Raw genomic sequence first — 72089 nt, forward strand, 5'->3', positions numbered from 1 at the left:
AATCAGTGTTCACGTGACAATTTTCCAGCCTTGGTTACTGCTGGGTCTGAAATTGTCTTACCAGTGTTTTCTTGGACTTCGTACTGTTTGAGCTAATTTAAGTGAATGCTTGATCTTTTCAACAACACTTCGTTTATTTTTCTTTTAGGAGAAATTGCAGTGCCATGCGATCCAGGCATTACGCCTCAGGCTGTGTTTAACTACTTGGTGAAAAATGCTGACAAGTACGACTTCTCCACACTGTACCTGGAAACAGCGCCCATTGGAATTCCCCAGCACGTGCTACTAGGCACGCAGAGTGTGCTTACTCTAGAACAGAATGCAGAAGCGAGGCCTTCTGACATTCTCCGAGAGAATAATGAGTACGATATAACATTTGTTGTCACTGTAAAGGATTCTCCTGAAGAGGGTGTTGTGTGCATGGCGTATGTTGTATTGATGACCAGTCGCCGAGATTTGTTTCCTAAGCTGACGCTAGACTGGTTGCGGAAGAAGTCGCCATCTTCTAGTTCATTATCCAGTATGAATGGAGCAAGGAAGGGGTCCCTTCCAGAAAGTGGAGTTACTGAGCAGGAAAAGGGTGAGTTATAAATGGAGTTTTTGAAATAACGTTTGTGATTTTTTGTTGTCCGCGTTAATTGGCTGGTTGTCTGAGAGGTTGTTCGTTTTTGAGATTAGTTTGAATTGAACTTGTAGTTCCAGCGTGTTTCAGTTGTTTGTCTTAGTGCTTTGTATCCGTAATCTCAACTGGTGAGGTGGGGGGGGGGGGGGGGGGGGAGGGGTAGTCCAGTGGTTAGGATAATGGTATGCAAAAATGCAATTGCGCCGGGTTTAAATCCCTCTCTGACCAATGACTGGATTTCAAGGCAGCGTGGCCAAGTGATTAAGTCGCATGCCTTGAGATCCCGAGTTTGATCCCGAGTTTGATCCTGGTTGTCCCTTCTCGGCTGCGTATGTAAATAGCCAACTGGTTTGCCTTTGGTCAGTTGCGATTCTTAAAAAAGTTGTTCTGTTCTTTTGGATCATTGATTTGTTTTATTGGCCGTGAAAATGCCCTATGGTTTTTTTTTCATTTAAGTATAGTATGTATGTATGTATTTGGCCACAAATTCAAGTCCATTTCGCTTTATAAATTGCAAAGTGTCGTCCTCTTGTCATACGGGCCTTTTTTTAATTATTGAATTAATTGAAGTGTCTATGGGCTGGCGTGATTCCCGAGTGCGTTTCCCATGTAAACTAACCATTAATAATTGTAACAGATGCTGGCAATATAAATAGCCGGTCATTACATCTTGATATCTTCTTTTTTCCTTTCAGTGTCACGCGTTCGCTTCAATCTACCCAGTACAGCCACTGGTGGTCATTTTTCCGAATTTATGACACCACCCTCCCCTGGAGAGTTTCATCGTTCTGCCTCCTCGCCCCATTCTCTGTTCCTCTTAGGTAGCGACAGTAGTCTCCAGTATTCCAACCTGACGTCATCGCTTTCAGAAGAACACATTGTGGAGCAAAGTGCAGTTAACAATGAATCTCAACGTGAAACAAAATTGTTGAACGCAGCTTTCAACCTTGCGCATGATTATTTGGTGCACGTCGTCTGTCGTGCCCAGTCCCATTGCAATCGGGACTTGCTGTGGCATCGCTTGCTCGTAGGAGGTACTGTGGAGGAAGAAAAAGATGTTGGAAAAAGAGGCAGGCGACGGAGTGAAGTCAGGAGGTCTGGGTCAGACCTTAGTGTGAAGCTGAAGTGGATGAAAGCAATCGAAGGTGTTATTCTTGCCTCTGATCAGGTTAGTGGTTTAATCAATGGCATCGTAACATCGCCAACCTCATAACCCATTGGTGGCATTTCCCAATACCAACTTATGGCAGCAAAATGTGCCTTACAAACTTAGTTGCATCAGATTTTAGCGATTCACTTATCATTTTGGGGAGCAGTAGCCTTTGACTGATTCGCTGCAGCAAATGTTGTCACTGATCCTATTATTTTCAAAGTAGAGTCACAAAAGTTGGACGGTCGAATCATAACTAAAGCGAAACACTCATAACCTCTTAAAGTGCTACTATGATCAAAATTGTATCCCTTTAATTTTTAGGTTTATCACATAGAATTCCAGGAAAGATTAAAAACCACGTTTAATGTTTGGAAATATCTGCGTTGGTTCCGGAGATATTTAAGTTTGAAAAATGTGAAAAAGATGCCAATGAGAGGACTGCCATTCACTCAACCCTGTATAACATCAAGAATATTCATTGCGCTATCTGGGTCAATTTGCATCAGAGACGATTGAAACTTGGTAGGCTAATAGTTCCACAGGCAACACACCAACGGCTAGGAAGAAATTGGTTCCCATGGCAACTCACTCTTTTCCAGTCCCCTCCAAACTGAGTTCAATATTTTTGGTGATCTTAAACTAGAAGAGCATTTAACAAGGCCATAAACTCGACCTAACATATCTATATGCCTGCAGGATCATGCAAATATCAAAGTAGAACGCCAAAGGTGGCCAGCAAAGCCTCTAATAACAGGGAGGTCTGGAACCCAGTATGTTGCCATGGTAACAAAGTGCTATGCTAGGATCTTACTGCGAAGAATCAAGCATTTCTGATACAAATTGGCTGAGATATATTTTATCATCGTATTTGATCAAAATTCGGTTGAGGTTATGACGTCATCACTTGGCTAATTTGCACATTTTAGAAACTCGAATATCTCTGGAGCAAAAAAAGATATTTGAAAATAGTAAAAAGCATTCTTCTCCTCGTACAGACTATATGTTTATGTCTTAAAATGGCTTAGATAGAAAAGATGCGAATTTCGTCATAATAGCACTTAAACAATCTCATTTTCGTAATGAAGGAAATGGCATCTATTAATCCAGGTGAAGGAAATGAAGAGATGTATTTTTCGATGGTGAATCGGGGATACTCGGAAAAACCCGATCGCGAATGCTCCTTTGCAAGGGTGAAAACTTCAAACAGCTACGGAAGAGCAGGGCTAGCGGAGTGGTGAGAACGCTCGCTTCCTACCACCAAGATCAGAATGAGAAGCGCCATACACAGGGAGACCATATATCAAAATTTGAAGAAGTAGAGTTTTAAACACAAGATCTATTTCTTTCTGGCGAAAGAGTTCCATTCGTAGAGTTCTGAGAATGTGAAGTGTTAGCTTTTGTAAGCTTGAGTCTGACGTGGTCGCTAAATTTACAGTTAGGCTGAAAAGTCAGTCCGAGCTATGCAAGGCTATCACATTGAGGAATGTTATTGATGGGAGCGTAAATGATGGAGTGTACTGCTACTGTCCTTCTTTCTAAATATTAGTTCTTAACACTTACTCAGATTACACAGCATCGTGATTATTTATACTCCAACTAAGAAACACGTGTCATGTTTCCTGCAAACGTTATTCCACTTGTGACATTTTGTTTACAATTTTACCTTTTACCTTTGTTGCTTACAGAAATCAAGTCCCCGCCTTAGTTTTGAAGAATTCAAACTGCTCCTATCTGTTGTTGTGAGCAAATCTTTGCGGGATGAAGACCCTCAACTTATTCCTCTGCTATCCATGGGAGCTTCATGGTACCTCAGTCTTTTTCGGTGAGAATTATCAAAGCCCTACGGTTGTCATTCTCTTATATTGACGAAATTTGTTTTTGCCACAATTTCTTGTAAATGTCGCAATCTGATTGGCTAATTTGCCGATGTCGACGGGAATCTAGACAACGCTGGTCGCGTCAACGTGTCACGCAAATGTAATAACCAATCAGAAACGCTCATTTTAGAGACAACGCAACATTTTTGACCACTGTTATAACTAATATCGTTGTCGATAAGAGTACAAACAACGCTGAACCACATTTGATTTGTTAAGTCGCAATTACTTGGATTGTATTATAACGCGTGGAGATTGGCTTAAAAATCCCGCACCTCATTTCTCAGTCCATCGGAGATAGTGCAAAACGAACTGTGATTGGTTCTCTCGCGTTTTCCCGCGTGTGCCAGTATTATCTTTTCCTTATGATTGGCTCAGTCCATCTACAAATGAGACTTTGATCATCATTCCAAATGCCGCTATTTGTACATAAATGGTTCATAAGCAACATTGGCTGGAACTGCTGATAAAAGTCTGATTTCTCCTTTCAATTGTCTTGTACAACAAGGATAATCAACGAATATCAACACTCTGCTGACGGTGAATAAGAAGTGTACAATATTTGCTGTCAGCTTCGCCTCAATTTTATAATCGTGGTGCAACACTGACGTCCTTATTGCGTATGTCGCGTACAGATCGGGGTCGGTTGTTGCAAGGTAGCTCTTGGTTATTTGGTAACAGAGGTAAAGTTTAATTTTCATTCCTTAGATTCATTTCATGATATTTTCTTTGTGTTTTTTAGTGTGGTCATCGCCAAGTTCCCCGATACCCATCGTTTATTTACTTCAGAAGACAATAAAGTTCACTACTTGGTGATTCTGAATGCTAACAATACTGACATGCTTATTCTGATTCATGTTGATGAACACCACGACACTGCGGTAAGTGAAGCTATAAACTCTTTTATCACAGCGATTTAAGTTGAGTGGCTACTGTAATATTGTCGCCTAGCTATCCCACAGGCAGTCCAAACTCACGTTACGAGGGCCAGAACTGTTTTCAAGAGGAGTACAGTGAAATGTTACTAATTGAGAGATTTTGCATTGCATTTACATGACACGGCAAAGGGCAGGCTTCTGCTTCTTATAAAAGCAGAAAAAAACAGGGTTTGCTTTTCACACCATCTATGGTTCACATCAGTTCTATTTTATTTGCTTATATGAAGAGACTTTCCTTCCCACACGAGTCTCCGATAGCTCAGTCGTAGAGTATCCGAAACTAGTCATCGGAACGACGTCGATTCCGAAGGAGCACTCGTAGGTTTTTCCGATTATCCCCAAGTCAACATTAAAAAAACTACATCTCCTCATGGATGTCTTCATAAGTACCAGTCAAAGAGCCGAAGTAAACCGGATGTCAAAGTGGCTTCCTGGTCCGCTTACCATGGCAACGAAAACGTTCACTGTCCAACGAGCTGTTATGACACAGGTCATTACAATTAGCATACAATAGTTTTCGCGATTAAATCATGGACGTTTATTTGGACCGAAACAAAATGTAAATCTGATTTCCTTTATTGATTAACCCCGAAAATTTGAGCTTTTTGAGTTATGTATCATTATTTTTTCCACGAATTTCCTTGAAAAACACTTCTGACAGATGTGAGTTTGGGCTACCTGTGGTTATCCCAAGCAAATCTGCTGTTAGGAAGATCGTTGATTCAAATTCTAGCCTAACCTGCAAAGCAGGCATAATTTTGTTTTGGTAAGAATTATCCGTCGACATCTTGGATAGCGAGACTAATAGAGGCTTGAGGCGAGTCAAGAAAATTGCACTCAGTGAGAGGAGGACATTATGAAATGGTGGTGACCCCTTCCCGCGCCCCTCGTCCCTATCCTTTACCGGCTGTGTGCTTTCAAAATGGCGGCTGCCTCCCAAGAAACGCATACTCTGCAGGGTAATTCTAGCCGGACGAAACCTTATCGTCGTAAAGAATCTGTGGAAAAGTGCTTCCTTCCTTATGACAATTTCGAATGCTAACACATTTTCAACTTATCAGGTAATGGCGATGAATCATCTGTCCCCATGTGTAATACAGTTAAATATCGAGTATCAGTATTCCTATTCTTCACACTGTTTTCCCCTGTATTTCCTTTCTGTTCAATTTACTGTTGCTATGATAAAGAGAAACTAAATCAACCAACCCGCACTGGTCTCAAAGAGTTGGGGATGTGATGCCCCATTTAATGTTCTTACCCCTGTTGCTTGTCATTTTGTCCGGGTTTACCCACGTAGGAACAGGCGTCTTAGATTATCTTTCTTTGTTATGCAGGATATGTCAGTTATTTTTCGTGAAGACCCTCCTTCTGACGACAGCGGGACATCCCGAGGGTCCGTCTTGCTTAACAAGAAGATTAGGAGTCACGTGTACAGTGTGATCAATGCTGTGTGCTATTATCTGTGGACGAGGTTACTTCCTTCTTAAGGAGACAATCAGTGACAAATTGAGCTCAAACGTAGTGAATGTGCTCGTTTAAGGAAAATGGTTTTCCCTTGCAAGACTGCTATGAATTAATGAATTTAAAGTGGATTTGAAGGAGTTAGGCGTTAGGAAGCTTAGAATTATTTTTCAAAAACGTTTCTCTCCTTTGTGTCAGTCAAATCTATAGGCAAGATAGAATGATATTAATATGCCTTTCGTTTGGCAGAGTTTAAATTACAAAAAGGAACATTTCAACATAAATTAATGGATGCTTTTAAGGCTACCTTCTGCGCTTAGAATGCTGAAGCACAATGTTTGCTAAGTATAGGAAATCAACAAAGTTACACTCTATAACTATATTGCACTCTATAACCTGTTTATGGATTCGTCATTGACTAATCAATCGTCAGCTTCAGTCACGCATCCTTCTCTTCCCTTAGCTGACTTGCGTGACTGAAATGGGCGACCACATGGTATATCTAGAGGGACTACAAACCTGGTTGTTTTTTTTTTGTCGTTCGTTGATACTTATTTGACAACCATTCAATGTTATCGTACCTTGAAAATGTAATAAGGATTGTTATCGTCTTCGTCATCATTTTCCTCAGCGCCAGATGTTTACTAATATGTTCATTCCCGTCGCCGGCTTATCATGGCTCAATTCACCAATCCCATTGAAGGGGTTTTTAGAGACAATTTGAATTTGTAGATAGCTGTAAATAAAAATGATAACTGGTTTTGAGAGAGTTTTTGAGAAAACAATTCATAATAAAGTCAACATCAAATAAGTGGCATCTTGTTTTTTTATTTTCGCTTACTTGATTTTAGTAACATGACGAAATAGAGTGACGGGGCTAATTAAGGGCACGCCTGAGATCTCTTTGGGACGCTTTTTGTGTTTACACTTTCCCGGCCCAGCTGAGCTATTTCGGCAACTTCTGAAAAACGGTTGAACCCCATATCATTATCTAGGATTATCTGAGTATCATTACCAAAGTATGCAAATCATCAAGTTTCCACGCGTTAAATTTGGCAAAAATTGTGCCCAGGCGTGCATCACGTACTGATCTCGTGCGTGCAATCGCTTGTCTTATTTTTCTTTCGTGCGTAATTTCGCAAATTCTTGCGAAACTCTTGCACGCCTCTCAGGGTGCAAGCTAGGTCGGAGGTGCGCGAAATTGTTGCTATTTTCTGGTTGCCACCTAAACTCGATGACAAATATGCCGGAGGAATTAATGGTGAATGGAGTTGTGATCTGTAGGTAAGCGCTATTCCGTGATTTCTTTACCACATAAATACATGTGAAACCATCTAGCGTGTTGTATCGAATGTCACTGACGTTCGCACACTGAAGAAGGGCGATGCACCAGCGCATTTAGTTTACAGTTGATCATATGTTTTAGAGTGCGAATAGTTTTAAATATGTACGAGTAATTGTTTTTTGTTCACACAAACTAAGTCGGCCATTTTAGATATATTTACTTTGTGACCTGGCCTGTGGACAGCAACGAGGCTGCCAGCCTACAGACCTAATTGCTTTTCTAGCGTGAGTGAGTGATGCAGTAGCTGTTTCCACAAGAATAGCAAGCGGATAATGTCAAAGGAAGGTCATCGACAGTTTCTATCCCGAGGCCAGGTTACTAAGTTACTACTCTTCGTGGTTTATTATCGATCACGTGACTCCAAATTCCACTAGAAAACAATTTAATCACTTGTCAATAATATGCATGAATCATTTTTATCCCACACTTTTCGCAATTTTCTTTGCAAGTTGTTAAGCTTTCTCGGCTATTAATTTTTAAAATTCCTTTCCATATTCCTCTCCGAAACAGTAGTTTGTGTGAAAAAAAAAATGATGAAAACGTGTTTAAGAGATTTTCCACGTCGCGTTGAACACAACATGACTTGTTAACCAATCAAACCGAATTTCGTTTGTGCGCTAGTGTTTCAGGAGAGGCTCACGACCTCACTTCGATACGTTTGTTTCCCAAAACAAAAGATTGTTTTTATTTATCAAAGTATACATGAAAGCATTTCTCCATTCAGACTGGCTACGAGAAATGAGGTTTTCAGGTATCACGGTACAAAAAAAAAGAGGTGATTCAGGGGAAAAAAGGAGGCAACAAACCAAACATTCTGATCGGTCAATGATCAGAAAGTTAGCCAATCAAATGCAATCGCTGGATGAGGAATTTTTGCGGGATTGCGCAATACGCATTCGTTGCTTCTGCTTAATTACGATAATTTCATCTCGCAATCTTTTCATGTGTTGTTAACTTAATAAGGAATCACGTGATTTTTCTCTTTCAATTTGGATAAGATAACAATTTGTCGTTTTGTTCAAAGACTACAAATTATATTCGCCACACGGAATCGCGAGCGATTTTGTTAGTCTTCAAAGAAATTTACGCGTGCTAACATTTATTCCATACTGTACTCGAAATCACGTGATTACCTGTTCAAAAGCACTCCTCTTGACCAATCACAATTGTGTAACTTCATGTATATTATTATCTTACCGGGCTTGTTACACAGATAAGCCCGAAACAGCTGTCTGCGTCTGCTTTCTAGTGAGTTTGAGCACTGAGCATGCTAGGTTTGGCCGACGGTAGTTTCGTTTTGAAGAGAATGCCTCCGTGAACGTTGTTTGATTTGTCGAAACAGAGGTGTGTTTATGCTCACAACTGTTTGTATTGATCCAACGTAATGCATAGATTGTTACACGGCATTGCAGTTTTATAAATTAATTTATAAATGAAGTGATGTGTACAGAGATAACTTAACTTTCGGAACTCGAAAGGAGAGGGTACTGTCTTACCTCCAAATGTTTCATGCTTATTACGCTTTAAACATATTATATTAAAACGCTTCTGGGTTGGAATGGGGAAAAACAGAATGCCTTAAAGAGTTTGAGTGATTTTCCGAAATGAAGGGCCCCTTTTTTCTGGAGCGGGTAACGTGAACCACTCAGACAAGTGATTAAAAGTGATCTCCTTTCGTTACAAGGTAAAAAAAACGCCACACCAATAAATGGTTAATCTCTCTCTTTTCATGATGTATTTATTGACTGAATCAGTTATGGCAATCGGCTTTTTTCTTCATGGACAGGGAGAAGTTTCATTACGACAATAGACCAATTTCGATATATTAAAATTCAGCCCTAAACAAAAGGCACGATCTCGAGGCTCTGGGGAATAAACTCATACAAATCCTTATATTTATTCCCCAAAGCCTCGAGATGATGTCTTTTGTTCAGGACTGAATTTTTATATATCCAAATTGGTCTATTCCGTGATTGTAACTGTCATCGATGGAGTACAGTTTTTAAACACCTTCATAATTTATACCTAAATTGCAACGTATAAGTGATAACCTGGATGGTATACTTACAGCATTAAATGTAACTATTCAAATGTAGGCTATTTCACTTTAAGAAACTCTCTATTATGATGGGCAATAGTTATCACTTGTGGATCTGGGTGAAAACTTCAAAGCAAGTGTAGCAATGCGAATAAGAGCTATCAAGCGTTACTATCGTATGGTGCTTTCTATTAACTCTTTTATTAATTGACTCTAAATTATTAGCCATTCCTATGAACCAAGATTCTTATTTCTGACCTTAAGGTTCAGGAAGAAAGTTCTATCCCTTCCCAAAATGTCATTTGCTGAAGGTAGCCTGGGATGATTGCTTGTGGAGGAGGAAGCAGCCAAGACAGGATCGATCGACATTACTCTCTTCCTTACGGACGACGATTGCCGCTAACGTAAAGACGACAACGGAACCTCAGGTAAGGATCGTATGGAAGGCGGAGTAGATAGCTGCCCTTTTTTCCCTAATATTCGTTCATCGAACGATTAATCAATCAGTCATCGGATAATTCAATCGATTGATTGATCCATTGATCAATCAATCCATCAGCTAGTCAATCAACTAATCAATCGATCAATAAATCAATTAATCAATAACTTGATTGATCAACGAATAGAACAAATGATCAACTTAATCAAACAATCAAGGAAACAATCAATAAATCATCAATCAAACCATCAAGCCATCAGTGATTCGTACCGTAAATCATGAATTAATCATCAATCATTAATCAATCAATCAATGAATTAATCAATCGATCAGGCAGTTGATGAAACAAATTTAATTTAACCGCAAACCATCAATTTACAGAATTAGCCAGTCGATGTTCAGCCAAAATTGTCCAACTAAAGAAGGCTCTCGGTTTTTATATCGTTTCACGATGCAGTCACTTCTAGCCAATCCTTTTATCTATTTACTTACCATTTGTATTTGATCGCTTTGAAAAAGTTCCAGTTACCTTGACCTGATTCTAAATTTATCTGAGCTGACCTTTTTGCAAAATTGTGTTTCAAATGTTGTGGTAAATACTATGTTGCCATGACAACCGACGAGCGCCTTGGAAGATGTCATAAGTTCCCCAAAGGAAATCCTACGCCAAGATTGTCATTCTGATGGTTTTGATTTTCTGGGCAAAAAAAGTTGTAGCTCCTTACAATGTGTTATTGTGTTACTTATTCCCTGTTGCCACGAGTAACTGTCCTGCAAACACACTTAAGATTTTTATTCATAACTTGTTTTTCCTAACTTCTATGCGGTGGTCCGATAATCTTAAATATGCCATTTCTTATTACTTTTTTTATCCCAAAGAAAATTCACACTGCGCGAGTTTCAGGACTGATTTAAAGTAGATTAACAATGTTGTTTTTTTAAAAGTGAGAAGGAACTGCTTGCTTTGGTTTTGAAACTAAACTTCTCTAATCTACTTCATTCGTTTTTTAATCAACCGTGACTATAAAAACTGGTCCTAATGTTTTTTTTTTGTACATCCAATGCGCTATATCTTTAGCTATTTGATATTTATTACTTAATTGAACGTGACGCAATAAGAAAGCTGCAATCCTGATCAAAATCGTTGAGACACTTTCTTCTCCATATCTAAACCAATTACTTCCATGAAGTAAATCTTGATGTTGTAGATGCCCCTCTCATCCCTAACAATGTTGAAGGATAGGAGCTCCGTTATTTCGGGTCGTGCGGTACCTCATTGAATGGGCTTCAGGATTGGCCAAAAGGACAATAGAACGAATAAAGATAACAATGGATTTAGCACAGAAAACAATAGGAAGTTCGACACTATAAAGCCAATGAAATATAGTGTTCAACAAGAGGTAAGACCCTTATACACAACGTTGTCTTTGGGGAGGGGGGAGGGGTGGGAATATTGTTCGGCCTTTGTCGTAATTATTGTCCAAAAAGACGAAACTTGAGAAACGTCTCAACGATTTTTGTCCAGGATTGTGAGTTCGCTTTAGTCTGCCTTTGGAATGTTGCGTATATTAACACTGCTCAAATTTACACCGCGCGTTAAAAAAATGTCCCTAGAACTTAAAAAGATGATTCTTTTCTCCGTTGCTCTCACCCTCTTGTCTTGGCACAGTTTTATATACCAGACGAAGATTAAAATAAAAATGATTGGGAATTTAATGGGGCTTTTCATTTGTTAAGCAATAGCTGTAATATGTCTGAATAATCACGACAGAGACTAATTTTTACATTGTTTTAGTGACGCAGATGTCTTGAAAATTAAATTCTGTTTCAAATTATATTTCTTAACTACTTGCCACGACGTTCGTAAATGGAATCTTATTCTTACTTTTTATTTTGAAATCTATTTTTATACAGTCATCAAACTTCTTCGTTAAAAGAAAAATGCATAAAATCGTTTTAAAAATATTTGTCTCTCAAAGAGCAAAACACATTGACCTAGTATTATGATAGTTGTACGCTCATAATTTGGCCCTCCCCCTCCCCCTGCCCCCTCCCACACACACACACACACCTCCCAACCCCCACCCCCACCCACACATACTTCACATCGCAAAGTAGTGTTTTTTTTTTTTTCAAGTAAAAGAGTTCTCGTTTCTCTTTAGTTTAAAGTGCACCTTAAGGCAAAAACGTTTTGTTGCCAAGATAATTCTTTTCACTTAAAGCAAACATATTACAATTTTCACCTCAAAATTTTGCTTTTCGTGTGTGCAGGGATGGCGCAGTGGTGAGAGCATTAATCTCCCACCAATGTGGCCCAGGTTCGATTCCCAGACTCGGCGTCATATGTGGGTTGAGTTTGTTGGTTCTCTACTCTGCACCGAGAGGTTTTCTCCGGGCACTCTGGTTTCCCCTCTCCTCAAAAACCAACATTTGACTTGATTTGTGTTAATTGTTAATTTCAATTTACAGTGTCCCCAATTAGTGCTACAGCGCTAGAACGTCTAAGCACTTAAATAAAGTCCCTCTCCTTTTATGTAAGGTTAGTAAGTAAAACTTGCAGTCATTTAGACGCACGATCGTGCTGTGAGAGGCATGGGCCTATTCTTGATCTTACGTCACAAAAATCAAGAATAGACCCATGCTTCTGACAGCTCGGTCGTGGGTCCGAATGATTGCCAGTTTTGCTAACTTTGCGTAACTTGCGTGGCACATAAAAAGCAAAATTCTGAGGTACAAATGGCAAAATATTGCAGAGATTGAAATTAGAAACGAAAAATATTTGAGTTTAGGTGTACTTTAAGATGTAAATAAATAGTCCCAGCTTTAGTCTTTCAGTTGCGTTTGACGTCGAAGCGTTGGTTTCTCGGTTCGTACATTGACGTCCTTCCATGCGACTATTAGTTCTTTTAGGCTTGCCTCATTTGATCCTCTAATGTCACTCACTTCCTGAAATTACAATGTTTTAAAGGAAATTCAGTTAATGGAGAGCTTGACTGACGTTAGGAACCCATAACAAGGGCATACAACTTCTACATGTGTCATGATATGATGAAGGATTGAGCTGTTTTAAAAATTACCTTTCTCGGGAAGTCTGACTGACCAGCGAGGAAGGTGACCTGTTTGGGGTATCCAGGGTAGGGAGCTTAAGCACGCGCGTTTTTGAGACGCGGACGGCAACCGGAAGTGGGCTGTTTTCCCGTTTAACTTGTCTCGACACAACCACATTTACATTGCTAAGTATCTTTTCTCCATTAGAGTTGATTAGTATAAAAATCTGGGAGACACCACTGTCCTGTCACGTGAAATGTTCTCTTCCAGTTGCCGTCCGCGTCTCAAATACGCGCGTGCTTAAGCTTCTTATTTTAGTGGCGGAGCCCTCAGCGCGAACCGGCAACTGAAGCCGGCGTGAAGAATGGGGTGAGGAAAACTGCATTCTTCTCGCGCGAAGGCGGCTTATCCTCACTTGATATCCCAAACAAGTCAGCTTGCTCGCAGGCTCAAGTCTGACTCACGTAAGAACCTTGCGAGTAAATCACAAGCCTTGCATAATTTAGTCTTAGCGTTGATACTCACTTCTGCCAACACAGTCAATAGACAGAGCTTGTTTTAAAACTTATATTGCGTTGTAGCATATCTCTAAATGGCTAAGTTAGCATCATAGCAAGTGTTCTACCTGTGTAGCTTAGTAAAAGTGCTAGGAGATTATCAGAGCTTTTTGTATCTTTTCCTATTCGTTTCTTCATAAATATCACCATTTTTAAATGTTTGATTACCTCCGTCATCATCAATCCTTATGGCCCCCATTGGGGCATAGGGCCGCGTTTGATAACCTTGCGCGGGATGATTTCAACAAGATATAACGTAGCCATTGATAAGTCGGGCACCTTTTAATCCTATGTAGTTACCTTGGCAACTATAACTAAGGTTAGCAACCTTAAGTTTGGAATACGACTGCAAGCACGAGTTTTGAGTTTCGAGCATGCGCACTTGAGAAATTCGCCGTAAAATTTACTAACGCGTGCGCAGAAATGAAAACTCATACTCCACTTAGTCGCACCATTTCCATATATGGTCACTTCTATTTGACAGAGTACGAGACTAACATGACAGTGCACGTAATTCTCAGTCAAGACCCATTTGTTAATATAATAACGTTACTGTCATTTAGATGGAATAGGGCCATTTGCGCTGGAGAAAATAATATACGTCTTACCTAAGACGCGAATGGATCGTAGAATCAGTGAATAACGATCATTTGGAAATACATTTGAGTACGAAAATGCGCGATATTACACGAAGTTTGGAAGTCATCTACACTTCATTTTCAAATGATAAATATATAATGGTCGTTTCAAGTTTAAGTTTAAATTAAGTGTTTGTTTATAACGTCACCCAACGAATTAGTGTGCGCGCGATTAAATGTTCTAAACAAGTACTTTCGCGCGAAGTGAGTCTGATTGTGTGTTCAACTTTGGCTTCCTCTCACGGATGAAAAACATTTCGCGGATTAGACAACCAAGCTTTCCCTGATATTTCTTCAAAACGGAGAGCTGTTTGAAAGCTCGGGGTTACAAACCCCTTAACCGCGCGCAATAATTCTTAGGCTGACGTTATGAGCAACCACTTAAGTTAAACTTGAAACGACCATTACATTTATCACTTGATAATAAAGTCAAGATGACTTCGAAACGTCGTGCAATATCGCTTGTAAAACAATCATTGTAGACGAGACGTGAAGCTTTATTTAGAACACGGTTAATATGGAAATTTTCAAGGAAGAAAATAAGAAGCGTCTCATAGAAGATAGATCTTTAATAAGACGCGACCTGCATCTTTTACGCGTTCATGTCTAAGACGCGAAGATTACGTAAAAATGGTTCGTATCTTACCGTATCTCATCTATAATTTACGGTATTTCGACCGTATTTTGTCAACTCCGCGAGTATTTTGCAAACGAGTGTAATGATAGTCGACATATGATACCGAAATATTTAGTTACACCATTTTTCCCGGCCCCGGAAAATATTTTAAATCATGCTTTCATAGATTCTGAGTTCTGTTATCCTTGATTAATAGTTGGGGAGTTTCTTTAACTATGTCTTGAAATGGTGCAGTTCAAATGGTTAGCAACCGCTCTAGCCAACCCACCCCGGGAATGTTTAAATTGGAAAATCCCGTTTGGTGGTTTTCACAAATGACCAAAACTATGTCTATTTACCTTTTTGTTTTTAAAAAGCTTGAAGTGTGGAATAGAGACGATGGCGAACAGAGTAGCGACCTCCTATGGAGAAAAAAGTTATACCTTTGTGTTTACAGCATTAATATTAAGCTTGTATGTCTATAACTGAGACAGTTATACATTGCAATAGAGGATGAGGTAAGAGAACGGTGCCTCTTAAATGATTGTTTCTTAAAATCTAATTGTAGCTACGCAACTATTTTTGGAGAGCTATAGGCGCCTGATTGGAGTTGTATTGACGTGATGAAATGTTAAATATGCCCGGCATGGGCATTATTCGCGCGGCGGCCGCATTGGCCATAGACAGTAGATTACGTACCCGGAGCCTCGAGTTGAAATGTTTGGGAACGAGTTTCAGTGCGCAAAAAGTTTTCAATCCCTCGGGACTAAACATGGGTGCCGTGTGAACGAGAACTTAAAATAGCTTTGCGAAACTAAAAGGGTTCGCACTCTTACCTCATCCTCTTTTGTATATTGTCATCATAGGTGTGTAGATTTAGGCAAATCAATTTTACAGTCAAAGTCGATTTTTTTTCAATGCGGAATTCTCCCTTTCTAACACTGGATAAAATCGTGTGGTGTTTAAGTTTCCTTGTGGTGTCGTCTCCGTGAAAGATTCTATACGATAGGGTTAAATTGCCGAAAACTAGAAACACTATGCCGATTACTAAAGCAGTTTTTTGACCGTACTGTGATTCACGGCCAGAGTTTCTTTTTCAATTTATTTATGTCATGCAAGATATGTTAGGCTTACCTTGCAGTACAGAACGAAAAAAACGAGGTTGCTGAGATATGGTCTCTCGTGCTGGCGATCTGAACCGGTACTATATAAGTAGCAACAAGTTCTTTTATGATTCCTGGGTAGTCCAGGCAAACGAACAAAGTTATAACTTCAATTCAAACTAGTCGGTACCCTCCAGAAGCAACTGGAACTACTCCAGAAAACTGTCTAGGAACTAAGCATAAGTAAGATAGGCTGTTGAATCGCGCGGGAAGTCAAGCCAACTTCTGAAAAGTTTGGCTTGCTAAACTGGCCAAGACAAGGCATACAAGGTAGCATATTTCAAGGCTTCTGCTTTTGTACGACTACTTAATACATTCTGTTTAAAATCGATCTACTGGAGGAATCCATACGTACCTCAGCATGTTCGATGTTAACTTTGGCGAAAACTACATCTGGAAACTCCCTTGCCATTTTCTAGTCAGTTGAGGAAAAGAGAAAGAGGAATGTGCCATAGGTTTTTAAATAATTACCGGCGTTGTTGAGTACCATGTAATTTTTTTTTTGTTTCGTGACTTTGGCTTTTCGTAAATTGAATAAAAGTTTATTCCACAAAGCAATCCATGGTGACGGCGGTCTGGCTTTTCCAGACTATGTTGTGAAGGGCAAAGACTTAAAGAACTGTCCTGAATGAGAACAAATTTTTTGAACTACTGGCAATACTGAGACTTATAAAAATAGTTGTTTTTGTAGAACTGTTAAGGATGCGTTGCCAAGCGAAATTGTTAATATGAAGTCCGCAGACCAATTTTAAAAGTGTTATTTGAGCATTTTAGTAATAATGATTTTTTAATATTGTATAAGAATTAATACTATGATAAATATTTTCACTCATTTTATATTTTGTAGGAAATTATATGAAGGCTATCATTATTCTTAACCTATTTCATATTATTTAGTTAGACGTCTTGCGTGACAGCACCCATTTGCAGAACTAGACATTTTAAAATAAAGGTTGAATATGGTGGTGTTAAACCGAACCAACGTAAGGTTTCAGAGAATTGGCCAATCACAGAGAATCAAATGAACCAATTAGAGCTCTATGCAAATTCACGCAAGAGCGGGAAAATATGTGCTCATTCGTCACAACCAGAATGGATTGGGTCTGTGAATCTAAACTGGCATAGGCGTGCATGTTGCAACCTCTGAGTATAGAAAACAGAAAAAAAGTACATTTGTAAAACTGACACTTAATTAAGACTAGGAAAAGAAGCCTATAGATTCAAGTTAACACAAACGATGTTTACCTCAAGCTTGGGTGCTACTGATCTGCAAGGTCCGCACCAATCAGCGTAGAAGATAATCACAACTAAGTTATCACCACTGCTTTCAAGAAGGTCATTGAGGGCTTTCTGTAGATTTAGACAAAAGTCTAGGTCATTGCTACGTTAGTGATTTAAAGACGGTGCTTACTAATTCAAAAGTAGTTTTGCGTGGTCTATGAATATGCAGGAAAGGAGATCTTAAACAAGTGTTATTGAAATTCAAAAACAAAATTGGAGGTAACCACGCATTTTTGAAAGATATTCAACAATTTTTTAGAAAGCTTTAATATACAAAGCAATGTAGGGCGGTTTTTTTCCAAATTGAAGCTTAAGGCCGTTCGCGCCCATTGCTACTGCGCATTTTTTCGCGCATGTCACGTACACGTCATGCATCGCAGACCACGAAGGTAAACACGATGCTAAAGGCGCAAACGTTTTGATAATAATAATAATAAACTTGAATGGAACATGAAAGCGTGTCTCATCATGGGATAGCTGTGGAACCAGGTCTTCTCGGAAATGTCGCGCAATGACGTGCCAGTGCGAATATACCATCGCTTTGAGAACTTCGCAGCGATTTTAATCTCTTGAATGCTCGGTGACCCCTATTTTCCTTTCCGTGGATCACTTCCTTTTCTGATTTTGTCCATTTTAACAAAAAACAAAAAAGTCTGTGCGTGAGAAGTTACAAATATTTCGCCTTTTATGCTCTCGGGCGACAGACGTTCTTTCTTAGACTAACATGTATCGTTTTTCAAGGTCTATTTCACCTCAGAAAAAGACATCAGCTGCAAAGGTTAAGTTAGTTATATTAGTGATGTTGAATTGAGTACGTTCACCTGAGCTAAATTTCGCTAGTGTAGCTTTTTTTATTGCTGACAGTTGTAAGCTAAGATCGTCTTAAAAGTAACGCAATCCTCTAAAAGTGCACCTCATGATCTCGAAAACGAGCACAGTGACCCCCCATTTTTTTTGCCTTTTTGGCAAAGGTAGATCATTACCTTTCCGCGTGGCAAGTTTAAAAAAAATCTGTACGTGGGAACATTTTGGGCGCGAACGCCCTTAATTACCTCTGAAAAATGCATGGTTACCTCCAATTTTTCTTTGGATCCGCATAGTTTTGAACCGCACAAAGATATCCCTGTATAAATAAGCACCACCCACAGGAAATCCGAGTATCTAGAAATGCGCAGAACGTATGCGCAATAACAATAGTAGGCACCCTCCTTAATTGAGCAAATAAAAAAATACAAGTAAATAAAAATAACGCTTGACCTGCTTAAGACAAGGAAACCAACGTTTCGCATTAGATGCAGTCTATATAGAGCACACTACACCAGAGCATTTAGTTTTCCGGCTTTCTTCTTTTTCGTTGTCTTAACAATGTTCACTGATTAAGCCAGATCATGAAATGAATTACTCGCACGCCATTCATAGCTTACCTCTGAAAAAAAAAAGAAAAAACGGCACGAAAACCTGGGTTATATTGATCAGTGTCTCTAAATCCCGCCGAAAACAGTTTTGATTGTCTGTATAAAATACTGACCTAATACTCGATTCAGTAATCCGGTTCTTAATTATTCCCCGGTCGCACAAGCTAAATTTCCTTTTCAAATAAATACATGCGGTTGGAAGGCTAATATTAGAACTCTAAGTTTAACACGATTTTGAACTTATCCTGTTGACTAATCTTGGTTTTTTTCGAGTAAAATGGTTCTTATTTAAGAGAAACTTAAAAGAAAGCGAAACAGGAAAAAAAGAATCAATGAAGCATAAAAATAAACATGAAAATAAGTGTGGAACAGAAAACATTGCGTTTACAACTGTGAATTTTGACATGATAAGTTTGTTACAGTGAGAACTTATAGTCAAAGTTACTTGTTGAACAAGCGAAATCCCAACATCGGTCGATTGTTGAGAATGTTAACTGGCGAGCCTTTTGCAAATTAGTTGAAGTAAATATTGTCTTCATGCATGTCAGTGTCTCAATTCGAGTCAAATGCTTCAACATCAGTCGAGTCCAATAAATCAGCAATGTAATTGAGTCAACAAAACGAAACAGTTCAGGATAATTATGCTTCACAAATCCCTTCACTTGAAGCAGACGTCGAGTAGCTGAAACTCCACGTAGAATGTTTATGCCTTATTTAAGTCAACTGTGGTTATGAAGTTTACTTTAAGCATGAATTGTTTTGTGTATCTTGTAGTTACCTACCGGGCTCTGAATCTCCCTCTTTGCCATAGTTTAAGGGAATAAGGCTATAATCGAAATCCCTGAATGTTTTGAGTTGTTTGTAGAGTAGTATGTCGTTTCATAACCCGCGAAGTTCATACGTGCGAATAATTTCTCAGTAGAATGATCTTTGTGTTTTGTTTCTCAAGAGTATAAATAAACCGACGCAATACAAAACATCATTTTCGTTCTTCTTAGCTCTTTGATGACGCACTTGACTTCCTCCAGTCAACACAATATTTATTTTTATTTAGATAGCTAAAGTGATACGAATGATGGTGAAAATCAAGTCTTTTACTGGGTGACAAATCGATTTCAACCCTTTCTCAAGTTATTTAAGATGGAAATTTGAAAGAAATTTGGTAACAGCCCACTTAAACCACTCACATCAAATCATGCGTCCCTTTACACTTCGATGATTCACTGACGTTCAAGCAGGCCCAACTTGGTAAAGAAGGAAGTAGAACCGGGAGGGAGGAGAGGGAGTTTATCCAAGAATCTTAAAAATAGGACGAACCGGGAGAAGTGTGTGGAGAGGAAACTGTTTAGTATTTTGAATATTACCATATTTAGACAGCTTTAAATCAAAAGAGGTGGGAAATAAACCTAACCTTCATAACTCAGCTCTCGAGCCCACACAGGACACCACGATTTACACAAATGAAAAATCACGAGTCATATTAGCACCCCAGTTCATATCTCATTTGACCAACTGGCGATACAACGACAATCCTTCCCGGGAGATTTTCAGAAACAATCTTGGAGTAATTCTGACTAAAAAAAACTGTAAAAATACCAATTAAAAAATAATGGAAATAAACAAATAAAATTGCAATCAAAATAAAGGTATTAGGAAGTTCTAGTTAAGAGAGAGGTACTTCAGTGAACTGTTATAAAATTGGTCAAAAGCTTTCTCCGTATCTGACGTATAATACTCTGAGTTGAGGAACTCATCTTTCAAGACGTAATCCAAACTATTCCAAAGGGCAAAACCTTTTGGTGAAAACATTTGTTCTAAAAAAGAGGATGTTGATAATCAACATGGCAACTCCTGGCTGCATGTTTATCCCGCGCTAATTTGTTCAAGAGTTATAAATTGATAATTGGGAGTCTGCTGTTCAGAGATTCATTTAATGGTTATGATGTCTTGACGATAAATAATTTCATAAGCTTTAATGATGAGGTATCTCTTTAAACCACGCCGTATAAACTTTGAAAATAGGACAAGTACTAAAATATGTCTTGTTTGGGAAGACTAATATGAATGCACTAATAAGCTGGCTTTCGTTTCGTAATAAAGCACCTTAATTTTATTGTTTTTACGTTTTGGCCATTGTTAATGTTGAATAGTCTTTTGTCTTCGGTTTGGGTAGCAATTCGAACACAATGTACCTTCTGAGAGCTGCTGTGTTGCCTCGAACATTTAAATAAAGCCATAATCCCCGTTCCAATCAAGGCAAAGCAAGTAGTGGGAGGACAAAGCTACAAAGAAAAAGCAGAATTTGACGACAAAAACCATTTGGGGCAATACGCCTACAGAAATTATTCAACCAAGTAGTTTTTTCTACCTCGTGGCAACCTTACGAGTTTCTCGAAGGAGATGAAGTTCCTGAAAGACAGGCGAGATAGAAATGCCCTTTGTGGACAACTTTATGAAACATACTAAGCATCAATGAAACCTTGAAGCTTTAAACCCGAGAAACAATTACCTTTCCCGGTACCTTTGAAGTTTTCACAAAAAGAAAAGTTCATCGTCGTTTTGAAGGATTCTGTGACGAAACCAATTTGCGTGAAAAAGTTGTGAAATGAGTGGCTGAAGGTTCTATATGGTCTGGCTTTTTTATATTCCTTCCTCTAGGTTGATCGTTGAGAACTGAGACCCTGTAATGCATTAACGCGGCATTATATAGTGCTAATTACGTCATCATAAGAGATCATGAATGTTTAATGTAGCAATTGTCTTTTAAATCTGTGAAGATGACCCAAACTATCCCAAGACGATCGCGCGAATTTTTATGTAGCCAAATTGTTTTGTTTCAGTTAAAAAGACATACCCAAGTATCACATAGGTGCAAGCACTAGACTTTGCATTAAAAAGGAATTCCCAGAGGACTGAACCAACATACCTTATCGTCCGCTTTTGCGTCACATTACTGGTACACTTTCCTCCTTTTCTTCGCACTTTGCCGAGACACTTGTTACTACTTTGTTTTCGATTCTTTCCAACACCTTGTTTCGAAAAGAGTCGTCTGGAAAGTTGATGATGTTGTAGGATTTTTCCAGTGATTCATTTCTAGTCCTCTTGTCCGCCTTAATCTGAATGTTTCTGTTTTCTGTACTCAAAAGCTATCAATTCATGGCGTTCTTGTCATATGGTCACTTCCCACCACTCGTAAGTTACGTTCCTGATTCAATTGCTACCCATTTTGTACGTTCAAAAATTCAGACCTGCATGATAACTTTCAAAGTTTATTTTTCGAAAGCAAACACAAGGACAAAGAAGGCTTCTTTTTTTAATAAACTGAAAATCTTAAATCACACATAAGTGAGTGCCCTGATATTACAAGTTCACAATGATTCAACAGTCTTCGGTGATCTGGATTAATCTTGGAACAGCTGATTAATCATTAATCAAACTCAAGAGAGGATGACGTAAGAGAACGGATTCCCCATACATTGGCCTTTTGCAATCATTAGAGAGGCATTTCATTGGCCAGTTGTAATGACGTAGTGAACTTTTAAATTTGTGCGTCATTGGGGACGAGAACTCAAAATAGCTTTGCAAAACTAAAAATAGATTTTAAAAAAACTATGATTGGGCATGGGGATGCTCTTTCTTGCGTTATCCTCCTCGTGTCAAACATGAATCTTTATTTTTGCTGCCATAAATAGAAAGGTGTTGATTAGAGAGAGAGAGGGATTCATTTGCTGCTTGTTCTAAAAGCGTGAAAATTCTCTTCTTTTGAATTGTTTTTGTCTTTTGAGAAGTTGATTAGAAATCAAGAAATCCACCACAAAATGGAAAGGTATTGGGAATAAACGAATTTGATTGAGAACTGACAAATTTAATCGTCGAGAAATACGCCAATAATAGAAAAAATGTATTTCTTAACGATGAAATGATATATGAAATGGATCATATATGAACTCTGGATATGAAATCAAGTGAAGCTATGATCCTCGCGGTTATGAACGCAATTTTTGCAATTGCTTAGAGAAGCCTGAAAAATTCAGGACTTCAACGGGATTTGAACCCGTGATCTCGCGAGAACGGTGCGACTCTCTAAACAACTGAGCTATAAAGCCACTGACGTTGGGAGCTGGTGAAGCTATAGCTTCACTTGATTTCATATCCGCAGTTCATAAATGATCCATTTCATATATCATTTCATCGTTGATTCATTCCTCACGGGAACTTTAGAACTCACAAATGACTAGCTCCCAACGTCGGTGGCTTCATAGCTCAGTTGGTTAGAGCGTCGCACCGGTATCGCGAGGTCACGGGTTCAAACCCCGTTGAAGTCCTGAAATTTTCAGGCTCCTCTACGCAATTGCAAAAATTGCGTTCATAACAGGATCACAGCTTCACTTAATGTATTTCTTGTCGTTTAAATTCGTTAGTTGTTGATCAAATTAGTTAGTTCCCGATCCGTTTCAGTAGTAAATTTGAATTTAATTTTATCTGTAACCGAAAATCAAATACATTTTTTTATTTTTAACAAAACGCAATTTTAGCTAGCGTTTACCGTTTACTTTTTTCGTGAGGGCCGTACCTAGCATGGTAGGGTGGGACAAAGGGACAGGTGTCCCCCCCCCCCCCTTAGTTAAAAAAAATACATCATAGGATACATATCATATATATCAATATTTGTCTTCGCTCTTGGGCGATCTGCGAAAATCAAATCGGAAATGCTACCGACGCTGAGAGAACACCACACTCTATTTGGCTGTTGTCATTCGTCCGTCTTTTGATTAATGCCTTGAAAGCTGGCTTAAATTGCGGGTTAATCAATCCATATATGACAGGATTCAAGCAACATACGAGAAATACCAGATAACTTGCAATCCTCAAGGGCAAACTCAGTTCTTGCTTTCCAGCGACCATCATTAAAATCAGAATAGCTTTTGGAAGCCAACACACCACAACGCCGCATGCGATCCCGAGGGTCAACTGGATGAAGGTGCTTTCTGCGTTGTGCGCATTTATGCAAGCGGAGCGGTTTTTTCTGGAGCAAATCTGAATTCTGTTCTTTCGAACGCTGTTGTAGATTTTTATGTAACACCAGCATATAATGTAAGGCGAGGGTTGCGCGACAACTAAGAAAGCCATATACGTGATGTTGAGCGTTTCAAGAGACCATTCATATTCACAAAGACACGATTTTGGATTGTATACGAATTCTCCCCACCCGAAAAGGGGAGGACAACTGATAATAATGGGAAGTATCCAGCACAAGCCAAGAAAAATCCTTGGCCTCCTTTTGTTGCCGACGAAAATTCTACTGTAAAGGTGTGGTTTAACCACTTTAAAGTACCGAGAGACTGCAATAAGCATTAAAAAATAAAGAATACCGTTTGCTATAGCAACGAACAGAAATCCAGAGACATTACATATGACTGAACCAAATATCCAACGTCCCTTTACAATATTTACTATCCATAAAGGCATAACGAGGAATGTTTCAACCAGGTCGACGATACACAAGTTTCCAATGACCTTGTTTATGAACGTCTTGAGATTGGGATTCGTATTGATCACATAGAGGATCATTGAGTTGGCTAAAATTGAGGACAACAGAATTATGGCTGCAAAAGATGCTTCGAAAACGACTTCGATAAATTCTCTTCCCAGTGGGTCTTCGTGAGGCGGCGGAGTCTGACTTGAATTGTCTGTCATTGTAGGAGTTAAATGGTTCCTGCGAAAAGCCAAAAAGACATCAGAAAACAGATAGCGTTAGTAGAAAAGGCTGACAAACTTGACTGACTTGGAGTATATCACCACCTGGACACATCAATGGATCCTTTAGTATTAACCTGTATGTAAAACATCTCTATGAGAACCCTTGGGTTTCTGATGGGTTGATAGCGTGGTTCTCAATCAATTGTCAAAAGCAATTTTACGATTTATCGATTAAATGAGAAAAATAGCCTAGGGAGGTTTGGGGAAGGGGAAGAGAAAAAGAATTTCTCTCCCCTCCCCAAGCCTCTCTCGGCCGTTTTTTCTCGATTATGTGCGAGGCTTGAGAATGAAGATTATACCCCATTATCGGAAAAGGGGGAGACTTTACCACAGGTTTCTTCGTGGCTAGTTTTTCTGCGATTGCCAAAGAAAACAAAGATAAATTCCTTTTGTCGCAGTCGTTATAGTACACCTTCAGCCCGTAGGAAAGGAATTTCATCAAAATGTTTAACAGAAGTGGGCGGGGCAGTGACTCGATAATTCGGGCCTATTCCACAGATCGGTGGTTTTCGAAGTAGATATAGATAGATTGATAGATATGTTCATTACCATTGCAGTGAAAACTGAATTACTGTACAGCAAGGTTAGCATTAGATGCCATTCACCAGAAGTTCACGCGACACTTCATTACGCTTTACACAATGTAATTATTCACAAATACATGTTACCATATTTCCACCAATGACAAAGCTCTACACCCTCCACACCCGCGAAAAAACCAAGAACACCCACAATTCCTCTATTCGCTCTGACGAAGGGCTAACTCTCGAAACGTCAGCTTTCCAAATCGTTCTCGAGGGGTATTCGACCTTTATCAACACGTTTGATAAAACCCAAATTTTCCTGTTTCAATCTCCCACCGACGCAGCACCACAGTTTCTTTAGAGACTAGAAGTTTGTTTAATTTTTGCCATCTTTGATAACAAAAGAAAAACCTTGGTTTCAGATACAGAATTGAAAGGACCGGCATTCACTTGATAAAGTAGCATCGTTTTCGGACTAGACGCGGATCTGCATTTAGGTCTAAACACTGCTTTTGAAATGGTTAGCCCCTTACTGAAAGGGGCGAATACTTCTATCATGGGAAGATATCTGTTTACAAACATTGCTTTTGTTATTCTAATATGTCAACCACAGGCAATGAGGCCAATGAGGCTCTGGTTGGTACATTAATGACAATAGGTGACGTCAACGATATCTCCCCTATTAAAATAAAATATTGTTAAAATCTGACTGTTTCCAGTAAATGGCTTCGTTGGTTTATCGGATATTACTGATGAGTTCACGAAAAGTAAAGTTATACTCTGATCACACTGAAACGATTATAAAATATTTTGTAACTAATCCAAAGAAATGATCACTAGACACAGAAAAGGAGCGGGCATCCCGTTTATTGATGCATAAATATAAACTCCGCGAAATTTACAGCAATAATGAACGAAATAACTTAAGAGTAGAGTTGACAAAGATGCCTCGAATGGCCCTTGCATATCTTAACAAAGCTTAAATACCCTAATAGCGAGGTCGCGGGTTCAAATCTCGTTGAAGTCCTGAAAAATTTTTCAGGCTTCTCGACGCAATAGAAATTTGTGCTCATCACTGCTAGACAACATGGTTTCATTTGATTTCATACCCGCAGTGCAATATCTGATGTATTTCATATATATCTTTCACTCATAATTACTTAACACGGGAAGTTGTGAACTCAGAAGTGGCCAGCTGCCAACGTCAGTGGCTTCATAGCTCAGTTGGTTAGAGCATCGCACCGGCATCGCGAGGTCGCGGGTTCAAATCTCGTTGAAGTCCTGAAAATTTTTTCAGGCTTCTCGACGCAATAGAAATTTACGCTCATCGCTGCTAGACAACATGGTTTCATTTGATTTCATACCCGCAGTGCAATATATGATGTATTTCATATATATATCTTTCACTCATAATTACTTATCACGGGAAGTTTTGAACTCAGGAGTGTCCAGCTACCAACGTCAGTGGCTTCATAGCCCATTTGGTTAGAGCATTGCAGCACCGGTATCGCAAGGTCGCGGGTTCAAATCTCGTCGAAATCCTGAAAAATTTTTCAGGCTTCTCGACGCAATAGAAGTTTGCGCCCATCACTGCTAGACAACATGGTTTCATTTGATTTCATACCCGCAGTGCAATAAACGAAAACGAAAGTTCGTTCGCATTACAAGTCACTTCTTCATTTAGCTTTTGATCCTGACCGAATATGAACTTTTAAAACTATTTGCTCTAAATGCAGATCTGTTACCCCGGCAACAGTCTGTTGTCGATAAATTATTATTAGTATTATTGTTTTATTTGTATTATGTGTCACATTATTTGTGAGTTATGTATCTGTTCGTATATTGAATCACATATGTTTATGTAAGTATGGGGCATGTTCATATGGACTTCGAGTCTTTTCATGCTCTGTTGAAACTATTAAATAAATAAATAAAATAAATAAATAATAAATATATGATGTATTTCATATATATCTTTCACTCATAATTACTTAACACGGGAAGTTGTGAACTCAGAAGTGGCCAGCTGCCAACGTCAGTGGCTTCATAGCTCAGTTGGTTAGAGCATCGCACCGGTATCGCGAGGTCGCGGGTTCAAATCTCGTTGAAGTCCTGAAAAATTTTTCAGGCTTCTCGACGCAATAGGAATTTGCGCTCATCACTGCTAGACAACATGGTTTCATTTGATAGTAAACGTACTCTCGTGCAACAAACGCAGCCCAAGCTCAGTATACGATTTATACACTTTGTATAGGAAAATTAACCTTGAGCTTATAAATGCTAAAATAAGCTGTAAATGTACAGATAAACTTCACTTACCTCTACGTACAGTTGTCCTCGTCTTTTCTGTGCAATCGGAGGGCAAACTGTGTCCGTTTTAGACGGGTTTGTGGCTTTCGAATTCTTACGATGTCATTAGTTGTCATTTCCCCTCATTTCCCTATACAAAGTGTATAAATCGTATACCGAGCCTGGGCTGCCAGTGGTGGAACTAACGAAGCATCACAAAATATGTGGGGTTTAGGTGGATGGTATGTAATGCTGACCTTACAGCAATAGGTCATTACAATCAATAGTGCCTAACAGTAACAAAATAATCAAAACGTTTATTTTTGGCGCTAGCTATAGATTAATGTATTTCGGAGTTAATTTGAGAAGACGTGCTTCCCAGACATCCGTGACAGAGTTTCATTCAATGGCGGACAAATGGTTTGAAGGTCAGATTTGCATACGTCAATCCCAGGGGCTAGGTCGTCGTACTAGCTAGGAGTTCTTATTCTCCTAAAAGAAAATAAGTAAATGACGACCAAGACAATATCCAGTTGTTTAAGACATTTTGAATGTGCTTCATTGAGGTCATTGGCACCTATAAGGAACTTGGTTTTGTTCGAACTTTCTTGAGTAATTTTCACCTTCTAAAAAGTATGGTTTTTAAGAGCGTCTTTTTGTCATCCGAGCTTTTTAATCGCTAGACATAAAACCGAAATCATAATCTGCGTTTGACAAAAATTAACGCTTGTAAAAAGCAAGTGAACAAAAAAGGCCAAATTCTCCTGAAAGCGTTTTCAACTCCAAAGCTTTGCAAATCAACTTTTTTGACTGTTTTTTGTTTCTGTCACAGAGCCCAAGCAGAGCTTAATCCAGAGGGGATCGTTAGAGGGGAGTTTCAACAGGTAAAACGTGACTCCTTTTTTCCCTGAAAGGAGCCACTTGATGGTTTTCAACATCAGGCACTCTCTGTTCGGTGCATTAGCTCTTTGGTTTAGGTGAACATTAAAGCTAATGTAAAAAATATTAATTAAAGGATTATAAAGGCTTTTTGGGCCAAAAACATACCTCCAGCAAAGCTAGGACAAAATCGTCTAACTTGGTACAGTTTCACGCTGATTGGTCGGAACGCAAGTCGAAAAAGGACTTAAATCATTAGAAAAATACAACATAACTGAACGGAATTTAAGAGACGTTTTGTTCGTTTTTATTCACTATTCGTAACCTGTCCTTTTTTGATCCGAAAGAATATCTTATTTCATGCAGTGGTGTCTCATTAAACGGGGTTCACGATTGGCTAAGAAAACAGTAGAAAGAACACTAAAACACTACAGCTGATTTTGCTGAAAACAAAGAAAATGGAGAATTGAAATATTCAGTAAGAGGCTCTCTAAGCTCAATAAACCTACCCAAATCATTCTCTAATGATGGCGAATTCTATCAAAGACATTGTACTTTCAGAGTAGTCAAGTGAAAGATGACTTAGGTAATGTCTCTATAATGGAACTGCGTAACTTCGTTAAATACGTGTGAACGTCATTACTTTACTCGAATACGATTTTGTGAGAGCTACGCCAGGCGGTATCTTTGACATTAGCCCCAAGTACACGATCTCGGGTGTCGTATCCTCGAAATGCTTCGCAAAGTTTTTTTTTTCCTGTTTCAAAATAATGAGGAAGTATGCCATGAGTTTGCCTTTACTGTGACGTTGGCTCGCACAAGGCTGTCATTGCTAAATTAAGCTTTTTTGAAAATCCTTTCAAATGGGTTTAGTCGTCCACCAAAGGCAATAATTATATTTTTATTAATGCCTTTGCTGCTTTTGGACTAAAAAGATGAGTTTCGAACTCCCCTTTCGGCCGCTTTGATCCTTTCTAGACATGCAGATTCGCAAAGATGTAAGGTATTCTAATAAGGTATTCGGCACAATTCGTGTCTTCTTTGCTGATAGTTGTCGGGTTGTCTCAAAGAAAACTCAAAACTTTGTTGGCATTTCCGAGATTTGAAACATTTTCAGCTACTCTCTAAGACGATTTAAAATTAACTCTTTTTCCCGGAGAGAATCCCTTACGGTTGTGTGACAATCCTATGATGTACATTTTTTGAAGCCCACATAAAATGGTTATTGGACTCTTCAGTTTCGAAGTTTACAAAATTAGACAAGGTAGCTACAATTGTAGGTCTAATATTTTTAGTTGGTTTTAAAGCTTTAGTTGGATCCACACATTAAGTATAAGTGACATTCAGTTCTCCGACGTTTATCTTCAAGTTTAGGTAAACGTTTGAACGTCACACGAATGTACCTGCATTTGGAGTAAACAAACGATTCCAGAACGTTTAGAAAAATGCAAATAGGTGAGAATTCATCAGTCTTGAATTTTGCTTTCAAAGATCGACTTTTCCTTCGATTTCTTTAGTAAAGATATGAATTGACTTGATGACAACACTTTTTACTACATATACCAAACTTCCTCGGTTGGCAAATCATTTTCTTGAAGACTAACAAATTGTACCCATGTTTGTATGAAATGAAAGAAAACTTGTACTCACCGGTTTAACGTGTCAGTCCTTTTCTTGGTTGTTCCAAGACGAAAACTGACTTGAAAAAACGACGACTTCTGTTATCTAGTTCCAGGTCTTCAATGCAATTAACTCACTTACGGTCACCGATTTTAGCCTTTCCGACCACTACAATTTACGTTTTTTCACACCAACAGTAGATTTAGGATGCAGCAGTCATCACTTTTTTCAAAAGAAAAAAGGAAAATTAAGACAACCCTGCCTTCTTTAACGAGTCAGGGCGAACGATACGCAAAAAATGTAATGAAGACAACGGCGAATTTTTCGTAACTCAATGCAAAACAGTAAATTTGAGGATACGGCTTTGAGACATATGCACCTGTTCTATGAAAACAAACATCATTAGATATATGTTCAAATTACGGGACGCAAAGTAAATAGATTCTACGTATTAGGCGTGAAAATGGTCTTTGGATATGCATATGATCTAGCTCCTCTGTCACCTTAAATATAATTGAACCAAAACGCCGGAAGATTGATTGAAAAGAGCTAGAAAGATTTTGTAGCAAAGTGTACACAAAAATCAGGGATCTGATATTTTTTTATTTGCGAAATCTGAATGCTAACGTCAATTTATTTCACCGTTTAGAAGAAACGGAGACCTAAATCATATCCGTAGAATAAATATTCCTTTTCTCTTTTTCCGTGCAACAATAGAGACCCATGGCCAGTTATGACGCAAGGTGGAAATATCAAGGAAATTGAATGCTCAAGTTTTGCAAACGTTTTGTGATTATTTCGGTTTCTACACAAATTGTTAAAAAAAGTCAAAATTGGCCGTTGTGCTCACATTATCGGTTTTCACAGAATTTGAAATTCGGGCGAGGGTCATTTGGAATTACACTAAACTTCAAAATGCTGTTTTATTTTTCTTTTATGTCGCGATTCCTGTTAACTTTGGTGTCAAGATCCCTGATTCATTAACCAAAACGTGGATGTTCAGTTAGTGGTCGTTATCTGGTTATCAATCAGCTGTACCCTTGCACTCAAGTCAGATTTCCAAGGAGTTGTTATTCATTGTAGTACAGTGCCTATCGTAGGCGTAAGATAGATGATTTGATAACGCGATAGTATGGTTTGCGTGATCGTGAGTAAGACGTGAATCACCTAAGTTTGGTATCTGATAAGTTTACAAGGTTAATTGACCACAGGAGAGAAAGATTCAACTTGGCCTTTCGTTATTCCGGTATGAGACTGCGAGTTTATGAGCGGTTTATTATTAATCAATATATAACAAATAGCTGTATCCCATGTTGGTGTTTATCTGCCGTTTATAAATAAAGGGGCAGTTCAAGGACGGCGCCTACTAATTCAAAGGTATTTTTGCGTGGTTTATAAATATGTGCGAAAAGCACATTTCAAAGATAATTAATCAACAATATCTGGAAAAAAGCTTTAAATACAAAACAATGTAGGGCTAAGTTTTGCTTTCTCCGCATAGTTTTAAATCGCGCAAAAATTTTCCTGCGTTAAGCCGCGGCTACACGAGCGATTTTTATCTCGTGCCGGTGATGCGATTTTTTCAGATTTTGTCACGTCGCCTGTGCGCCAGGGTGGCTACACTTGTGACAAATTTTGGCGACAAATTGAAGGCCGCCCGAATCGCATACTTCAAGAGACCTGGGCACTATAAACAGACATTCCTACTTTAATTTCATTGGCTAAATATTCTTTAGCCGCGTCGCAAACGCGGGCAAAAAGTTGCAGGGTGGCTACACGAGCAACTATCTCTGCGATTTTGTCGCGAAAGTTTCAACTCTGCCGACTTTTTTCTTGCGATTTTTTCAACTGTCGCGTCGCCAGTTCAAGGATGGATACACGTGTGATTTTCATCTCGCGCTGGCGACGCGCATCACCAGCGCGAGCAAAAAATCGCTCGTATAGCCGCGGCTTTAGTAAGCACCCCCCCCCCCCCGCCCTCCCTCCCCACAATCTCGACCCCAGAGCTCTTCTCTTGAGGGAGAGAAGAGCTCTTGGCAACCCTGAAACAAAGTGTCTTCTCATTGGTTTCCGTAAAGAACAATCAAAAGCGTCTCTAATTGGTGCATTCATGTTAGCACGAGGAGTGAGCAGGCACCGTAAGGTTCAAATAGCCCATTTTTGGCTATAAGAACCATACAGCGCATGTTCTCCAACATAGAGTTTCCCAGAGCCTTGAGTCGATCCAAGGCTCTGGTGACGAGAATGGCACCCCCCGTATGAAACCCTAGTATGTCGAGATGCGCAGAACGTATGCGCAATAACAATAGTCAATTGTAGGCACCGTCCTTAAAGCTTCCTAGCCTTCCTTTACGAACTAAGAACACCCTTAGCGACACACCAGAAACCATATTGGTGCACTCAAGTTATTTTTGATTCTAATAGCATGAGTTGGATCTTGAAAAAAAAAACCGCGGCTAAGTTTTTCAAATTTAATAAACACAAAAGGACGCGGTGTAATCTATTGGATAGGAAGCTGGATTTTCTGGCATTGTTGAGATCCCGCTCAGATCACCTACTAGACAGAAGCATTTACGTAAAACGGCAAATGCCAAGCGGCAAGTTCAGTTTCTTGTTATAAAAGCCACGAAAACAACAAAAATGTGGCACTGGTAATAAAGTCAAACGTGTCGCTCACGTCCTTATCGCATTTTGACGATGTCTGTTTGTTTCACGTTTCAGTGTTTTCACCATTCCAGCAGTTTGCAGCCGCGTTTTGAAAGGCCCAACTTCAACCGACAGGCACTGCGTGCCGCGAAACAATTTTCATTCCCAAAAAAACCCCGCCAAAGCTGAAATTCATCCAATCAAATTGCTACGATAAGCAATGCGAATTTCCATAACAAAAACAAACGGTCGAAAAGCCTGTCGGTTGAAGGAAGGTTCTTAAGCTAAACAAAAAAGCAATTGTTGGCGTAAGAATGGAATCTTATTCGCGATGGCTTTGTTAAGTATGTAACATTTGATCATGCACGCTTCGCAATTTGGTTGATGTCATGTGATAACGCTACAACTTGGGAAAAAATGGAAAGGAAAGGAAGTTAATTAAGTGTCAATTCTCCTAGCGCTGTAACACTAATTGGAGACAATGTAAACTATTAATCAACAAATTAACGCAAATCAAATGAAATTTTGGTTTTTCCGATTTGGAAACAAATCGGATGCTCTGTATTGTGACTGCTTATTCAGTATTTTGCTCAAATCATTTTCAAACTGACAGGCGAACGTAATGTTTTATCTGCCCTTCTTTTTCGGTACTTTTCTAAAGAGAGACGCCTCGTTACGTGGTCTTTCGATCCAACCTTGGAAAGTGTCTTCTATATTTTCAACCCTTCAAAAGAAGAGAGTAAAAGATACACCTTTCCTATTCCCCTTGAATCAAAACCATCACCTATTTAATCAGACTCGCAATACCCGGAATCTTTCATGACTTCTCTTACCATATCTTGGTTATGACTCTCTCCCTTTGAGATGAATGATGATGATAATGATTATTATGATGATGATGACGATGACAGTGACGACGAAGACGACAATGATTATGATGATGATGATGATGACGATGATTATGGCGACGACGATGATTATGATTATACTTTTGACGATGACAATGGCTACGACGATAGTGATGACGATAATGATGACGACGACGATGATTATGGAGATAATGATGACGATGACAATGTCGACGACGATAGTTATGATGATAATAATGATGATGACTACGACGATGATTATGGCGATAATAATGACGATGACAATGTCGGCGACGAAAGTGATGATGATGATGATGATGACGACGACGACGACGAGGATGATTATGGTGATGATTATGACGATGACAGTGTCGACGACGAAAGTGACGATGATGATGATGATGACGACGACGAGGATGATTATGGTGATACTGATGACGATGACAATGTCGACGACGAAAGTGATGATGATGATGATGATGACGACGACGACGATGATTATGGTGATAATGATGACGATGATGATAATGACAACGACGACGATTATTATGGCGACAACGATGATCATTATGATACTTTTGACGATGACAACGGCTACGACGATAGCGATGATGATGATAATGACGACGACGATGACTATGATGATACTAATGACGATGACAATGTCGACGACGATAGTGACGATGATGATGATGATGATAATGATGACGACAACAACAATCATTATGATGATAATGATGACGATGACAATGGCTACGATGATAATGATAATGATAATGACGACGACGACGGCGATGATTATCATTACAACGTCACCTTATTTAACGTCGTAAGTTCCTTTAACTTCGAGGCTGGTATGAATGGAAGCCGACGGTGTGCGTTTTACTCCACTCCTTTTGTCAGTGCTCCATTTTACGGGCATTTAAAGCTATAACGAAAAAAGTAAGGTTACACAAACACCAGCCCGGTGCGGCCAACACATCACATGTGGTAAACTGGATTGGGAACAGAACAGTTGTTCTCCCACGGCAAGCTTGTGGGAAGGTGGATCACCAAAAGTTAACAGGGTGAAATGGTCGTGCGCATGCGTGATGTGTTGGCCACACCGGGTTGGTGTTTGTGTCACCTTGCTTTTTGCATCGTATTTAAAGCTACAGCTACACGGATCAGAGGACAGTCGAAACAGGTGTTGAAGTCACCGAGGATCGAACTGAGGACCTTTTGCTTCGAAAGCCGCACACAAACTAACGGAGCTTCGCCTGCTCCTTTGACGAAATAACGACATTATTTTATCTTATTGTATTTTATTAGCTTTGCCTATTTACAAATAAAATCATAAAAATCACAATTGTGATTGGTTTAAAAAACTCATATTTTCCACTAATTCACTTGCCAAGTTGTTATCGGACAGTTCAATACGCCAATCACATTAAAAGGTGTCGTTTAAATCAACCAATCACAGCCTTGGTCTCAATCACCATAGAAAAAGTGTACAGACTCCTTTATTGGAGCTTTCTTTCTTTCTTTCAGAGCGACATCAAGCAATTTACGCCTCCTTTGTCAGTCTTTCAATGCAAATTTTCCCTTTCTTTTATAACGTGGCTCTTCTTCTTTTTTTGGAAATTATAATCTTAAGATTAATTGGTGAGAGGTCTTCGTATCGACCAATTCGGTCTGTAATCATACTCGTGATAAACAAATCGGGACGACCGCGTAGTATGATTACAGACCGAATTGGACTCTACTCAGTCCTGTTACTATATAAATTAAGATAGTAAATATAAACAGAAACAACGAGCCTTAATTAATGGAGCAGGGATGGCATAACAGCAATAAGACAATTACAGTGGTCCCAGTGTAGAGCTACATATAACAGTTAAAGGCAATAACGAAGACGGACAGACACATTACGCGACACGTTACATGGCGGACAGATAATTTTCCAGGAACGTGGGTCCATTGTATTTATGTTCTAAGGCGTCTACGTAGTACTTGTACATGATGAATTTGAATTGACTGATCTGAAGGGTGCGAGAAAGTTAAAGGTCATTTGCTAAGGTGTTCCAGATACTGATGGTTTTATTGAAAAAAGATCTCTGAAAAGTAACAGTATTACATTTTCTTGAAAAAAGTGAGTAACATTACGGTTGCTTTTAGATCTGGTAGTGCGAGTAACTAAGCTTTAGGAAGAACAGAAGAACCAACTTTAACTGTGCCAGTTATGACTTTGAAGAAGAAAATCATATCTAAAAACACATGCCAAGTTTCATAAGCCTGTCTTGAAATGTTTTGCATGTAAATGGAAGGTTCAGAATATACTTTTTAGCGCGCCTCGCGCTGGAGTCGCTCGAGCTTCCGAATCAAATCTTTAGACTGCAGAGACCAGACTTGCGTGCCATAGCCAAGGTGGGATCTTACCAGCATAAGTTCGATATGCCGAGAGTCTGACCGTAGTGCTTTTGGCGAGTCTGTTGTTTCTCCTTACATATCCCAGGAGCCTTCTAGCCTTAGCACATTGCTCATCGACTTGCATGTTCCACGTGAGGTTATCCGTGATGTAAACACCAAGATCCTTTTCGGCCGAGACAACTTTAAGGTGAGAGCCGGCTATTCACTACTTGCACAAATCCCATAATACACCTCTTTTACCCCCCTCAAAAATCTGCATAGGCATTGTTTTCGACTTCTCTTGGGACATTTTCATGTCCCAGGAGAAATTGCAAACAATGGTTATGCAAAAGTCTTAGAAGGTAATAGAGGTGTATTATGAGATTGTGCAAGTAGTGAATATGATAGTCATAATATCACTGTTTATTGAGTCTACTGTAGCAAAAGCTTAATATTAGTAACACGAAATGCCCTTTTCTTTAGTTCACAGTTTGAACTATGAAGAACTTAACATTGAAACCACAAGTTTGATTATAGTTAGGTACACATTCACCCTCAGTCTTTGTTTGTTTGTTTATTTGTCATTTTTTGTTTACGTCAACCGTTAACAGCACCAGTGTTGATTTTCATTTTCTCGCCACTTTCTTTATCATACGCTTTGGGCTTTTGCTTTTAAATTGAATTAATTTTCTGTATCATTGATTGTTTTGTCAAAATTAACTTTTAACACTCAAATGTACCAATGTACGCGCACTCTCATTGGTCAATAGCTGTGTTTAGATGAGAGTATGTAAACACGGCTGTGACATCTCACGAATTTTGATTGGTTATGTATTGTCACACGAGTGTTTTGATTGGTTGGTAGGAAATATGAGCGTGTTTCAATCAAAAAGTGAAAAGACCAGCACTTTCCTTCATTTGTTGAATTATCTTTGAGAAATATCTATAAAATCAATAGAAAACTTTTTTCCTGCGTTTGCATAGCCTGATATGAACACTGGAGGTGTTGGGAGAATTCGAGACAGTTATGCAAACCCGAGACGAAGTCGAGGGTTTGCATAACTGTCGTATTGCTTAAGTATTATTAAGGAACGACCATGAAAAGATTCCACTGACTTTCAACTGACTTTTTAGCTGCTCTTAAGTCTTTTACCAATATCCGCGCGTTTTCATGGTGGCACTTTCAGGAAGCATATATCTGTACCTTAAGAGGACAAGTCTTCTACTTCTATCAAAAAATGCGAAAATAATACAAGAATTCACGAATAGGTCTTCGTGGATTTTGGTCTTACAAGTGGAATATCATGGAATATGGCTTCAATTTGATATTAACATTTTTTTGATACAAAGATTTGTAGCTAACACAATTTAGGGTGCGTTCGATTGACCCTATTCCGGAAAAAGAATACGTGGAGAGATCATTTAAAACTGTATGTTTGGCGTTTTGAAGCAACAAGGATAATGAAGCTATGTTTAAAATAGCATTTTAGCCGGATGTTTCACTCTTTTAATTAATGTGAATCTCCGTTAAAAACGAAAGATTTCTAACTTCTATACCATGTATTCCTATTCCGGAATACGGTCAGTCGATAACGGTATGCCTTACTCCCACCCCCCCCATCCTCCCCTCCCCCATCCTCCCCCAAACTAGCGTGTGCCAAAAAAAAGCCATAGAGCAAAGAAACAAGAAAACTCATAAATCTCCGAAACAGTCTAACAGTCTTCAGGCCAACGTTTCTAGTATGTGTTAAGATTTGTTTTCCAGTTTTTGCACTTCAGCTATTGACTGAAAAATTTAATTCCCTCGTGGAGTGCTGTAAGACTTGTTAGAATCTGTCTGAATTGCAAATTATATGCTAATTTTCTTTGCCCACGTTGAAGAGCTTACCCAAGAAAAGAAATGCAATATGTCGCTCCGTGAAGCTCGTTTTCCATCTTTGAAGTGTTTACTATTGAGTCTTTACTGCATTAGTTTCTTGTTGACGTTCTATCTGCTGTTGAGAGAAAACGGAACGGTTAGAAGTTTACAAGACGTTGCTGGAGACACTGTACCCTGACATTGAAGGACAAAATGGCTGAACACAAACCTAAAATTTTTACAGGTATGTTTATCTTTAAATAATTTCCACTAATATCAATTTTAAAGGCGTTTCATGTTGCAAATGATGAAACTAAATTTACTGCGCGCTGGTACAGAAGAAGTTTTAAAATTTTGAATATTGCATTTAAGTAATTGGCTAAAATCCATGTAAATAAATGCCGTTGATCACAAATTGAGCGGGTCCCCAACTCTCCTTCGAATTCACGGAAATTACTCTTAAGTGAAACATAACTTCTAAACACTGTTTAACCACTGTTATCTTAGCAAACCTTAAATATCAGTAAATATTTGTTCTAAAAAGTTGTATCGATACGGATATTTATCTCAATATTAATAAATGTTTTTCCTTGCGACCTTCTCCCTAAGTTCATGAAGTGATTTCATCTCTCCAAAAATTGTTTCAAACTGTCATAAAGTTTATGATTAAAGATTCTAAGTACCGTAAATAGCTTTAATTTTATCGTATTCACCACAGTTTTTCTAATAAGTTATTTTTTATTTTTAGTCAGTGTACAATGGTGTCCTCAGACTGAGACGCTCGGAGCCTCCCCAGAAGGAACTCCGACTGAGGTAAGATTTGTTGACCTATTCCTGATAATTACCACTCCAAAAGCACTTAGATCGTCTTTTTTCTGCCACCCGCATGACAGAAAATGGTCTTTGGATCAACAGTGATGGTGAGCGAGAATTCCAAAATCGATTTGTATGAATCGAAGTGCCTTTATTCACCTAAATTTGTTCCTTCCTGGGACCACAAAGGCTATGTTTGTTAGAAATTGTTCAATGGCTGTACCCTGAAGGATCGGTTATTATCGTAAATTGGAAAATACATAAATATGAAAAGTTCTCAGACTATTAATTTAACAATTAGACCCGTGGCCCTCGAGGGCGAAGGGTCTAATTGTTTTAGTATCGCCCGACTAGTCGGACAGAAAAGGCAATAATAAAGTTAGCAAATGCAAGTTAAAGAAATATCTATTTGGGAATAAAATGGAAGAAAGCGTCACGCTTTTCGCAACTCGAGGACTTTTAATAATAGTCCTCTAGTAGCGTAGCCAATCAAAATGCAGGATTTGCATTAGTCCACTACTTGGGTGATACTAATTGATAATAGATCGATGTTTTTCATTGGCAAAGAGTATGACAAAGAGTATGAAAAATTTTCACTAAGGACAGTAAACAATTCTGATTAATGCAAAGTGAAAGTTTATAAGCTCTCATTTTATCGCGGGGAAAATAACGATACCGGAGTCCAAAAAGTGAGGGATTTCTCCATGAAAAAAAGTTTCTTTACTCTCCAGTTTAAAACCTTGAAAGGGATTGGAAATATTGTACTCCTGGGTTAGATCGAAGTAGGCGAAGCCGCGGTTAAAAATATTATTAATAACATTACTAAAACAAAATCGTTTTCTTGGTTTTGTTGATAACGATTCTGTTACTATTTTCCGATCAGGATGAAGCACTGGTGTATGAGGCCACCTAGCAGAAACAGCCATAAGTCACAACGGGATTTTGCCGAGTGCTGGAACATGTAGATGTAGATGTAGATGCAGATGGACAAGGAAAGTGGGGAGTCAATATCAAGCAACGTACATGGGAAGTCAGTTGTTGCAGAAGCAAGTAAAGGTACAATAGCTCATTTAGCGGACGATCTTTTCAGAAAACTCGCTACTTTCAAACCAAATTTATGAATTTGGCCACATAAAAAATTTGGCATTTTGTTTTGTGAACAATATAAGACAAATAGTAAAAGCTTACTTTATAGGAGTAGCTAAGTATTATCGTAGTAACCTATAGTAAGGCCTAATTTGTTAAAACAAAGAAAGAAACACAGCCAGTGTTAGAGCGGTTATAAATAAGCGCGCATTTTACTCAGGCGATTTTATACGGGCTACTACGTATCGTCATCCATACAACCAATTCGGGGAGGGAGGAGGGGGTGGTGCTGTGGTAGTGCTTAGCTTGGCGTGAAATTCTTGCGAATGCTAACTACAGCTACAATAAGTTTCAGTAGATTCATACATGGTGTGGCATTTGGATTTTGGTATGGAGTCATGAATGGCAATCATGTACTCGTGGTACATGGAATTTCAGTCATGCTGTCAAATTGTCAACAGTTCCTAAAGCCCCTGAAATCTTAGTAGAATCAAATTGCGGGTGTTGGTAGCGTTTAAGGGTGATTTGGAAAAAGAGATTGGCAATAAAGCTAGGATTATGAAGACAAAACAGGCGAATTCATACATGGCGGAAAAGTAGATTTTGTCAGGGAAAAAGACAAAACATCTTGCTTTATCTTGGACGGTATGGAAAACTGGAATGGTGAAAAGAGACGTTTGGTCGATGAACGGTCGGAAAGGTTGAGGATCGCATTTTAAATTAGAAATGATGGTCGCACACTGTGTATTCGGGCGGGATATTTATGGTCGGGGCCCACTGTAGCTTGCACTCATCTTTCACCGAAGAAAACTGTTAGATGTAGGGTAAGCGTGCGCTTAAGGACTTATCGGCTGCGAAGGCGCAGACAAATGAGGCCTTTAAACTATAGATTAGTACGGTAATCTATAAATATTGTATAGGAGGCGAACCATAGGAAGGTGTTACACTTGACCGCTGGAATGAAGCGACTCGGTCGCGCAAAGCGCAAGAGTTGGTTAGAAACTGATGCACGCGAAGAGCGCTAGCTTTTTTACTGCTGCGCAGCCAGTAATAGCTGGAGATATTCTACCCCCTTATAACTTTCATATAGTCCGCCTCTTACTCGAAGTCGCCGAATTCAAGCAAAAAAGAAGAGGATGATCGTCGCAGAAGCAAGCCAAGGTGAAATGAAACTTTCAATTAGGCCGGGATGACGTATCATTTTAACCAATGCCACGCAATGCGCGATTTCATACTGATTCCAAGTGGTAGAACCTCGTGTAAACAACCATTGACGGGCCATGAAATTGGACTTTTTTTTTTCAATTGGAGGGGTGCATAATTTTTAATTCCAAGTTTCTGATTGGCAAGAATTGGCAAGCCATAATATCTCCAAGTAAAGCTATGATCCTCGCAGTTATGGACGCAATTTTAGCCATAGCGTAGAGAATCCTGGAAAATTCAGGACTTCAACGGGGTTTGAACCCGTGACCTCGCGATACAGGTGCGACTCTCTAACCAACTGAGAAGCTGGTCATTTGTGGGTTCTTATTTTCCCGTGAAAAATTTATCAATGAACGAAATGATGTATGTGAAATGAGTCATATACTGAACTGTGGATATGAAACCAAGTAAAGCTATGATCCTCGCAGTTGTGGACGCATTTTTTAAAAAAATATATTAGTTTTTTATTGATATGATCAAGACATAGCGAGTAGCCACTCTAAAGAAATTTCTAGAGGAGTATCCAAGCCGTTGGAAAACGATCTTGAACAATTTGTTATCACTGATTGGTGAATGTTTGTCTTACATTGCAATTTCGATACTTCGAAGCTCAAGATTCAGTTACCAGTATATTTTAAGGAGTGTCTCGATACGTGGTCGGATTTAAACGAGAGGAAGCCTACTTCACCTCAAGACGTCCTAAATGAAATCATTTGGAACAATAAATTTATTTGTGTAGACAAGAGGTCAATGCATAGAAAAGATATAATTGACCTTAGGTTCCTCACAATAGGTGACTTAATATTTACCAACGGCTCTTTCTCAGTAGATTTTCTCGCATCTTTAACATTCCAAGAACAAAGATTTTTGCTTATGAGTATTGTTAATTCAATCCATTCAGAATGGCTTTCCCCTGCTAAAGCCTGCACTAGTATATCATTACGCGCTCCCATTTTGAGTACTCCAACAGTCAGAACACACAGCGGCAATGTGCCGATCGCTGATGTCTCGCCGAAGCAGATTTATCAACTTTTTCTTGAGAGAAAGCAGATTCTGCCCACTGCTAAACAAAAATTACAAGATAAATATTCAGATGTAATTGTTGATTGGGAAAGAGTTTACTCCTTAGCCTTTAGTGTCACATTGAAATCAAAACTTAGGGAATTTCAATACAAAATATTTAATTGTATTGTTTATACCAATGAAAAGCTATTTCGGTTAGGCTTAACCGACTCTCCATGTTGTACCTTTTGCCCGGCTAAGAAGACACAGAATCAATTGGGCATTTACTCTTTTCCTGCCAAGTATCTATGGAGTTTTGGCAACGGCTTTTGATCTGGTTAAGGGATAATGGAATTCACATTAGTGCATTAAAAGAGAGTGATTTGATATTTGGAAAATTTGATATTACGGATGATTTCACTCTGATCAATCACATTTTACTTTTGGGAAAATTTTATCGTTACTACAGTAGATGCCAAAGAACAGTTTTACCAAATCTGTCATGTTTTATAGCAAGGACTGATAAATTAGAACCCACAAATGACCAGCTCCTAACGTCAGTGGCTTCATAGTTCAGTTGGTTAGAGCGTCGCACCGGTATCGCGAGGTCACGGGTTCAAACCCCTTTAAAGTCCTGAAAGTTTCAGGCTTCTCTACGCAGTTGCTAAAATTGCGTCCATAACTGCGAGGATCATAGCTTTACTTGATTTCATATCCGCCGTTCAGTGTATGACCCATTTCATATACCATTTCTTTCATTCATAATATCTCCATTTTATCAAGGGGGTGGAAGCTTTAGTTTAGGCGACATCAAATTATGATTGGAAACAACTAGCGAAGTGAAAGGCAACAGCTGGTGAACCATCGTAAAACGGGTTTTACAAATTACAGGTAGCTACTACTGATATTCTAAGGGTTTTTTTCAAGACAGTTTCAGCATTTGTTTGCTGGAGGGTCAAAGTTTGATCGACGACATTGGCAAACTATGAGTATTCTGACGTATCAAATCATGAGCGGGGTTAGGTCTTGTCAAATTATCGTTTGTAGCAGCAGGAGCAGGAGGAATGGAGCTAATTAGTCCTACAATGCTTGCTAGTGACCCAAACAGGAAAAAAAAAAGGAAGAAGGCATTGGAAGTTGATCTGTCGACAAAAAAAGGCTAAAACAATGAAGGGAGAAGGGGTTGTTTGCGTGAGTTCCACCGTGTTTTTGACTTTGCTCTAAGACGCAAGGTAGGCATGCGCGTTTGGATGCGGAACGCCTAAACATTACTGGTTAATATGGTACGTTATTAGTTTTCAAGATACATTGACAGTGCAACCTATGAGACATCTAACCTTCTCGAGAAGCGAACAAGAACAGTACCTTAATTTAGTCGAAGCCTTCAGATCTAACACCGTTACATTGTTTGTTACACCGTTTGTTACCCCGCTTGTTCCACCGCTTGTTCCACCGCTTGTTCCACCGTTTATTAGACCCTTTATTACCCTTTGTCCCTCCGTTTGTCCCACCGTTTGTCAGACCGTTTATTACCCCGTTTATTACCCTTTGTCCTTCCATTTGTAACACCGTTTGTCACAGCGTTTGTCGCAGCGTTTATCACAGCATTTGTCACACCGTTTGTTCCACCGTTTGTTCCACCGTTTATTACCGTTTGTCACACCGTTTATTACACCGTTTATTACCCCGTTTATTACACCCTTTATTACCCCGTTTATTACACCCTTTATTACCCTTTATCCCTCCGTTTGTCACAGCGTTTGTCACAGCGTTTGTTCCACCGTTTATTACACCGTTTATTACCCTTTGTCACAACGTTTGTCCCACCGTTTGTCACAGCGTTTATCATAGCGTTTGTCACAGCGTTTGTTCCACCGTTTACTACTCCGTTTATTACTCCGTTTATTACACCGTTTATTACCCTTTGTCACAGCGTTTGTCCCTTCGTTTATTACGCCGTTTATTACCCTTTGTCACAACGTTTGTCCCTCCGTTTGTCCCACCGTTTGTCACAGCGTTTGTCACTGCGTTTGTTCCACCGATTGTTCCACCGTTTGTTCCCCCGTTTATTATTCCGTTTATTACACCGTTTAGTACACCGTTTATTACCCTTTGTCACACCATTTGTCACAGCGTTTGTCCCACCGTTTGTCACAGCGTTTGTCCTACCCATTGTCCTACCGTTTGTTCCACCGTTTGTTCCACCGTTTATTCCACCGTTTGTTCCACCGTTTATTACGCCGTTTATTACACCGTTTATTACACCGTTTATTACCCTTTGTCACAGTGTTTGTTCCTCCGTTTGTCACAGCGTTTGTCCCTTAGTTTGTCCCTTCGTTTGTCCCTTCGTTTGTCCCTTCGTTTGTTCCACCGTTAATTACCCCGTTTATTACACGATTTATTTCACCGTTTATTACTCCATTTATAACACCGTTTATTACTTCGTTTATTACACCATGTATTACTCCGTTTATTACACCGTTTATTACCGTTTGTTAGAGCTTTTGTCCCTTCGTTTGTCACAGCGTTTGTCCCTTCGTTTGTCACAGTGTTTGTCACAGCGTGTATTACACCGTTTATTACATCGTTTATTACCCTTTGTCACACCGTTTGTCCCTCCGTTTGTCCCACCGTTTGTCACAGCGTTTTTCACAGCGTTTCTCACAGCGTTTGTTCCACCGTTTGTTCCACCGTTTATTACTCCTTTTATTATTCCGTTTATTACACCGTTTATTACCCTTTGTCACAGCGTTTGTCACAGCGTTTGTCCCACCGTTTGTCCCACCGTTTATTACCGTTTGTCCCACCGTTCATTACCCCGTTTTTTACCCTTTGTCACAGCGTTTGTCCCTTCGTTTGTCCCTTCGTTTGTCCCTTTGTTTGTCACAGCGTTTGTTCCACCGTTTATTCCACCGTTTGTTCCACCGTTTATTACCCCGTTCATTACCCTTTGTCACAGCGTTTGTCCCTTCGTTTGTCCCTTCGTTTGTCTCAGCGTGTGTCACAGTTTTTCTCACAGTGTTTGTCACAGCGTTTGTTACATCGTTTGCTTTACCGTTTATTAGCGTTTGTCACAGCGTTTGTCCCTCCGTTTGTTACAGTGTTTGTCCCTTCGTTTGTCACGGCGTTTGTCACACCGTTTATCCCACCGTTTGTTCCACCGTTTGTCCTACTGTTTGTTCCACCGTTTGTTCCACCGTTTATAACCCCGTTTATTACCTCTTTTCTTACCCCGTTTATTACCACGATTATTACCCCGTTTGTTCCTCCGCTTTTCCCAGCGTTTGTCCCTTCGTTTGTCCCTTCGTTTGTCCTAGCTTTTGTCACAGCGTTTGTCACAGCGTTTGTCCTACCGTTTGTTCCACCGTTTGTTCCACCGTTTGTTCCACCGTTTATTACCGTTTGTCACACCATTCATTACACAGTTTATTACCCCGTTTATTACGTCATTTGTCACACCGTTTGTCCCTCCATTTTGTCACACCGCTTGTCACACCGTTTATTACCGTTTGTCACACGGTTCACTACACCTTTTATTACCCCGTTTATTACCCCGTTTGTTACCCCGTTTGTTACCCCGTTTGTTACCTCATTTTTCACACCGTTTGTCTCACCGTTTGTCACAGCGTTTGTCAAGCGTTTGTCACAGCGTTTGTCCCACCGTTCATTACCGTTTGTCACACCATTTGTCCCACCGTTCATTACACAGTTTATTACCCCGTTTATTACCTCATTTGTCACACCGTTTGTCCCTCCATTTTGTCACACCGCTTGTCACACCGTTCATCACGCCTTTTATTACCCCTTTTATTACTTCATTTTTCACACCGTTTTTTCCTCCGTTTGTCCCACCGTTTGTCACAGCGTTTGCCACAGCGTTTGTCACAGCGTTTGTCTCACCGTTCATTACTGTTTGTCACACCGTTTGTCCGACCGTTTGTCGCACCGTTCATTACACAGTTTATTACCCCGTTTATTACCCCGTTTATTACCTCATTTGTCACATCTATTGTCCCTCCATTTTGTCACACCGCTTGTCACACCGTTTATTACCGTTTGTCACACCGTTCATTACACCTTTTATTACCCCGTTTATTACCCCGTTTATTACCTCATTTTTCACACCGTTTGTCTCACCGTTTGTCCCACCGTTTGTTCCACCGTTTGTTCCACCGTTTGTTCCACCGTTTGTTCCACCGTTTGTCCCACCGTTTGTCCCACCGTTTGTTCCACCGTTTGTCCCACCGTTTGTCCCACCGTTTGTCCCACCGTTTGTCCCACCGTTTGTCCCACCGTTTGTTCCACCGTTTGTCCCACCGTTTGTTCCACCGTTTGTTCCACCGTTTGTCCCACCGTTTGTCCCACCGTTTGTCCCACCGTTTGTCCCACCGTTTGTTTCACCGTTTATTCCACCGTTTGTTCCACCGTTTGTTCCACCGTTTATTCCACCGTTTGTTCCACCGTTTGTCCCACCGTTTGTCCCACCGTTTGTCCCACCGTTTGTCCCACCGTTTATTCCACCGTTTGTTCCACCGTTTGTTCCACCGTTTGTCCCACCGTTTGTCCCACCGTTTGTCACACCGTTTGTCCCACCGTTTGTCCCCCGTTTGTCACACCGTTTGTTCCACCGTTTGTTCCACCGTTTGTCCCACCGTTTGTCCCACCTTTTGTTCCACCGTTTATTCACCGTTTGTCCCACCGTTTGTCCCCCGTTTGTCCCACCGTTTGTCCCACCGTTTGTCCCACCGTTTGTTGCACCGTTTGTTGCACCGTTTGTTGCACCGTTTGTTCCACCGTTTATTCCACCGTTTGTTGCACCGTTTGTCACATCGTTTGTTTCACCGTTTGTCACACCGTTTGTCACACCGTTTGTTCCACCGTTTGTTCCACCGTTTGTTCCACCGTTTGTCCCACCGTTTGTCCCATCGTTTGTTCCACCGTTTGTTGCACCGTTTGTTGCACCGTTTGTTGCACCGTTTGTTGCACCGTTTGTTGCACCGTTTGTTCCACCGTTTGTCCCACCGTTTGTCCCACCGTTTGTTCCACCGTTTGTTCCACCGTTTATTCCACCGTTTGTTCCACCGTTTGTCCCACCGTTTGTCCCACCGTTTGTCACACCGTTTGTCCCACCGTTTGTTCCACCGTTTATTCCACCGTTTGTTCCACCGTTTGTCCGACCGTTCGTCCTACCGTTTGTCCCACCGTTCGTTCCACTGTTTGTCCCACCGTTTGTTCCAGCGTTTATTACCGTTTGGCCCACCGTTTGTCCCACCATTTATTCCACCGTTTGTTCCACCGTTTGTTCCACCGTTTGTCCCACCGTTTGTCCCACCGTTTATTCCACCGTTTGTCCCACCGTTTGTTCCACTGTTTGTCCCACCGTTTGTTCCACCGTTTGTTCCACCGTTTGTTCCACCGTTTATTACCGTTTGTCCGACCGTTTTTACCGTTTGTTACCGTTTGTTATCGTTTGTTATTGTTTGTCCCACCGTTTATTTCCCCGTTTATTTCCTCATTTGTCACCCCGTTTGTCCCACCGTTTGTCACAGCGTTTATGACAGCGTTTATTACCATTTGTCACACCTTTTATTACCTCATTTGTTCCTCCGTTTGAACCTCTGTTTGTCCCACCGTTCATTACACCGTTTATTACCTCATTTGTCACACTGTTTATTACCCTTTGTCCTTCCTTCCTTCCTTCTGTCCATCCCCCGGATTTATATAACCCTCTTGTCTTCACCGGTTTTTTTGCAAACGTTTGCGTCCAAGATTGAATAAATTGATTTCATTACTGTTAAGTCGCTTTTTTACCTTATGTGCGTAGGCTTAAGCTTGTTATATATGGGTTGCACTGTCAGTATCTGTTGCTTAGAATCAAATTTTGTTTCGAGTTTGTCACTTGCATGGTTTTTGGTGTTTTTCAAGTGCGAGATGTTGGGTCACTATATTGGAAGAGTTAGTGGAAGACCAAGGCAGAGTTGTCCGAAGCGTCCGGAAAGCGCTAATCCCGGGTGAAGTGCGACTCAGCACATATTATGGTATTTACCCGGTTTTAGCGCTGATCTTTCCTCGGAATCGAACAACTGGGCCAGATATTGTGCTGTCGGACTTCCGCTGACTTAACCAATTTGGCGACCGGGCAAGCGCTGCGAAAACACTAACACCAGCTGCAAGCTATTTTGTTAGTTAAGGAAGATAAATTTCAACACAAGTGCCTATAAATGTGACTCTAATCTTTTGTCTCGGGATGTATTTGCTCGAGTCGTAGATCACGACGTTCTGATTACGTACTGAAGTTTGTCTTAATCAGGCCATGAGGTCGACAAATTACACTTTGTCATTTATGTCATATTGAAGTGCAATTCGTCTGTCTCATTGGATAGTAAAAATAAACTGCAGTACGTTGTCCAAATACCTCGATCAACAACTCTATCGAATACATCATGAGACGGACGATGCGAGATTACGTTTTATTATATAAACACCAATGAAATACCAAGTGAGCTTTCGCGCGAAAATCGCGCCTTTCATTGGTGTTTATATAATAAATAGAATATTACATGGCCATTTGGAGATACGAAATTACTCTTCTCGTGTTGAAAAATATTTCACTCGTGAATATTTCGTATCTCCAAGCGGCCATGTAATATCCTATTTGTGTTGAAAGCTATCTCCCATTTCCCTTCTGTAACAATTTATTTTGAGCCTGCTTCAACTAAGGTGGACTTTGACCCCTGGGCTAAAATGACACTTAGAAAAAATACGGCGCCCCCAATACGCATGCGCCGTATTTTTTTTAAAAAAACAAACTAAAAATAATTTCAAATAAAATAACAAAACTGAAAAAACTTGAGTATTTTATTGTGTCTTTAAAAACTATTTTAAACATTAAATTACATTGTATGGTGACCTTTAATGTCTTAATTTTATATAATTGACAAAAAAAAAAAGTTGGCGCATGCGTACTTTAAGCGCCCGTACTTTTTCTAAGTTTTTTGGCGGGAAAATATAACTAACTTTGCACAGCGTTTCCCCTGACAACATCTTGAATAAATTAAAAATAAGTCTTAACTCCAGTTTTTTATTTTTGTGGCGTGAAGTTAACAGTGTTGACTAACTTTTTTTCGCGTAAGTAGATTGATGTATCAGTAACGCTTGCGTATCTTAAGGTGGCTAATACGAGTTTCAATAGTTTGGAGGGGATGTCTTATTAAAAGGATTACATCTCCAACACTGTTTCGCGTAACGGCAATGTTATAGTACCAAATTTAACTCCAGTTACTGCTTGACAAGAAGCACTCATTAAATTTGCTCGGTCACCATAACAACAAAAGAGCCATCCAAAATCATACCTATATTTTGTCTTTAAACTCTTTTATCGCAGAAACTTACTTAGTGACCCTAGTTTTTATCACTGGAAAGTGATTGGCAGGATAAGTTAAAACTCTCTGTAGCGGATACAGAGTCACCTGTCAAAGATGGCTATGAATGCATTCCATAGAATTTCCTTCACCCTTGCTTATCACTTTCCGACAATAAAACTTGGGCGTCACCGAGTTCGTCTTTGAGATATAAACGTATAAAGACGAAATAAAAGGTGTTTTTTTGGGGGCTCTTTTGTTGCTATGGTGACCTATAACGCCACGTCAATGACCGCATCTTGTACAGCAATTACTGGTTTCTCATATGGTTCCATAACGTTGCCATTACGTGAAACAGGCGGGAAGACTTAATTCTTCCAAATAGTAGTTTGTTCAAAGTATTGAAACTGGTTTGTGCCTCCTTAAATATCGAGACCTTTTTCTACCGGTTAAAGTATCGCTAACTGCCAATTCCGCAAAGAAACTTTCTGAAATGCGTCGCCGAAGCACTATGCCACGAGCATATTGTCCCAGACCTTGTTTCTAAAATGGCTGTCATTTTACTGTCTTTCTTTTTGTTCAACTTAACCCTAGTTGCTTCGTTCTTTAAATAGCTCAAATCACAGTTGGAAAGAACAATTTTTTATTGGACAAAGCAAAAAGGGCTAATTTGTAGAAACGAAAGACAATTTAAATGTCAGCCATTGAAGACGAAGTATGCAACCTTTTCAGCTTCAGGTTCAAAATCAGTCATAATCCCATCCATTGACTGCATTGATACCAATGTTTGCATTCAAACCAAGATAACGATAGCCTTTCGCGCACAGAAACTATTGTGAAATGATTTGCCATAGCGCCCTATGCTGCCCAGTAGAAAAGGTCTCTTCCTCTAAATTAACTACTACTTTGAGCTTATTACATAACTCTAATGTCTTTGAAAGCTTTGAAAACTCCTCGCTGCTGCTTCGAGCCCTCGCGATTTTCTTTTAGCCAAAGTGAAACGTTTCCCTGATCCACAAAGCACAATTGAACTAATGGTTATACAGACCAAGGTGAACAAAACAAGTTCTTGCCCATGATATAGAATTTTGCTAAATGGAACAACGAACACTTGATCGAAGCGTCGAAGTTACGAATTTTTGAGCGACGTGAAATATTCAAAACATATTTCGTTACTGATTTGTTTCTTCTGAAAATCTGCTAACCAGGCCGAAATTTCATATCTTTTCCCTAATGGAAGTCTTTTACCAGCAAGTCAGCTTGCAACTTTTCTTCGGTGACAGTCAGGCTACAAATATGGTAAATCTTACGACGGCACTTGAAAAATCTTTCACAGCTCGCTTGTCACTATTCGTTTTTATACTGGAGAGATCGAGTCTTTTTCACAAGAAACAATTTCTAATAATGTGTGAACGTTTTTGAAAATGAACCGAATGAAGATCGTGTCAACTGAGAGTTATTTCAGACGTTATTCTAGCGAAGTAAGAAGTGAGCTTGAAGTTCAAATTAGCAACGGAAAACCAACCAATCGTTTGCTAGAATCAAAGCCTGATTTTTGTTTCCAAAAATCAGTGGATTAGCATAATATGGATTAGCATAATATGGTCTGTATAACCTTAATTTCAATTAGCTGAATTGGCCGAAGCGGACAAAATACTCTTTGTTCGTCCACCCAAATTTTACATAAGCATTGTTTCCTGTTTCTCTTGAGACTTACAATGGCCTCAAGAGAAAACAAAGCAATGCTTATTCAAAATTTGGGCGGACAAACAAAGAGTATTATGGTACTTTCCGCTTCGGCCAATTGAGGTCGTCGATCCGGAAGAGTACAGCGTTCAGAAGGACTGATGTTGATGACAGCGACTTTCGACAACGTGAGCAGAAGTCCCCCCCTTCCCCCTTCGAAACGTTTTTTAATGTGAATATTGTCAGTGGATCAGTATAGTTGTCTGTCAGGCTTTCGTAATAGTATTGCTAGTCGATGAAGACCCTTAGTTTGGAGATAAAGTATACGACTACTTTGAGCTCGGAGTTTCCGTCTATGGGCTGACCGTGTGTTCCAAAAGATGTTCGATCTTCAAACCTTATGCTCCTGCTAAGTAGCTACAATAGGTTCTCCACTTATAAAATTTCCAGTTGTCCATTACTGAGTTCAGTTTCGACTACTTGACCACGTTTTGTGTGAATGTATCGAGACTGTCTTTTGGAAATCAACTACAACCTAGGCCCGGCCCGTCCCGTCCCGATTGCGATGGGTTTTTTTTTTCGAATTTGAATTTTGAGCACCCGAGAGCATTTCTTCCTTTTTTGAGCAAAATTTGAGCACTCTTGTGCATTTTATGAGACATTTGGACTTTTTCTTAGTATTTGGGGGCAAGTTTAGAGTAACGATTTAAAGCCAAGAACAGTTTTCCGCAGCAAACCGGGATTCTTTTATGATCGTGTAATTGAATAATTGAAGAAACAAAAACTGCAAGGTTGTGATCCTATTGCTTGTCTGCTGGGAAACGTTTGATCCGTTAATGACAGACAAATGTGCATTTAGTTTGAAGTTAGTAAGATCTGTCAGTTTTGTCTTTCGCATGCCTGTTTTGTTGGTGCTGTCAACCAGTTGTTCGAAGTTTGCATGAAGTCGTTGGCAAAGGTAATGCATTCAGTGGAGTGCCAACCTAATGTGCCTGTGTGGTGGGTACCCCTGTTTCAGTCTATACTTTGCTTGTGTCATCGACAACAGCCCTTCTTAGGATAACACTAACCGGAACAACCTGACCCCGCAAAATCGTTAAATACCTAGGCCGGCTGTGAAAGAAAAATGCGAAAAATACGCGCTCTGCTGCGCACCAGACATTAGAGTTTTATAGTAAGCTAACCTACCAGATTGCAGTCGCTGTAGCGAGCAAGTCAGATATTTCAAGGAGGTGCTAACAATGTAAAATAATCATCGACAAGTCGCGCCAAAGCATAAATTTAACAGATTTTATCATAAAGTAAATGCGAGAAAAGCTTTAGGAAATATTTAAATTTAAATAAATGTTAATGCGCGATAAAACGGTTACTGTTTATTTATTATTAACCTGTAGAAACTTCTGCAATGCATATTTTCATGCTATATTGGCATAAGTATGTTGCGTCCCTGTCAAATGATTCAATTAAGATGGAAATTTCGGCGCGGCCAACTCGTCAAACATCGCACCGTCTTCAAGACCCGGCTAAATTCCAAATGATATTTGAAATCTGCCGCGTAAAACGGTCAGATTCACCAATAACAATTGATTGCTAGAGAGACTTAGAATACGGGTGCGGTGTTTGATGAGTACGCAACACTAAAAAGTTATTGATGAGTCAGGCGCTAGCAGGGACCAAACTTACGTATGTCAGGCTTGCCATGAAAATATTATTTAATTTTTTCAGATTGTTGTTATATTGTTTATCTAATTTTTTCAATTTGCAGTATGTCGTTCGTTCGAATTTCTGCCAGTTATAATTCCAATTTTGATTATGTGCCTTGCAGTTAAAGCAGGTGATCCTTGGAAGTGTTCTATCGTTGGTCTGTGTCCCTAGCGTTCGCAACAAACTAATGTAAAGCGATGATAGGTCTGCAGGTTTCTAGAATTAATCCGAATATTTCAAATGTTCTTAAAGTCCTTAAATGCAAAGTACTGTTTGTCGCTCTAAGTTACTCATTTTGGCAATGTTGGTGACCAATTTAATTGTGCGACCTCTGATCAATTCTCGAACTGCTGTACATGAAAGTTGAGACGTCCGAGACCCCTATATCAATGTCAGGTTTAATTATTTGCCGCAGTCTAAAGTTTCTTGGTTGTTGTTGTTCACGGCATCGCAGTCTATTGATGAGCTGCCAGAATAGCCACGGAGCAACTCTTTTTGCAAAAGTAGTTTTGTTGCTACTTTGTTTGCCGCTAAAAGTCGAGTCCATGTTGCAGATAGCAATATTATTCATGAACTACGATCACATCAAAGCCAATTTCTTTCCTTGATTTTAAGTTTTAACCTACAGCGGCATACTGCAACCAAAACTTTCAAAGAATAAACATCTTAAATTAAGAGATTTAACTATGTTGAGGCCGTACGTCTGCTTGGCGCTTAGAATTGAGTTCATGTTGTAAATAACAGTCTTATTTATGAACGACAATGATATTTGAGTCCAATTCTCCTTTCCTTGACTTAAAGGTTTAAGTGCCACTATGATCAAAAATCACTTCCTTTTTTTCTTCAGATTTTGAAAGCGTGTTCGCTTAACACATAAGTGGCAAAATTTTGATCTCTGAGTTTTATCCAAAGGCTGTTTATTGTGAGTGTTAGTTTTGGATTTCACGGTCCGCCATTACTCACGTTCAAAACTGGCCGATTGGCCCTCAGAGGGTTGGATCTAGGGAAAATGACGTCATTTACTCACTAGCTTCAAATTTCAGCGTGTGAACGCAATTTCTTTAATATGCAAAACACGGGTTTAAAAGTCTGAAAGCCCGAAACTCTCGTGCTGCATATTAATTCAGCCGCGTACACACGCATTTCATTCTTAAACTAGTGAGTCTTTGACGTCATTTTCTCCTCGACCCAGCTCTCTCAAGATTTTAAAGTTAGTAATAGCCTACCAATAAGTTAGAAATTCCAGTTAAAATAAACAGGTGTCTTTTTAAAATCAGAACTTAAAACTTGGGTCACTTAGTGTTTAGTGTTTAGTGTGTAGTGTTAGAAATCCAAAGGAAAAATAAAAGAATTGTTTTTTTGGTCGTAGTAGCACTTTAACAAACTTTTGCACTTTGTTTATTCTCCGAAATCGCCCCAAATACATTGTCTTGTTTTAAAACCCTTTGATTGAAATTTTACTTCCTTATTGGCTTTGAAAGACGGGAAAAGTGGTCATACTTTGACCAATAAGCGAGCAATGAAGGGGAATGGGCTCGATACCGGGTTGACGTCACAAACTGCTTTGCAGTGAGATAGTTATATGCAAATTAACTTGTGACGTCACCAGGTATCGAACCCATTTCCCTCCATTGCTCGGTTATTGATCAAAGTATGACCATTTTTCCCTTCTTTCAAAGCCAAAGCCAATAAAGAAGTGAAATTTTAATCAAAAGGTTCCAAAAACTACACAACATATTTGGGACGATGTTGGAGAAAAAATTAAGTGGAGAAGTTTGTTGAGGTGGTAGGCACTTTTTAAACCTACAACGGTCTACTACGACACAAAAAGTTATTTTAAAGTATAATATTAAAACCTTAAAGTAAGAGATCTGATGATGTTCAGGCCCTGACTTTTTATAAAGTGCAAGAAATATTGCTTTTAAGTTTAATATTACTTTAGTTAGCTCTCAAGTTTTCAATATTACTTTAGTTGTATCTTACACTTTATTACTTTTAATTAATGAATATGACGATCGCGAAAATATTAAAACATTTTGCTTTCCCATAAAAATGGGGCACCCGCTTTTTGGGAGCTAGCTCATTCGTGATTTCAAACCAAATGCAAATTAATGACGAAGAATACGGTCGTGCGTTCATCTTTCAATCATACTTCACTTTCTCACGCTGCTACTAAAATGAAATCAAGTTTTTATAATTTATCAAAGTTGCATGCTAAAAGTGGAGGGACCGGTCGGGCTTTAAATCGGTGTGTAGTTATTGTCTCTCAAAAGTGCCAATTTTTTCCCTTGGTCTCCCTTCGGAAAGTCTATACTACAACTTGGGTTTTTAAGTACTAAGTCTCACGAAACAAGAGTAGAATATTCCATCCAAACTTGTCGATACTTCTATCTTAAAGCAGCTCTTTATATAGTAAACAAATTTCGATTAGATTCTGGATTTTAAAATTTCTGCCTAAACGTGTAAGTTGACAAGTTGCCTTATTGCCTTGAAAAAAAAACGAATTTTGTCACAAAGAACCCAAATTGTAATTCCAAACGAAGCTCCTCATAGCCTAAAACGTTGACAACTTTATAAATATGCTTAATCTTACCATCGAAACAACTGATGAACTATCCTAGAAAAGATGACACGCAGAGAAACAGTTTACTTTTAAAGAGAGTCGCAAGTTGACAGCGTTCAGATGTTATGTCGAGTACGAGTTTTATTTTTGGTCAATTTTTAAAAATCGATTAGCAAGTCTAATGTTTAAGAGCACTTGATATCCTTTGGGTATAAATGTTTTAATCCTATGATTTTTTATAGAAAAGGCTTTAAAGAAATTCAGCGGCAAAATGTTGCATTATATCACCGAATAAACGATTTTAAATCTATTTTTGTCAGCCAGTACCTCCTTAAAATACCTAATCATGTTGCTACACCAACTAAAGTCTGAGAACAACAGTACAACGTCGATAGTTAAGACACTGAGCGATCAGTTTAATCTTGAATATTTTGGTGGAGGAAGAGGACAAATAAATGAATTTCAAATTGCATTAAAAAGAAAAGTCCAAATCATTTTGCACGAAAACGATTCCCAAGAATTTCCAGTCTAATCATGATCGCTCAATGTTGAAATGGTGACTGCCTAGAAAACGTTTCCCTACATTATTTTAACTGTCCCCTCTTGTTTTTTTAAATAAGAATTTAACTTTATGAGAAGATTTTCTTATGTCCAATCACTAATGACTTTTTTTCCACCGATTCTCCACCATTTTCGCATGTCCATTTCTTATGTCCATTCTCCACTGATCAGCTCGACTTCCTGTGCAGAGTTGAGGGCGAAGTGTACAATCCGACGAGTGAATCTTTTTCTACAGAAAAAGGCCGACTGTGCAATTTTACTTACGAAATTATAGTTAATCAATTCTAAAGGAACTTCGAGTATTTTTTCTGCCACCATTTCTAAGTAGTATCTTAAGTTTAAAGATCTTATCTTTGACGAATTTCATGTGTTCTTTCTTGCTGCATTTCTTTATCGCTTCACTCGCGTCCATTCTTCGAAACTTTTGACCTTGACCTGAAAATAAAATATAGAAGAACAATTCAGTGATGAGACGAAATGCAAAGAGCCACTGAAAGAGATCAAGAAATACGTTTGAATCAACTTGTGTTTTCACAGTAGCCTGTGAGATAAATTTTAAGCTGACCTTTGAGCGGCGAAGAGAAGACACCGTTTCCCTCGTTCCTCTAAATTTGCAAGATAGATCGTTTTCTGTGGAGACAAAGAAAAGCAAAACAACTCATAAGTTTTTGAAACGTACATAATTAAGGGTTCCATGCACATTTCTGCCCGAGCATAAGAATTTTAAATTCTTCTTGCAGGAAAACTTGAATAATTTCTCCTCTAAAACAGTAGCAAAATTATCAACCGGAATTTTTCCCTTTACCTAAAATGCTGTGAGATATCGTTAATTAAACTAAACAAATTTTTGACGTGAAAACGTTTTAGTTCAAACCTCAAACGAGTTAGTCGAAAAGCACGTGTTTGCTTCGTAAACAAAACGTATATTTGCTTCTCGCACCTCTCAAGGAAATGTAAACCAAAACTTAGCATGACTTAGGACTAACTTTTCAAACTTACCGGCCTTGAATGAAAAAGAAAAAATACTGGTTTCCTTCCTTCTGGCCAAACCGGCTCCAAAACATTTTGTAAGACGTTCAAATCACTGAGAAACAGCGCAGCACATGTTGCCACCGTGACAGTCAGCGAAAAATGAGTCAAATTTGGAAATATCAATTGAATATGTATGAGACGATCGAGAACCAATCAGTGACAAGTTGAAACAAAAGGCTCTTGTTATGCAAATTTAGATGCAGTGAGAAAAGTTAAGCAAAGAACACGCTTTTAATGCTGTGTTTGATCTATTTTCATCAACTTTTCGATTATTTGCTTCCAATAAAACGTTAAAAAAAGAAAGAAGAAAGAATAACCGAAAAGGAGAAAAAAACAGAGCAACTATCCTACTATTGAACTGGAGATGACGACCTTCGCGTTGCTATACACATACGTGCATGTCAAGTGAGCCATCGGGAACTCTTAGCTTCGCATGACATCAAGTAAAATTATATTGAAAAAACCTCTGCCACATTGCTACTGGAATTAAAATGTCAGTGGAAGGAATAGTAAATTACTGTATAAGTTGCGTCCAGTAATACATAAGAAGTTGCATTTTTTTTAAGGTACTGATAAGGAAAAAAAACTTCCCTTGAAAAGTGTACAATCCAGAACACGGATCTCTCGCCTCGCAAGCACAAGCGAATGCATTAAGCTAGTGCCGAACTATGCATAAATTAAAGATTTTTAAACTGTTTAAATAGAAATACAAATTTTAAATAATAGCGCGATTCTCTGACCGCATTTAAGTTAATAAAGAGGCAGTTGTAGCGGTAATTTAAAAAAAACTGAACTGCGAACAATTTATTAGGCTATTAAATACAGGAGCGCTTGCAGAAAGAAAGCAAATCCAACCTTGTATATATCAACATTTCAACAGCAGTTTGAAGTCGTCAAGTCCGGAGAGGAAATCAGACATCGTGGCATATGCATCTCGTATCACATCAGAGCTTAGAGGATGCAGGAAAAACAGGATCGATATTTAATCCAGGAATTACTTTGCTGAAAAGACGCTTATTGACTCACCGTTGGTGGTCCTACTGTGAACTTCGATTCTTATATATAGCCCCATGGTTGCATTTTCTCTCAATTGTGGTGCAATTTATTTTGTGTAAGATGACGTCCCTAAGTACGCATGCGCATTGTCTATGTTTTCATTTGAGTGTTGGTAAATCAATTAAACGTGCTCATTCATCATCACAACAAACAAATGTGAAACCTTGGCACACTTTTAGAAAATATCAAACAATGTCCTTGCTTACAGAGTAAGAAACATTCCTCCAAACAGGAGTTCTATGTCAAACAAAACTTAAGGTCGAAGATTTTTTCTCAAATACTTCCACTCACACGAAATTGACGATGTGATCTCCCAAACCAATATTAGCTAAGCAAATTGAGAAAAGTTCGAGATATTCCAAGCTTTGACAATAAAAAGAAATAAAACACTGTGGGCTGAGCGAAGGAGGTCTGAGTTCTGTTATAGCACCGAAGTACTACCTCGCTAATCGATCTCACTATGTAGGCCTCTCTGATCAGATCAGAGGACATCCATTTAGGATGAAGCCAGAGCGTCTCAGACTTTCCTAGAGGCATTGGCAGGAACGCTAGTTCCTCGTATGTGGCCCCTTAAGCGAGCTTCGCTCAACCCGTTGTGACATTTGCTATACAGTTTTTGTCAGTTATATATTGCATCTTTGTCTCATTTTCGCTCGATTGTGGGTGTTATTTATTGTCTTAAGTTTCTATCAAGTGCGCATGCCCATTAAGTAGAGACTTTCAAAGTTTCTTGTTAATCAACGCAATGCGGTTAATGGCAAATATATGAAAACAGGCCAAACGTTTCCGAGAAAACTTTGGAGAAGAATAGTTCATCTTCCAGACAAAACTGTTCTCGGAAAGGAACTCACCATCCAAAACTATCTCCTTTTGTTTTGTGATGTTGCAGATCCACAATCTCGGACAAAAGTCCTTGAGAAATGAAATATACAACTTTTTATTTACCGAGGGTTAACATTTAATTTATAGCGCGCATTTTTCTAACATGTGGCCTTCATTAAGAGCACTCACGCACAGAAAATACCAATGATGTATAATTTATTTATATGCAACCCTCTCTAAACTAGTTATTAAAAAATCACCTATGGTTGAATTTGAGATTTCGCTAATCGTTTCCCAAAACCCAAGGAACAAACAAAATGAATGAAGGAGTTCAAGTTATCGCTACTGGTTCACTATTAGGTGCATTTTTGGTCTAGTCCTTTCAGATATCTGCATCCAGCACTCGGCAAACTTCCTTTATTTGTATCTGTATTTAGCTTTTAAAACCTGTATTCTTATCGTAATAAATGTAAAGTTGCTGTAAAAATAATAATTAAAAAAAAAAAAAACTTCCGTTTACTCCTAGTTGCTTTTGCTACACAAATGAGGCCTTTTTAGAGATTACCGCGTCAATCCAGCTGCACTTCTTGCTCTCCTAACCATTCATATTAGACGTTGCTATTTTTTGCAAAGCAATTCCCCGCACAAGAAATACGATGTAATCTCTTAGGTAAATATGAGCTAAGCAAATTGAGAAAAGTTCGAGATATTCCAAGCTTTGACAATAAAAAGTAATAAAACACTGTGGGCTGAGCGAAGGAGGTCTGAGTTCTGTTATAGCACCGAAGTACTACCTCGCTAATCGATCTCACTATGTAGGCCTCTCTGATCAGATCAGAGGACATCCATTTAGGATGAAGCCAGAGCGTCTCAGACTTTCCTAGAGGCATTGGCAGGAACGCTAGTTCCTCGTATGTGGCCCCTTAAGCGAGCTTCGCTCAACCCGTTGTGACATTTGCTATACAGTTTTTGTCAGTTATATATTGCATCTTTGTCTCATTTTCGCTCGATTGTGGGTGTTATTTATTGTCTTAAGTTTCTATCAAGTGCGCATGCTCATTAAGTAGAGACTGGCTATAGAATCTTTCAAAGTTTCTTGTTAATCAACGCAATGCGGTTAATGGCAAATATATGAAATCAGGTCAAACGTTTCCGAGAAAACTTTGGAGAAGAATAGTTCATCTTTCAGACAAAACCGTTCTCGGAAAGGAACTCACCGTCCAAAACTATCTTCTTTTGTTGTGTGATGTTGCAGATCCACAATCTCGGACAAAAGTCCTTGAGAAATGAAATAGACTACTTTTTATTTACCGAGGGTTAACATTAATTTATAGCGCGCATTTTTCTAACATGTGGCCTTCAATAACAGCACTCACGCACAGAAAATTCCAAAAAATTATCTATATGCAACACTCTTTAAAACTAATTATGAAAAAAATCACCCATGGTTGAATTTGAGATTTCGCTAATCGTTTCCCAAAACCCAAGGAACAAACAAAATGAATGAAGGAGCTCAAGTTATCGCTACTGGTTCACCATTAGGCGCATTTTTGGTCTAGTCCTTTCAGATATCTGCATCCAGCACTCGGCAAACTTCCTTTATTTGTATCTGTATTTAGCTTTTAAAACCTGTATTCTTATCGTAATAAATGTAAAGTTGCTGTAAAAATAATAATTTTTTTTAAAAAAAACTTCCATTTACTCGTGGTTGCTTTTGCTACACAAATGAGGCCTTTTTAGACATTACCGCGTCAATCCAGCTGCACTTCTTGCTCTCCTAACCATTCATATTAGACGTTGCTATTTTTTGCAAAACAATTCCCCGCACAAGAAATACGATGTAATCTCTCAATTAATTATGAGCTAAGCAAATTGAGAAAAGTTCGAGATATTCCAAGCTTTGACAATAAAAAGTAACAAAACACTGTGGGCTGAGCGAAGGAGGTCTGAGTTCTGTTATAGCACCGAAGTACTACCTCGCTAATCGATCTCACTATGTAGGCCTCTCTGATCAGATCAGAGGACATCCATTTAGGATGAAGCCAGAGCGTCTCAGACTTTCCTAGAGGCATTGGCAGGAATGCTAGTTCCTCGTATGTGGCCCCTTAAGCGAGCTTCGCTCAACCCGTTGTGACATTTGCTATACAGTTTTTGTCAGTTATATATTGCATCTTTGTCTCATTTTTGCTCGATTGTGGGTGTCATTTATTCTGTGTTAAGTTTCTATCAAATGCGCATGCTCATTACGTAGAGAGTGGCTATAAAATCTTTCAAAGTTTCTCGTTAATCAACGCAATACGGTTAATGTCAAATATATGAAATCAGGTCAAACGTTTCCGAGAAAACTTTGGGGGAGAATAGTTCATCTTTCAGACAAAACTGTTCTCGGAAAGGAACTCACCGTCCAAAACTATCTTCTTTTGTTGTGTGATGTTGCAGATCCACAATCTCGGACAAAAGTCCTTGAGAAATGAAATAGACTACTTTTTATTTACCGAGGGTTAACATTAATTTATAGCGCGCATTTTTCTAACATGTGGCCTTCAATAACAGCACTCACGGACAGAAAATTCCAAAAATTTATCTATATGCCTGCAACACTCTTTAAAACTAATTATGAAAAAAATCACCCATGGTTGAATTTGAGATTTCGCTAATCGTTTCCCGAAACCCAAGGAACAAATAAAATGAATGAAGGAGCTCAAGTTATCGCAACTGGTTCACTATTAGGCGCATTTACCCTTTTTAAAGAAGATTTTAGCAGATATTAGAGGATAGCAGTTTTCTAACATATGGCCCTCAAAAATAACACTCACGGACAGAAAATATCAATGCTCTATAATTTATCTATATGAAACACTCTTTACACCTTGAGAAAAAACCTTTAGTTGCACTTGAGAAATCGCTGATGGTTTACCCAAACCCAAGGAACAACTAAAACAAAAATAAAAAATAAACATCTCCAAGTTATCGTTACTAGCTCACTGTCAGGCGCATTTACTTCTTTTGAGAGGATTTCAGTGTCCAGTGGCTGATTTTTCCGACCTTTTAACAGTAAAGATTATGAAGAGAGAACTTGGATCATCTGGGAATAAACAGATGTTGCAGAACATAAGTGGCCAGATATCTGGCCAAAAATAGCGAAGAACCAAAGCTGACATTATTTTTCGTAGGTCATTCTTGGTCGAGTCCTTTGATCTGAGATATCTGCATCCAGCACTCGGCAAACTTCCTTTATTTGTATCTGTATTTAGCTTTTAAAACATGTATTCTTATCGTAATAAATGTAAAGTTGCTGCAGTAAAAATAATAAATTTTAAAAAAAAAAACTTCCGTTTACTCCTAGTTGCTTTTGCTACCCAAATGAGGCCTTTTTAGACATTACCGCGTCAATCCAGCTGCACTTCTTGCTCTCCTAACCATTCATATTAGACGTTGCTATTTTTTGCAAAACAATTCCCCGTACAAGAAATACGATGTGATCTCTCAGGTAAATATGAGCTAAGCAAATTGAGAAAAGTTCGAGATATTCCAAGCTTTGACGATAAAAAGTAATAAAACACTGTGGGCTGAGCGAAGGAGGTCTGAGTTCTGTTATAGCACCGAAGTACTACCTCGCTAATCGATCTCACTATGTAGGCCTCTCTGATCAGATCAGAGGACATCCATTTAGGATGAAGCCAGAGCGTCTCAGACTTTCCTAGAGGCATTGGCAGGAACGCTAGTTCCTCGTATGTGGCCCCTTAAGCGAGCTTCGCTCAACCCGTTGTGACATTTGCTATACAGTTTTTGTCAGTTATATATTGCATCTTTGTCTCATTTTCGCTCGATTGTGGGTGTTATTTATTGTCTTAAGTTTCTATCAAGTGCGCATGCTCATTAAGTAGAGACTGGCTATAGAATCTTTCAAAGTTTCTTGTTAATCAACGCAATGCGGTTAATGGCAAATATATGAAAACAGGCCAAACGTTTCCGAGAAAACTTTGAAGAAGAATAGTTCATCTTCCAGACAAAACTGTTCTCGGAAAGGAACTCACCCAAAACTGTCCCCTCAGTTTTGTTGTGTGATGTTGCGAATCCACAATCTCGGACAAAAGTCCTTGAGAAATATACAACTTTTTATTTACCGAGGGTTAACATTTAATTTACAGCGCGCATTTTTCTAACATGTGGCCTTCATTAAGAGCACTCACGCACCGACACTACCCATGATCTATAATTTATTTATCTGCCACCCCCTCTACACTAGTCATTAACAAATCCCCGCTCGTTGAATTTGAGATTTCGCTAATCGTTTCCCAAAACCCAAGGAACAAACAAAATGAATGAAGGAGCTCAAGTTATCGCTACTGGTTCACCATTAGGCGCATTTTTGGTCTAGTCCTTTCAGATATCTGCATCCAGCACTCGGCAAACTTCCTTTACTTGTATTTGAATTTAGCTTTGAAAACCCGTATTCTGATCGTAATAAATGTAAAGTTGCTGTAAAAATAACAAGAATTAAAAAAAGAACTTCCGTTTACTCCTCTGTTGCTTTTTCTATACAAATGAAGCCTTTTTAGACATTACCGCGTTAATCCAGCTGTACTTCTTGCTCTCCTAACCATTCATATTAGACGTTGCTATTTGTTTTTTGTTAAACACTTAGCTTCTTCGCAGAGGAAATACGATGTGATCTCCCACTGGTAAATATGAGCAAGGCAAATTGAGAAAAGTTCGAGATATTCCAAGCTTTGACAATAAAAAGTAATAAAACACTGTGGGCTGAGCGAAGGAGGTCTGAGTTCTGTTATAGTACCGAAGTACTACCTCGCCAATCGATCTCACTATGCAGGCCTCTCTGATCAGATCAGACGACATCCATTTTGGATGAAGCCAGAGCGTCTCAGACTTTCCTAGAGGCATTGGCAGGAATGCTAGATCCTCGTATGTGGTCCCTTAAGCGAGCTTCGTTGAAACCGTTGTGACAATTTCTGTTACTTTTTTCAGTTATATATTGCATCTTTGTCTGATTTTCGTTCGATTGTGGGGGCGATTTATCCTGTTAAAGTTTCCATTGAATGCAAACGCCTATCTCTTAAGTAAAGAGTGGCTATGAAATCTTTCATAGTTTCTCGAACGCAACGCTAAAGAAAAATGTGAAATCGAGTTAAACTTTTCGGAGGGTCTCGTCGGCAAGGAATTCATCCAAAATGACAGACAAAAAGATTGTCTCCGTCAGTAGGTTAGTAGGAGCCTCCTTATGCATTATATCCTTGAGTCAACCTTTGCGCGAATCTTTCTATTTTTAGAACTAGCCCTTCAGCAGAAGACTCACATTTACATCAATTTGCATAAATTGTCTTTGCTATTTATGTCTTCGTTTGACAATAACTTTATTCTGATTGGCCATTCTAAATAGTGTGTGCAGAGCCAAAGAACTCGTGGCATTCTAAAAATAGAAAGATACGCGCAAAGGTTAACTCATAGGGCTTTTATGGAAGAGGCAAGCTCCTACTCATGGGTTCCTGTCTCCGTTTGATGAGTGATGTCTCGCTGTGTAAAAATAATTGGGTCTCAATAACTTTGGGCAAAACAATTCTGTTTATTTATTGAAAGGGAACCAACTACAGATTTACAATGAAATACTAACTGTAGCTTGAATCAAAAATTACACCATTAATAGAGCGCTTTTCAATATTATTATGTGCTTTGGTTTTTCATTACGTCACTCAGTGATTGCTTCAAAGTTCTCGTGCCACCTTTTCAACCAATCAGAAGTAAAACCAAAACCAATCGTGGATCGCGCGTTCATATTTTCCCGCGCTTTCTATCGGCTACGTGTAATTACTTCGATTTTTGATTGGTTTACTGGATTGTCTCCGTCCTTTTTGATAGGCCAAAGTAATTACTTTGGTTTTGGTTTTACGACACTCGATTGAAACTCGCTCTAACATGGGTGACAAATTACTCCTTAATTCTGGCACGAAATTTCAGCGTTAATTTTTATTTTCACTTACAGTGCCTAAACGGCGTCATATTAGCCACTATCAAAATACCAGAACACTCTTTGTTTGTCCCTCCAAAATTTTGCATAATCATTGTTTTGATTTTCTCCTGGGACTTACAATGGACCCAATGCAAACTTTTGGAGGGACAAACAAAGACAACAATAAAAGCAAGATAACACACGCTAACACCAACCCGGTGTGGCCAACACATCACGTATGCGCACAACCATTTTACGCGGTCAATTAGCAGCCATGGACAGCTGTTTCGGCCTTTGGTGTTTCATCAGCATGGCGTAGCTAACATACCAGGCAGGTGTTTTTAGCACCCCTTTAAGAGGCAGCCTCACATGCCATGGTATTTTTGATATTGGCTCATACGATGAATGGTCAAATAGTCCTTATCGCAGGGCGGCCATGTTGAGTATCGAGGGATTGAAAACTTTTATTTTTGCGCACCGGAACTCGTTCCCAAACATTTCAACCCGAAGCTCGGGTTAAGAAATCTATTGTCTATGGCCAATATGGTAGCCGCGCGAATAAGGCCCATTAGCGGAGAGAAAGTAACATCATTAGCACCCTTGGACGAAATATCGTCATGTCATGCGCTGCGTTTTTCATGAATTTTAGTAAGAAGCGAGAGAATTTTCTTAAGAAAAAAATGTAATTCGCAAAAATGCTGTTGGAAAAACTTCAATATAATCTTGAAAACTATCACATTTGGTCTCAAAATAAGCGATCTTAAGTTTCCCAACTTAGCACCCACGGGAAACCACATCACTCCGATGTCTCACGCGCTTTCAAATTTCTCAGTTTACAAGAAAAGCCGAGAAATTTCTGCAAACGAAGTCATAACTCCAGAAAGTGATTGAAGAATTTCAGTAAAAGACCAATTTTAGCTAGCATCTTGGAAAAAACACACTACAAGAAAGCTCAACAATATCAGACAATCTCGAAAGTGCTAATCGTGGACGCAAAGACAAAAAAGCTCTCAATTCAATTCAACTTTCACACCAACTTTCTATTCTCACATTCCTGAAAGCGAGAAGTTTTAAACGGGCACTTTTCAGCCTTCCAGGGAAGTCCGTTTACCAGAACGTCAACTGCAATTCTACGAAAAAGAACATAAAAATAAATCAAAACCCAACGACAGCTATTGGGCCAAAATACAAATTTCAAATGGAGCCTTTTTATAACTTCATTGTCCTCCACTCCCTTGAAAGCTTTCCCTAACCCTAATCCTTAATCTTCTTGCTAGCCATCATATGGAAATAGCCGCCATTGTAGAATGCAAACACAATCCCGGTGCTACAGACAGTGTAATAAACGGGTTGACAAACAATGTAACAAAAGGTTTACCAAGGTAAGGTAAGGTAAAGTCTGCTTACGAGCCAATTGGCCCATTAGGCCAGAGCTTATCCCTGTATCCGAGTGTAGCATGAAGCGACTAGGATTATTTCTATTCCCCCCTGGATGGGATGCTAGTCCATCGCAGGGTTACCCCCCGCATTAGATTCGCCGGAAACCATTTATACACCTGGGTGGAGAGAGGCACCGTGAGAGTAAAGTGTCTTGCCCAAGAACACAACCTAATGTCCCCGGCCAGGGCCGGACCACTCGATCCGGAGTCGAGCGCACTAACCATGAGGCCACCGCGCCTCCCACAAGGTTTACCAAACGGAAGGAAAAAAGGGGTAACAAAAGGGGCTATCGTAGCTGTAGCAAAATGGTGAAATAAACAATGTGATAAACGGTGCCACAAAAGGGTAAAAACGGTGATATAAATGGGGTTACAAACTGGCCAAGAAATGGTGTAAGAAATGATAAAATAAACTATGTGATAAACGGTGTCTAAAAAGGCAAAAAGCGGGGCGATAAACGGAGTGACAAACGGGTAAAAACGACGTGAAAAAAGAGTGAAAACCAAGAAATCAACGATGTGACAAACGATGTCACAAAAGGGTAAAAAGCTGTATGCTAAACGGGGTGACGAATGGGTAAAAATGGGTTAAGAAAGGGTAAAACGGTAAAATAAACAGTAATAATAATAATAATAATAATAATTTTACTAATTTCTATTGCGCAATTATCAATATAAATTTTCAATTGTGTAATAAACAGGGTGACAAACGGGTTAAAAACGGTGAAAGAAAGGATAAAAACGGTTAAATAAACAATGTTACAAACACCGTCAAAAAAGGATAAAAGGCGGTGTGATATACAAGGTAAAAACTGGTAAAAAACGGTGTAACAAAGCGTAAAAACGGTGAAAGAAACAAAGTGCTAAACGCTGTCATAAAGGGGTTAAAAGCGGTGTGATGAACGGGGTGTCAAACGGGTAAAAAATGGTGTAAGAAAGTGTACAAACGGTAAAATAAACAATGTGATAAACGGTGTCACAAAAGGATTAAAAGCGGTGCGATCAACGGGGTCACGAACGGGTAAACCCGCTGCAGGAGCCCATGACTGGGAGCGAGCAACTCGCATACTGAACCTACGATAGGTCATCGCATTTTTACAAACCGATCTATTTTTAGAATACCATTCCGGCAAAAAAAAAACAAAGGCATTTCCGGCTCGTTGACGTTATGACGTCAAGTTAGTTTCTTGTGATTGGCCATCGGGATCCCTTGGGAGTCTCATTCGCGGGAAAATTCAATTTAAAAATAGATGGGTCTGTGAAAACCGCGTGATAGGAATATAGGGCTGTTGTTCGTTCCTAGTCATGGGCTCCCGCACGCTGTAAGAAAGGGTAAAAACTGTGTAATAATGGGGTTGGCCAACTGCTAAAAAAAAGGGGGTAAGAAAGGATAAAAACTGACAAATAAACAATGCGATAAATGGTGTAAGAAAAAGAAACACAGTGAAAAAAAATAACGCTATAAACAGTGACACAAAAGGGTTAAAAGAGGAGTGATAAACGGGCTGACAAACGGGTAAAAAAACGGTGTAAGAGGGGTTAGAAGCGGTGGAATAAACAATGTGGTAAACGGTGTCACAATAGGGTAAAAAAGGGAAAAAAAGGTGTACTAAACGGGGTAACAATCGGCTAGAAAACGGTGTAAGAAAGTTTGCAAACGGTAGAATGAAAAATGTGATAAACGGTGTCAGAAAGGGGTTAAATGCGGTGTGATAAACACAAGTCACTGACGGGTAAAAAGCTCTGCAAGAAAGAGAAAAACGGTGTAATAAACGGGGTGACCAACGGCTGTAAAACGGTGTAAGAAATTGCCATAAACGGTGTCATGAAAGGGTTGAAAAACGAGTGATAAAAGGTGTCACAAACGGGTAAAAATCAGTATAAGAAAGGGCAAAAAGGGTGAAATAATCAATGCGATAAACGGTGTCACAAAAGAGTTAAAAGAGGAGAGATAAACGGGAAGACAAACGTGTATTTAACGGTATACGAAAGGGTAAAAACGGTGAAATAAACAATGCTATAAACGGTGTCACAAAAGGGTAAGAAGCAGTGTGATAAACGGGGTGACAAACGGGAAAAATCGGTGTAAGAAAGAGTAAAAACTGGTAAATAAAAACCAATTCCATAAACGGTGTCACGAAAGGGTTAAAAGAGGAGTGATAAGCGGAGTGACAAACGGGTAAAAAACAGTGTAAAAAAGGGTAGAAATGATGACATAAAAAATGCGATAAACGGTGTCACGAAAGGGTTAAAAGAGGAGTGATAAGCGGAGTGACAAACGGGTAAAAAACAGTGTAAAAAAGGTTAGAAGCGGTGAAATAAGAAATGTGATAAACGGTATCACAATAGGGTGAAAAGCGGTATGATAAAGGGAGTGACAAATGGGTAAAAATCGGCGTATTAAACGGTGTGAGAACTGATGTACCAAACGGGTAATGAACGGTGTTACAAACGGGCAAAAAAGGTGTTATAAACAGTGTGAAAAAAAGGCTAAAAGGACGGTGTAACAAACGGTTAAAAACGGTGTAGTAACGTTGTGACAAATAATGTAACAAACGAGTAAAGAAACGGTGTAACTAACGGAAAAAAATGGGTGTAAAAGGTGTAAGAAACGAGTAAGAATTGGTGCAATAAAAGATGTAACAGAGGTTGTGATGAACGGAGTAAATGTAATGACTATAGAGTAAAAGCGGTGAGAGAAATTGGTAAAAATGACGAACGTTCTTGCAAATGGCTAAAAACGGATAAAAAACACTGTAATAAATTTTTAAAATATAAAAAATATAAAAATTGCGGTACTCAGAGTGCAATTAAAAACTTAAAATTGGGATATTTCTACGGTTCCCAAAATTCATAAGAAAGATTCTCCGCTACGACCAATAGTCTCAAGCATTGGCAGTGTGGTGTATATCGGGGATGTATAATACTGCCAAGTTCCTTGCCAAGATACTAAGACCTCTTGTAGGTCTCAACGATCACCATATCATCAATAGTGAGGATTTCATCAATAAAATCGCAGATCTTGAATTTCCCCCGGGACAGAAACTCGTGTCATAGCTTCGATGTTTGGCGTTGTTTACGAGTATCCCGATCAACGAAGCTATGCCATTTGTTAGATCGAAACTGGAAGGTGACCCAACTATACGAGGTAGATGTTTTCTGGATGTACCACAATTATCCACCCTACTTGAAATGTGCCTTTCAAATACCTACTTCACATTCATGAATGCTATAAGCAAAAACAAGGGGCCACGATGGGTTCCCCAATTTCACCAATGGGTCGCAAAACTTTATATGAAACACTTTGAGAGCAGAGCATTGGAAACCACACCTACCCGGCCAGCTATGTGGTATCGATATGTTGATGACACGATGACCAAAATTCATGATTGCGTAGTGAGTTCATTGTCCGATCATCTCAATTCCACCAATCCACACATCCAGTTCACTTCAGAGGAAGAAAAAAAACGGGAGAATTCCATTTCTTGACACCTGCCTTCACGTGAACGAGGACGGCTCAACGAAGGTCACCGTATACCGGAACCCAATCATACTGATCAATATCTGAATTTGCATACTAAGGACCACCTACAACATAAAAGAGCTGTAGTTAACACTCTGCTACTTCGAGCTCATACCTTGGTGTCTGAACAATTATCCTGATTTGATGCTAACAATACCGAACACTGGATCTGTTTCGAGAGCTTCCGAAGAATCTGTTAACGAGAAGAGAATATATGCTTCAGTGGCATACGTCAAGGGCACTTCGGAACGCCTCCAAAGAGCATTTAAATCACACGAGGTCACACTTGTCCACTAGTCTTTCAATTCCTGGCTTAAGATCACAACTCAGTAGTTCGTGTTAAGGATAAAACAGAAAACCTTAAAGAGTGTGGAACAGTCTACCACATCCATTGCAAACAATGTGACAAAGATTATGTAGACGAAACTTCCCGGTTATTAAAAACTCGAGTAAAGGAACATCTTTCTAGGGATTCGTCAGCTGTTCATGAACATTGCAAACTCACGGGTCATTCAGTGGATTCCAGCAAAACAAAAGTTGTTGCCACGGAGAATAACACATTCAAACGTCGCATAAGGGAGGCAATTGAGATAAGATTACGTAAGCCGTCTTTGAACAGAGACAATGACTTCGAATTAGCCTCCCTCGAGACCATTACATAACCCTTCTTAACATTCAAATTGCATTGTCGCTGACGAAGTTCGGTGGATCCGAACGAAATGTCCCACTTTTAAGTTTTTAATTGCGCTCTGAGTACCGAAATTTCTATATTTTAAATGTTGTAAAATGATGATTCCAGAGCAGGAAAACAATATTTTTGGTTCTACTGCAATAAATGATGTGAAATAGGTTGTAACAAACGGTAAAAAACAGGGTAATAAACGGTGTAGGAACGGTTAAATACGGTCTAATAAACGGTGTCACAAACGGGTAAAAAACGCTTTAATAAACGTTTTTACAAACGGTATAGCGAACGGGTAACACACGGTGTGATCAACGTTGTGAGAAACCTTGTAAAACATGGGTGAAAAACGGATCGACAAATGGTGTACGAAACGTGTAAAAAACTGTGTAATTAACGGTGTGGAAAACGGTGTAACAAACATGTGAAAAATTATCTAATAAGTGGCGTGAAAAACGGGTAAAAAACAATTTAATAAAATGTTTGACAAGCGATGTAACAAACGTGTAACAACGGTGTAATAATCGGAGTGATAAACAGGTAAAAGATGGCGTAATAAACGGTTTTACGAACGGTGTAACAAACGGGTTACTGAACACGGTGTGACAAACCGTGTAAAACAAGGTTTTAAAAACGCTGTGATAAACAAGTAAAAATCAGTTTAATAAACGGTGTGGAAAACGGTTTGGATAAAAAACGATGTAATAAATGGTGTGAAAAACGTGTAAAAAAAAGGTTTGACAATCGGTGTTAAAAACGGGTAAGAAACAGTGTAACAACTGGTGTGACACAGGTTTAAAACGGTATAATAAACGGTGTGATCTACGTTTGAAAACGGATAAAAACGGTGTAATAAAAGATGTGACTCACGGGTAGAAACGGTGTACCAAACGGTTTGACAAATAGCGTAACAAACAGTTAAAAAAACGGTGTGATAAACGGTGTGACGGACAGTGTAAAAACGGGTAAGATACGGTGTGATAAATCAGGGGCGGATCCAGGGTGGGTGAATAGGGTGGCTAGCCACCCCCCATTTTGGTTTTTTTTTTTTTCTATTTAGCCTCTTTTTATGGTATTTTTATTTTTGCTGGAACAGATACTGCTGACGTGAACACTTTTATTAATGGAATACATAAACAAAGTCAAAAGGGCACCCTGAACTGTCTGGACTTTTGTCAGAGTATATATTTCGATAGTTTCAATTCACCTCCCTTAAAATATTCCTAGATCCGCCACTGTAAATGTTGTATGTAGTGGTATGAGAATTGGCTTGACAAACGGAGGTAGAAACAGGTAAATAAGTGGTGTAATGAATGGTGCAATAAATGTCATCAACGGTGTTATTTAATAGCTATAGATAACTACTGAGGCAGTCAGCGATATGAAATTTATTGCAGCCAGCTGAGGGCGTAAAAATGCGTGGTTACCGCAACTTTTCTTTTTGGATACCAAGAGCACTTGCTAAGTTATGTTTTCTCTGCATAGTTTTAAACCGCGCAAAAATATCCCTGTATTAATAAGCACTACCCATCTACCACCCATAAGAAATCCGAGTATCTCGAGATGCGCAGAACGTATGCGCAATAACAATAGTAAGCACCGTCCTTAACACGTACAGGGCGTGTAACACTGCAAATTTGCATACTTTATAACCCAGAGAAGTCAGTCATTTTACTCAGTGCAAACCTCAGGTTGGAAGACGATGGATTCCTCGGAAGACGAAGCATTATTTAATTTATGACACAGAGCTCTACGAACACTGATATTTCAGCAGAAATCGAAGGTATACGCTTTAACATTTAGTCATTTTTGCCAGTGGTTTAATATTTTATCTGCCTCTAAAAGCGGCATTTCCATTTTCCTTTACAATAGATCAAAGATTTAGACGAGATGTCTGACGAGCAGGTGGACTTTACATTGGCTTGTTTTGTTGCAGAAGTGAGCAACGAAGATGGCCAAAGAGTATCCTGGAAAGATACTCAGTGTTTGAAAGTTTTAGTTAAAGTGGCATTTCGAAACAAAAAATTGAGTTGCAATAAATGAGAATTAGATCGTAACGGTGCTGCTGACAAAGTTCTAAATTACCAGGAATAGTGCTAGTTTACACACATTAAACTTTCTAAAACAGGATAACTGCAATAGTTTAAGATTACAGCGTGCAGAC

At 39.2% G+C, this 72089-nt stretch overlaps 5 protein-coding genes and 1 long non-coding RNA gene across 7 annotated transcripts in view; 2 read left to right on the forward strand and 4 right to left on the reverse strand.

The window, feature by feature from the left end:
• Nucleotides 1-6862, forward strand: part of LOC138023057 (KICSTOR complex protein SZT2-like) — a 90186-nt gene extending 83324 nt beyond the window's left edge. The window contains exons 77-81 of the mRNA XM_068870088.1: nucleotides 149-580; nucleotides 1318-1790; nucleotides 3461-3597; nucleotides 4395-4533; nucleotides 5925-6862. Coding sequence (XP_068726189.1) covers nucleotides 149-580; nucleotides 1318-1790; nucleotides 3461-3597; nucleotides 4395-4533; nucleotides 5925-6077 — 1334 coding nt within the window. The 3' untranslated portion in view covers nucleotides 6078-6862. The remainder of the gene's footprint in view (nucleotides 1-148; nucleotides 581-1317; nucleotides 1791-3460; nucleotides 3598-4394; nucleotides 4534-5924) is intronic.
• Nucleotides 6863-10651: 3789 nt separating this feature from the next.
• LOC138024454 (thioredoxin-like) lies at nucleotides 10652-19551 on the reverse strand. Of its 2 annotated transcripts, XM_068871660.1 has the most exons (6): nucleotides 19374-19551; nucleotides 18250-18384; nucleotides 17141-17245; nucleotides 16251-16310; nucleotides 15092-15154; nucleotides 10652-12819 (listed from the first exon to the last, which is right to left on the reverse strand). In XM_068871660.1, the coding sequence occupies exons 1-6, from the start codon at nucleotides 19398-19400 to the stop codon at nucleotides 12697-12699; spliced, it is 513 nt and encodes a 170-aa protein (XP_068727761.1). In that variant the 5' UTR covers nucleotides 19401-19551; the 3' UTR covers nucleotides 10652-12696. The 2 variants fall into 2 exon arrangements, with proteins under 2 accessions (XP_068727761.1, XP_068727762.1); XM_068871661.1 differs by lacking the exon at nucleotides 18250-18384 and having other exon boundaries at nucleotides 19374-19545.
• A 3537-nt stretch (nucleotides 19552-23088) lies between these two features.
• Nucleotides 23089-29944, reverse strand: LOC138023793 (adenosine receptor A3-like). Its single transcript, XM_068870862.1, has 2 exons — nucleotides 29694-29944; nucleotides 23089-24307 (listed from the first exon to the last, which is right to left on the reverse strand). Exon 2 carries the CDS (start codon nucleotides 24286-24288, stop codon nucleotides 23290-23292), a length of 999 nt encoding a protein of 332 aa, XP_068726963.1. The 5' UTR covers nucleotides 24289-24307; nucleotides 29694-29944; the 3' UTR covers nucleotides 23089-23289.
• A 3229-nt stretch (nucleotides 29945-33173) lies between these two features.
• Nucleotides 33174-34112, forward strand: LOC138023059 (uncharacterized). The gene has a single exon (XM_068870090.1). It carries the CDS (start codon nucleotides 33174-33176, stop codon nucleotides 34110-34112), a length of 939 nt encoding a protein of 312 aa, XP_068726191.1.
• An 11422-nt stretch (nucleotides 34113-45534) lies between these two features.
• LOC138023060 (uncharacterized transmembrane protein DDB_G0289901-like) lies at nucleotides 45535-46803 on the reverse strand. The gene has a single exon (XM_068870091.1). The coding sequence runs from the start codon at nucleotides 46801-46803 to the stop codon at nucleotides 45535-45537; it is 1269 nt and encodes a 422-aa protein (XP_068726192.1).
• An 8310-nt stretch (nucleotides 46804-55113) lies between these two features.
• LOC138022744 (uncharacterized) lies at nucleotides 55114-56520 on the reverse strand. The gene is made up of 3 exons (XR_011126627.1): nucleotides 56403-56520; nucleotides 55969-56033; nucleotides 55114-55838 (listed from the first exon to the last, which is right to left on the reverse strand). It is a non-coding gene; the product is annotated as an uncharacterized lncRNA (long non-coding RNA).
• Between the last annotated feature and the right edge of the window lie 15569 nt (nucleotides 56521-72089).

The sequence above is a fragment of the Montipora capricornis genome, chromosome 11 (assembly GCF_036669925.1).
Source record: "Montipora capricornis isolate CH-2021 chromosome 11, ASM3666992v2, whole genome shotgun sequence".
NCBI classification, from domain to species: Eukaryota; Metazoa; Cnidaria; class Anthozoa; order Scleractinia; family Acroporidae; genus Montipora; species Montipora capricornis.

Excerpts from the sequence above, each read along its gene's own strand:
- LOC138024454 (XM_068871660.1), bottom strand. The coding sequence starts at position 19,400 with ATGGCAAAGAGGGAGATTCAGAGCCCG. Across the intron at positions 17,246-18,249 it reads GATCCAAAGAAAAATTGGAG|AAAGCCCTCAATGACCTTCT; the intron begins GTAACCATGCAT and ends CTAAATCTACAG. Across the intron at positions 12,820-15,091 it reads AGCTTTTTAAAAACAAAAAG|GAAGTGAGTGACATTAGAGG; the intron begins GTAAATAGACAT and ends TTGTAATTTCAG.
- LOC138023793 (XM_068870862.1), bottom strand. The coding sequence starts at position 24,288 with ATGACAGACAATTCAAGTCAGACTCCGCCGCCTCACGAAGACCCACTG.
- LOC138023059 (XM_068870090.1), top strand. The coding sequence starts at position 33,174 with ATGAATGATGATGATAATGATTATTATGATGATGATGACGATGACAGT.
- LOC138023060 (XM_068870091.1), bottom strand. The coding sequence starts at position 46,803 with ATGGTGGGACAAACGGTGGGCCAAACGGTAATAAACGCTGGAACAAAC.